The sequence below is a fragment of the Neopsephotus bourkii genome, unplaced genomic scaffold (genome assembly GCF_033783945.1).
Source record: "Neopsephotus bourkii isolate Nb327-2 ecotype Australia unplaced genomic scaffold, CSIRO-AGI_Nbou_v1 NB_1234, whole genome shotgun sequence".
Lineage (NCBI taxonomy): Eukaryota > Metazoa > Chordata > Aves > Psittaciformes > Psittacidae > Neopsephotus > Neopsephotus bourkii.
In genome coordinates, this window is record NW_026901719.1 from 5,366,328 (window position 1) to 5,438,416 (window position 72,089).

The 72,089-nt window shown below is 41.4% G+C and overlaps 1 protein-coding gene across 1 annotated transcript; it reads left to right on the forward strand.

Moving 5' to 3' along the window:
* The first annotated feature begins 7,518 nt into the window (after positions 1-7,518).
* On the forward strand, positions 7,519-56,051 carry SMS (spermine synthase). Its single transcript, XM_061364610.1, has 11 exons — positions 7,519-7,750; positions 19,698-19,818; positions 32,860-32,953; positions 33,929-33,993; positions 36,531-36,706; positions 40,311-40,465; positions 41,367-41,456; positions 42,336-42,450; positions 42,965-43,044; positions 52,273-52,388; positions 54,766-56,051. The coding sequence occupies exons 1-11, from the start codon at positions 7,702-7,704 to the stop codon at positions 54,806-54,808; spliced, it is 1,104 nt and encodes a 367-aa protein (XP_061220594.1). The 5' UTR covers positions 7,519-7,701; the 3' UTR covers positions 54,809-56,051.
* The last annotated feature ends 16,038 nt before the right edge of the window (positions 56,052-72,089 follow it).

Genomic DNA, 72,089 nt, shown 5'->3' on the forward strand with positions numbered 1-72,089 from the left:
CAGTAGCAGTTTAAGAAGTAAAACACTGATCTCTTGACTCACAACCTACTGCTTTAATTAGAAGACATTAATTTCTCTTAAAATATCAGCTGACACATTTTAGTAAAGACTGAGCTGACACCAGTGAGGACCAAACTCCACAACTGAGCATACATTATTTGACAAACCTCTGGGTTGCAATAACATGTAAGTTTTTGGATATTTACAACAACTGGCTGGTTTAGACTGAATTTTTTTATGTCAATTCCAAGAGTCACTTTGCTGTAATTAGTGCCAGGTATTACTTTATTGGGTTCTGGTGAAGTTGTGCTATCAGACTACAATACAGTAATATTTTACCTTATTAATATGGTTAGTATTTTTATATAAGTTTTGAAGCATTAACTATATTTTCGCCTGTTTATCCAATTTTGGTCAGTTCATTATAGCCCTAATTGTGAAAGTATGTAGGTGAGCTATAGATCAATCACTTTGCATTCCATTCTTGACCCTACATTTATATTTAATTACCTTGCATTTAAAACCACAGATGTATAATTAGATGTTACCTGACAGCTTCGAGAGTGCCTGTGAATAACCACATAGTCCTTCCAACTTTTTCTGTGATGCCTTTAATAAACTCAAAAATGGTCTGGCAGCCAATAAAATGAAATCATGGCCTGCTGAGTTGATCAGTATTATCTTCCTGTATTGCTTTTCCCCTTGGAAAACTCATCTCGCTTTCCTAAGCACACGTTCTTTCTTATTTACAATAGAAAATGGAGAAGTTAGTGCAAAAGTTTCTGCCAAGGAGAAAACTTTTAAAAAGTAATTATGGCTCCAGCTGCCCACATGGCAACTCTTATTTCATGTTGAGAGTATCTCTGGATAGAAGGAAATTAATTTAATATGTGCAAAGCGCTCCATTGATGTGGAATTCACCTGAACAGTTCATAGTCAACAGATAGATGCAGAGCACATTTTATCTGATCTGTTTTAGACATCTACTGCAGGGTGAGATGAATAGCATCTTAAAAATGCCTCTCTGCTGGTTGTGAATGCAGTGAAGGCAACCAGATCAAATACAGGCCTCTGGATTGTCGACATCTGAAATTAGATGAGACAAGCTTCATGCACAGGACTCACACAAAAGCTGATGTGGAACAGCTGTTCTGCACTGACACTTTGGCCTTTTAGACTGGCACCTTTATTTAATCTGGAAATCTCTTTGAGGAAAGACAATCTTTTTACTTGGAATTTATATTGCACTTGCAACCAGAAAGTTCACTCATGACAGACAAGATGGTAGTATCTCATCCTGTAACAGAAAAGCTGATCTAGTGAACATAAACTAATACCCCTTATACACTTCAACAGCATATTTATGACTTAATTGTAGCTAGTATGAATTATCGACATGTATATAAGCATTTTGTTCATTTTCCCTGGTTTTATATTTTGAATGCAGTTACATACAAGTCTGCCTGGAAAATCAAATGACCATGTAACAAAAAGTATTAGTAAAATCTGGTCTGCAGCGGACCAGACAGAATTCTGGCTCCCTTGAAGTCAGCAGTAAGTCTGTCTTTGACTTTGATGCCAACAGCATTTCACATAACAAGCCCTGAATCTAGCGCATAAATACAGATGTGATAAAAGAAAAAAATCATCACATTATCATTTACCAGCATTTCTCACAGAGCGTACATTGAAGCATCATCACTCAAAAAGGAATTGGAAAAGATAACTAAAAGGAACGACAGTATGAGAAACAGTATTGTAGAGCATGTATACAAAGTAAGGTAAATATCACTTGTCTCTACTTCAGGTAAAACATCTTTTCCAACACCTTTTTTACACTGTCTTTCTTTTGGTCATCTATTTTACTGTCTCCTCATGCTGCCTGGATGAATTAATAATTCTAGTTTTAATCAATTTACCATCCATTCTCCTTGTGCAGGACTTCCCTTCCTCCCTCCCTAAAAACAGTTTGATTGCAAAGAATAGCATTTCCTTCATGCTATGTGACACTAGGGTTAAAAATTATCAAGCCATGTATATTTTCCCATAATTTGCAGAATTTTAAAAAGTATAAAAAGAAAACCTCTCTCCCTGACCACTTTGGGGTGTGTGTGGGGGGGGGGGTTTAGAGATTTAATTGGTCTGATTTAATTTTTACAGTAATTTTTACAACTGTAACTGCTAATATTGACCAAAAGAAAGGAGAATGCTGTCCACTTGATGCAGAATGCTGTGGTGAAACCCACAAGGGATTTACCTGTTCAGTGTATTTTTTTTAATACCCAGGGGCTAAGCTCTTCCTTAAGTCATTTGCATAACATTGGAAATGATTGATTGATAGGAAAAATATTGTCATTTGACTGGATTGGGAAAAGCTGTGCATTACTAGAGTTGTGATTGTAATTGTTAGGAAACAGACGACAGAACAGAAAAAAAGACTAGATTATGGTAGTAGCAAAATGACTTTGTTCTATTGCTGATGGAAGTGATGAGAGGGCTATCCTAAAGTCCCTACCATATAGCACATAGCCACCCCCTGACCTCATCTGAGGTTGCTATCTTTCTGCTTTGTATGCAAAGAAACAAGGCGTCAGAATCCAGTTTTTTCTGTTACGTTCTTTTGATCGTGAACTACAGGTCCTGTCCTGTAGCTGGGTCTGTAAGTAAGTCACCACTTAGGAGTGGTTATGATATTCCAACAAGCTGATGCAGTATTGAATGTAACCTATAGCTTAGCTCATAAAGGAAGACTAGTACTAGCAGGCCCTACCAATGTCTGAAGAGGTATATCCAGGCTACATGATAAGCATGATAAAGAAAGTGGACAAACCAGGCAAGCCCTCTGGTTGCTATCCAAAATAATGATCATCTGATGTAGGACTGGAATCACCTGATGAGCTGCCCATGGGATCAGATGATGACTGGGGATGAAGAGAGAGTGGGGGAGGTCATATGACAGAAGTTATAAAAAAAAGTCTCTTAGGGCTATTTTCAAACACCAAAAGGGACTGCTTATAGGATGCAATTGTTCTGAGATGACACAGATGTTAAGGAGAAGCTTGGCCCTGTTTTGCTGCATCATGTGATGGGTTCACAGTCAGAACTGTGGTTGGGGTGGAAAAGCTCCGTTCATCTAACCTTTCCTTATATTTAGTTTGGGGAGAAGGAAATATTAATTGGGATTATGGGAAATTCTGTTGTATAGTCAAACATCTATAGAGAAACATAGAATGAAACTTTCTCAGGCCTGTGGCATTTTAGCAATTAGGGAAAATAACTCCTAACCAATCCCCAAATCCCACACAATGTACAGGTTAGATGTATCACCCCAGCCGAAGCTAAGAGAGTGCTGGTGGGGAGACAAAGATAAGGAGTGGTCTGTCAGTGGTTTCTGTGGCTACTTCTCAATGTTATCAAAATAACTTGCTGATTTCTGTCAAGCTTCAAACATGATTAGTGAATGTGCTAATGCAACGGTTGTCCCTGAACAAGGTATGCAGGATGACCAGGATCCTGGGGCCACTGGACCCACTCGACCTCGGGCCACTGTATTATTCGCTTCTGGTAAATAACTTTGGTAAAAAAATTTTGGTCTGCCCAAAAGGGACAAGCTGAAGTCTACCTGGATCAAAGGAAATCCCATCATAAGGGTTCAAACACAGCACTCTGGCTGAAAGCCAGCAGAGGGCTCCCAGAAAGCAGAGAGTATAATAGCTGCTATAATTTATGGTAACACTTATTTAAGCAATTAACTCTTATCTGAGTTTGCTAAAACTTCCTGAAATTGTTCACTTGTTCTATGAGAAGTCTTACATCCTATGATATAATTCCACTCTCCAGGGTCCCTTTTTGCAGAACTTCAAAAAAAAAGAAATCTTTAGTCATCTTGCAATGTACTTGAATGTGCTTCCTTATTCAATGCAATAGGCTTTTTTCAAAGTTTGAGATTTTTTCATGTTTTCCAGCAAGATGTAGACACCACACTGCCTAAATTTAATTTGAGAGAGAGAGTTTGCTATCTGTTTTTTTTTTTAATTTTCCAGAGCAATGCCCCAGCAAGCCTACATATTTGATTGTGAGCATCCAAGAAAGGGGAGATAAATTGTATTTGTTTTAGTAAACAGTAACATGCTCAGACATAAAATTAGGAATAAGAATGAAAGAAGTAAATTCATTTGAATACTGAGTTTCAGTTTTTCTTACCTGTATTAAACAGATGTTAGCCTCTAGAAAACATTAATCTGTATTGTATAATAACACTGTTTTGCGAAACGGTGAACTTCACCTTTGGTCATAATTGTGGTACCACATGCTTCAAATAATTTCCTCCAGGTACTTTTTTTGCACCACGCTCTGGTCCTCTTTTGTCTGCAGCTTTTACCATTTTGGTACTATCTTCTAGCAGTCACTTCAGCATGTGGCTACATGTTTGCACATGTTATGCTGCTTATTTAGTTATACTGTATAAATGCCTCCACTTAGCACAAATTGATTAAGTTTGACAATAATCTGAATATAGAGAATCAGATGTGGATAGGGAACCTCTCTGTGTATGTGTATTTGACATAGGTATATTTGATTTCAAGGTTTTAATTAACATCGTGAATGACCACATTATTCATTAGTGACAAAGCCATGAGATACACAGGTATTCCTGAACAAGTGCTAACACAACCTTTGTGAACTCCTGTCTCAAATGCGTCATTACTTCAGAAACTTGTTTAGCCATTCAGGAGGAAAAAAGTCTGCTCAAGTCAAGCAACCCTAGTGCATCCCAGGTAGGCCCCAGAAAGACCCGAAGTTAATGAACTTCTGAACAGGTAATAAACGTGAGGAAAAAAATCTTTTTGTTAAAGGCTACTTCTTAGCTGTCTGTGAAAAAAAACCCATTGGATTTAACTTTAATTCCTGGTGACCTTTGTATTGTGGCAGCTGTAGGTGAAATATTTCCAGACCAGTGAACACAGGCGGATGTGGCCAGGGAAGGTGAGTAGGGAGACTATGGTTAGAAGTGCTATTGTGCGCTGTTTAAAAAACCTTGAGACTTGAAATACTTGGTACTTCAGCTCACAGTGGTATTACATGGAGAACAGAGGTGATGCAGGCTGAAACGCACCTCTACTGAGAGTTACTGCACACCACGCAAGGCCTTTGTCCCAACTATTTTCCAATGCAAGATTGCTCCTGTCAGCCTGTCTCTTTTATCTAATCTGTCCAATCTACCTGTAGAGGGTAGGGCCTCTGCCCTCACTTTTCAGCCCAGAACTTTCCAGAACTGCAAACACTGGTGTCTCAACCCTTTTTTCCCTGTTGCACCCACTGTTGCAGACTCTACTGGTTTCAAAATATGCATGTAATCTTACACTAATAAACTCTTTCCATATAGCCTGTGCTAATCTTAACAATATGATGTCATCCAAACTCCACAGCATTTGTGAAAGGTGTTTTAATATTCCAGATCTTTTGATCTCATCTCATAAATTAATCCCTCCATCTCTTTAATTATTTTAATTGCTCTTCTTTAAATTCCATTCAGTGTAATTTTCTAACAGGAAGATTCCCAAAAATATCCCAGGCATGACCTAGTTAAGTAGCGTGCACAGGGTAGTCGTGCCGAAGAAGCGGAAGAGAGTCTGTTAGGTTCTTCCTCAGCAATGGACCCTTCAAGTCAAACTTTAAGAAATATTTCACACTGTTCTCTGAAATAATTCATTAGCCTTTTCAGCTTTTCAGTTGAAGTCCACTTCTAATCCATAAAATCCCCATCCATATAAAAAAGGACATGGTAAGACAACTCTTTTTTCCTGTAGCAAATTTAATTAAAAAGATGATGCTTCACCCCTCTTCAAGTGTCAGTTCAGAATGGTCAACCTTAAATAGCAAAATTAGTGCCAGGAAAAGGTTTGCATGACAAATTGGTGTTCTTTTTTTTTTTTTTCCCTTTAAACCCAGCAAAGCTTCTCATGTGTATGTAAGGGCATAATTTAGGCATCTGGCACATATGAACAAATACATAAGAAGGTAGTTAGGGTGACAACATCACTATTACCTTCTTCCAACTACTCCACAATGGAAAAATAATGTAATAGGCTGAACTGTACAAAAAGCATTGGTTAGTTCCTCGCTGCCATTGAAGTTTAAGATGGTAAAAACCAATCCATTAAATTGCTTTATGTAATGAGGTAACTGAAACAAATGCAGCTGCCACAAGCAAAGGTGAGAGATGTAAGAGATCATAAAATACAGGGATTTTCCTGGCTATCATGTGGCAGCTGCCTGTCTGAAAAAAAAACTGCAGAGATGAGAGAGAGCAGCAAGGAAGCATTGATTTTGGTTAAAAAAAAAAAACCAAACAAAAAAAACCAAAGAAAAACACCACCAAAAAAAAAAAAAACAACCCCAAAACAACCAATAACATGGCACTAAGAAAAAGCAGAAGTACAACAAATCCACCCAAACAGGATCATGCAATCCCTGCAACATCCAGGATCAGATCAAAGATGTTCATGGGAATCTGCAAAGCCCTGTATTTTAGGTAATTAACATAAAGAAAAAAAAAGGAGCTTCTCATCGATGGGCTGTGCAAATGCACACCGGATTATGAAAATGCAGATGTTTGTGCCACTTTTGGTGCACATCTCCAGTGAATGTGTTTGCTTTGCTCAGGATGCATGTGTGGAACTGTACTGCTCAAAACTAGTATTGTAAGCTTGCACTGAGAAACATTACTGCAACCTACAGAAATAATCATGGTAGCACATTGCACAGTGGTTACTTGTAATCCTCTTAAGTGTGGGATCACATGAAATCACTCATGCCATAGTATTGTGAAAATGTGATCTCAACCCTGCAAAGTAATTAAACAAACCAAGAGCTGGCAAAACGTGTAGCAACCGATGAAGTTAAACATCAGCCCTATCATTAACTACTTCTAGACGGTGCTTTTCTGGGTTTGTAACGACACGTGGCTTAAGTCACTCGTGGCTTCTGCGTGCTGCTTTACCGTTATCCCTTACACAAGATGAAAATGACTTCAAACAAAAGGCTTTGGAGATTCTCTGGTGATTCTCTGGTCCCTCTGCTGCCGCGGGAGCAGAGCACTCGCCCTGCCCAGCAAGGGCAGCGGGTGGCGAAGAGCAGCTCTGCGCCGAGGCCACCATTGTTGCGGGAAGCCGACCCGTGCCCTCAGCGCTGGGGCGGGATTCCACTCGGGGAGCGCGGGTGTGAGCTGACTCTTAAGGAACACTTGGGCTCTGCAGCGTGTTTTCCGGACGTACAGACCAGCCCCATGCCGGGGGCCTGAGGCGGGAGTTTGCTGCGCGGGTACTGACCACCGCATCCATCGAGGGGGGGGAGGGAAACCAAAGTACCGCAGCGGCGGCGCTCCCGACCCCACCGCACCAGACCAGCACCGAACAGCGGTACCAAACACCCAACAGCCCCCGCACGGCTCCAGCCTCACTTCATTTCCGTCACGCTGGACAGCGAGGCCGCCAACAGCCACTGCCCCTCCGCCCCCTGCCCCACCGCCCCCGCCGCCATTGCCCCGCCCCGCCGGCTGGGTCCCCGCCCCGCGCGGCGCGCGCCCACCCCCGTGCGGCGCCGCTGCAGCCCCCGCGCGCATATAGGCTCGTCCGCCGCACTGCCCGCGTTGCCGCCGCTGCCGCCTCCTCCAGGCATGGCACAGGGCTGTACCTCACTATGGCAGCAGCGCGGCACAGCACCCTGGACTTCCTGCTCGGCGCCACAGGTAACCGCCGCGGCCGCGGAGCAGAGAGAGCGGGCGGGGAGTGGGGGGGGGGCATGTCTCTTTTACCCCCCGGTCTCTCGGCGGTGTGTCCCACCTCGCCACCGCCGAGGAAGCGGCGTGGCTGCCTGCCCGCCCGCCAGGCCCCGCGCGGGCGCCCCCTCCCCTGGGCCTTACTCCGGCGCCGCTGCCCAGCTGTGTGCTCTGCGTGTCCCCTCAGTGTCCTCTTCCGCCAGCGGGCAGGTGCCCGCGGGGCTCCCAGAGGCCGCCATGCCGCCGCACCCGCCCTGGGCAGGCGTGCGGCCCGCTGCGGCCTCCTGCCCCGTGTCCGCCGTGCCGCAGCCCCTCGCTGGGGGCAGCCCGTCCTGGGGTCAGGCGGCCGTGCAGGTGCCCCCGCCCCGGCTGATAGCAGCGGCAGAGTCTTCAGGGCGGGCTTTTCTCCGCTGCGGCAGGGTGAGCGGGCTTGTGGCGATGCCGCGCTGTGGGCCCGCGGGGAGGGAGAGGGCCTGGCCGTTTTCGAGTGGCCGGGCCGGGGGTCCCCGAAAAGGCAGCCCGCCTTGGCTCGGCCCTCCGAGTAGTGCAGCCCTGGCAGCGCCCTTCAGGAACGGGCGTTGAAATGGGCCGGTGCATCCCGCAGAGGGAGGTGCGGGTGCAGCGCAAGAATGTCTGTCACTCGGGTGTTTCTCTAACCTCGTCGCACAAGCGTGAAGGAAGTGATCAGCGATGAGATTCGGCTTTGGATGAGACATCGGCTATTTCAGAGCTTTACTCCGTAGTTATCTGTAGGGGGCATGTTCGAGTCAGAAACGGAGGGAACGACGTTTCTCGACAGCCAAGATGGGTGAAAAGGTTCAAGGGGGGCGTGGGGTGAGGGGAATCCGCGATGGGAGCCAAAGGGGTAGGTGTGTGCCGAGCAAGGCCGCCAGCCGGGGCTGGCTTTCGCTGGGGCAGGCCCTTCCCTGACCCCGAGTGCGGCCAGGGGTCTGACCTTATGCATCGTCCTCCTTTCTCTTTATTTCCCTTTTTGAAGAGAGGGGGGTGGTTCATCACGTCTGCGGATAAAATCTGAATATGGCTTGCTTTAAGAGAGGGGTTTCTGACCCCCGGGGCTTTGCTGAGTGCTGTGCCCTGCCTGGTCTTTCTGCGTTTGCTTTTAGGAGAGCTAGAAACAAGAGAGGGGGAAGGTATTAGTGGAGTTGTTACCAACCAGCATGCTTTAGGATATTCTACTGTGTTTCATGGTGAAAGGCTTGCAGTTTCTATTTTTACAGTGAGATTTATTTTTTTTTAATAGCCACTGAAATGGTGACCTGATGGCGAACAAGGTAGCCCTTCCTTCTTCCTTGTACCTAATCTGTGACTCATCTAGCATGAACAGAATTGGAAAACTAAACCAGTCCAGAAGCAATTTTCATAGATACCATCCAGCCCCCCCTTTGCCCATTTAGTTCTCTGAATTATCATGGGTTCAAGGATTACTTCAGTAACTGGCTTCTGCAGAAGAGTCAGGATTGCCAGAGAAGAGAGTACATGTACTGAAAATAAGCTGCAGTTATGTTAGCTGCTCTATGGTATAAACCCTATGTCATTAATTACATAGAGACTGTGGCAATGATAATAAGTATTGTGCTTATTAAGTTTTCCCTTTCCCTTTCCTTCTGAAATGTTTTAAAATGTTTAGGCCTTTCTCCAGTCAAGGTGCATGTGCTAAGTGGGGCTGGGGAGATAGACCAACTGTAGAAGTCTTGCTGTGTAAGTCAAAGGAGGGAAAAAGTCTATTACCCTTAAGTTTGTTTTAGCACAGAAGACATCTCCAGTGGGATGTGAAGAAGTTTCTTCCACCCATGGCAGCTCTGAAGTTGACTTATACTTTACGTGTGGCATTTTGTCTTTTATGTAGTGCTTATTACCCAAAGAACATAAGGAATTGTCTATAGAGGGGAGAATTGGTGAATGTAGATTTGTAGATTGTGTAGAGGAGTTGAAGTTTAATGCTGCATTGCAGATCATCAACTAGTTGAGGTTTTTACTTTAAGCTACATGGACAATAAAATTTCTGAGTGGTCTGTAATGCCAAAAAATGGTACTGAGTAAAACGAGATGTGGTTTTGGACTTCGTGGTTTCTGAGGATAGCATGTTATCTTTATGTCTCAGCTGAAGCTGTTTGCATCTTTGTATTCTGGAGAATGCGGAATTTTTTAACTTCTTGGTAAATGAGCATTCCCTGTTTTTTAAGCATTACCAGTGTCCTCAGTTTTTTAAAAATACGTATTTTTGGTAGGTATTAATATAGTTGTTAAACTTACCAGCTTTTAGGAAGGTAAGACTTTAGTCTATGAAAGCAAGTTTGTTCAGTAGTTTGTGTTTCACTGCAGTGCATCTTGGAATAACTGTCTATGGTTATGATGTCTTTTTCTTTAGGAATCTGCTTATATGAAAGTTGTTGCAAATGATCGATGAAATAACTTGAATATAGTTCTCAGCATTCATGTTTAACACTGTAGCTATCCAATAGTCTCCTATTCTTGAAGGGAAGAAAGAATTCACTGTTACTGTCCAGTATCAAGATTGAACTTGACCATAAAGGATGGGATAGTGTTTCTGAGACGTTATTGTTATCTTGGGATCTGGTTTTTTCTTTATGTGCTCTGTTGTGTGTAGCTTGTCTTCATCCTCAGTCTTCCCATCTTCTCAAAGTAAAGGAGGGAGGCTGCCTTTGAGTGTCAGTGAGAGGACCTGAAAGACACAGCTCCGAGTTAGGAAGATGCATATATTTGTGCAGCATTAGCTAGCAACTGCTTGTGTTTCAGAGTGATGTAAATTCTGGTAGGTCATTCCCACTGGCTGACTTTGTGTATGCCATGTCCCTTCAATAGCAGCACAGTTTGTAGTAAAGCTGCACAGACTGCTGTGGTGACATTTTGGGGCTTGGGCTCAGATGAGTGAGATGGTGGAGCAGAGAGTATTGATTACCTGAGCTGAAACAGTTATTGAAGTTCTTACTGAACTCTTGTGTGAGTTAGCATGCAGTGAGAATGCTAGGGCTGTAGGGCAGGTAAGGCAGTGCTTGGGCTTTCGAGAAAAATAAGTGGATGTGTATGTGCACATACCCGTGTCTTCAAATGAATGCTTTTATAGACATATGAAACACAGGAGATGAAAGAGGGAATACCTTTTGTGGTCTGAACCTCTTTAGGCCCTCTGTCAGTGGCTTTGTTCCTGTCTGCAGGATCCGCTGCTCGATTCTGACACTGCATGTAGGGGAAATCTTGATGAGAAAATCAAGCCTGTCATCAGTAGGAATACATGTAAATAAAAAATGGCTACAGTGCTTGGGTCTAAATGTTGCTGGATGTAGATCATAAATAATTTTTTTTTTACTAATGTGTGAAAGAAAAATCTAGCTGGAATCATGTGTACTGGATTTGACTTGAAAAATTATAGTTTGATTAGTGTTTTGCTGCGTAACTACCCTTATTGGAAACAAACTTGATTTACAGATTTTGTTTTTCTTTTTCTTTTTCTTTTGGAGTCTTTTTCAAGTACTAACTGCTTTACAAGTTAATTAAAAGTACATAAAATGTCTTGGCTGAAGCATTCATTAAAGCATAAGAAAGTGTCATTAACTCTACTGTCAGTCCTGTATCTTTGACTTTTGGTCTAGCTTCAAGCAGACAAAGTGCTGTAAGATAAAGAAAAGTTTAAACCAATTCTAAATACTTGACAGTTTCGAAGATTATAAATGAAAAACTCATCAGAAAAACTTTGAGTGTTTGGCTGTTGCCTAATATACTAGAGATGCTAGGGCTTTGTTTTTAGGAGGCAAATTCTATTTCTGTGACTGGAGCTGGCTGCAGTTAGTAAAAACACATTAAGTATATTTGAATGTGTTGTGGGTGGAGTGGCATCTGAGCCTTGTAGCTCAATTTGACTGGTTCTATCAAGTACTGGATTGTCTGAAGTGCTGAAACATCTGATTACACTGATAACATGTGTTTGATATGCTTATCTCTTCTTTACTATATTGATTTATGGTATGTTACTGAAATTTGCTGACTCTGACTATGGTCTGTATGTGATGACCACATAAAGATTAAACAAGACTCAAGTAAATGTCTCTGGTATTACTCAAGTAAAGCTTGCAACTCTTATAAACCTTGACTAAAGGTGAGTTTGCAGCCACAGTTCAGGAGAGTGGGTCTGTTTTAATTGTGCTCTCAGCAGCCTCTGTGAGTGGTGTGGGCTCAGCCTATGCTCTTGGCTGGGCTCTTTTGAGCTGAGCCCTGCAGGTCTCCGCAGTCTAGTTCTGACAGGCCTGGCCCAGGAGCTAGCCTGCTGTGTGTCAGGGCACAAATGGGGCTTGTCAGGAGGAGTTAATACAGGAATTGATAGCTTTCAACTTTTAGCAGTAAGGGCTGCTGTGAACTCATTCCCTGCTTTGGTTGCTTTCCTGTTTTGAAGATTGAAATGCTTTATGAATGCAACTCTGAAAATATAATTATCTGGTTCTCCAGTGTGATGTCAGGTACTCTGTGACTGCTTGCTCAGACTTGAAGAAATTGCCACCTGCAAAGGGAAGGGTTAAGAATCTGGGAGATGTTTTCCACTAGAGTCTAGCTTGAGGCTGTGGACAAATTCCTGAAAGAAATAAATACTGCTTTTGACGCATCAGTATTTCCAAATTTGGGTGCACATCTCTGTGTCATTGCAATAGCAGAATCCTTGGAAGGAGAGAAGTACATATGACAAGTAGTAATCACTGCTGCTTAATAAACTTGAAGATAGTCAGGTACCAGGTGATGAAAGTGCACAGGAAGCTGGTGGTATTTGGGCACGCTGAAATTCTGTTACCAAGCACATTTTCTCTTTTACAGTTTTTTTTGTTTGTTTGTTTTGTGGTTTGTTTTTTTTTTTTTTTTTTTGGCTGGGAGAGCTACAGGTATTTCAAAAGGTGATAATGTTTAAAATTTGGACAGTCTTTATATGCTGTTTGGTGGACTTCAGTATGTACATTATTGGGAGAGACAAATTAGTGGAGTGAAGGCATTGAAAACACATTTGTTATTAAGGCTCAAGCTGCATGTCATATGAAGTAATTTTTGAGTGCATAAATACTCCGTAAAAGCGGTATGCTGAACTTGCATATGAGAATGTTGGTTTGCCGAATGCCTTTGGCTTACCTGTTCGCCTGCTCAGCTCTGATAATCTGTGGGGATGAAGTGGTAAAGTCTAAATCTTCCCATAGCAAAACTGAACTTCACCAAGCAGCAAGTCAGGAAGAGTCTGTGTGACTTAGATGTTTGAAAGGTAAAAGAGACTGTTTGTGGGTGGTACAGAACAGTGTGACAAACAAGTCACATGTCTCTCTCTAGGTAACCAAATGTTGCTTTTGTATTAAAGAACAGAGAATTTGTGTGAAGTGGAAAAACCTTTAAAATTCTTACAGGGTCAAGTAGCAATTAGGGAGAGGAGAAAAGTTAAAAGCTCTTTTCACTAAACTTCCTTGTGATTACTAAACAGCCGTGTGTCTTAGAGAATGCCAGCCACTTAATTTGTAAGACTAGAAATGTTCTGGGTATTTGTCCTCTATCAGAGTTACTGGAAGTGTCAGGATTTCTAATAGATTGTTGTGCATCATTCCAGCAGACAGGCATTTAAAAAGTTGTTAATTGTAATGGGATGTTACATCTTAACAGTTGAGGCCGAGTTTACAGAAAACTTCATGCTCACAAAACATGGGGTACACACTTTCTGCTTTTAGATGTACAATAAATTTTTGATTGTCCTAATACAAGAAATTAAATAGAGGAAGGGTTAAGGAATAACTTGTTTAATGTATTCTTTTTCCCATTATGGAAGTGGGTGGAGCTGATAGGCTTACAGTTGCTAAAAACTTGAGGTTTTATGTAGAGTTTTCCCTTACACGTGGTATGAGAATCTTATGCTTATTTTGTGAAAGAACTGAAAAAAGAAAAAAAGATCTCTTTATTGGAGCTCAGAGGAGGAAGTAGGAAAAAGTGATTTTGTTACTGAACCTGCATCTCTGGGAATTATGTCTTTGCTTTTATATATACATGTATTTAACACTGCTTGCAGAAGTTGATGCACAGCCATTCCTGTTCACTGTCCATGCAGTTGCTTTTGTTTGAATTACTGCTTAGTGTTTAATGATGTGCTGGTTGTGTACCCTGAACTTGAAATTCTGTTCTTGTATAGGAAAGGCTATGGAAAAAGTGGCCGTGTTGGTCTGTTGTCTTCACATTAACTGTGGAGACTTGGGCAGAGATTTCTTATTCCATAATGAGCTGTCTTAGAAAGTGTTTGTTAGTGTAATCTGAAAGTCCCTATGTATTTTGTGTTACTTTAGTCACAAACTTTAGTACATTATTACTTTATTTACTATGGTCACCATTATTGCTAATCTTGGAAATTGTTTCCAAACGTGTGTTTGTCTTGAAAGTGTTTGGGTGTAGTGGATCTGGATTTATAAAGGGGTGATCATGCCTGACCAACCTGATAGTTTGTTTTTGTTTTTTTTTGACCACCAGATGTTGGTGTCATGGAGGAGGAAGATCAGTAGTTGCTGTTTACCTAGACTTTAGGAGGGCTTTTGACACTGTTTCCAGTAACATTTTCATGTATGAAGTGGTGCAGTACAGGTTACAGAAATCTGCAGTGGGGTTTATTGGAAATGGAATTGCTGGACCCAGGAGGTTGTGATCAGCAAACAAGTCCACCTGGAAGCCAGTCAGTGGTAGTGTACTGAAGGAGAGGTAGTGTGGTCAATGCACTTTAGTATCTTCATTGATAACCTAGGCACTGGGACAGAGTGAATTCTCAGCAAGGTTGCGGATGACCCGAAACTGGGAAAGATGATTGCAGTGTGGGCACTCGTGGCCTACAGGAACCCAGTAAAGTTCAAACAAAGAAAATGTCAGGCCTTGCACCTGGGAAGAATGATCCTGTATATGCAGATAGGTAGAGAAGGCTTTGCTTTCAGCTTAGGGATTCTTCCCCTCAACTCAGCCCTGGTGAGGCATATCTGGTATGCTTTGTCTGTCCAGTGCAAGAGAGGGTTGATCCTGCTTGAGTAGGCCCAGTGTAGGACCATGAATGTGATTAAAGGACTGGAGTACCTGTCATGAGAGGCTGGATTAGGTGGGACTCATCAGTGTGGAGTAGAGAAGACTCAGGGGCATCTTTTTCATATAGAATAATTTAGAAAAGACCCTTAAGATCAAGTCCAGCCATTAATCTAATGCTGGCAAGTCCACCACTAAACCGTGCCTGTAAGTGCCATGTCAAATTATATATTAAAAAAAAAATCAACAAATAACTGGTGGGGAGACTAGAGAAGGTCATCTGAACTTTCCTTAGTGATGCCCTGTGTGACAGGACAAGAGGTAGTGGGCAGAAATTGAAACACATGAAATTTGATCTGAGCATGAGAAAAATTGTGAGGGAGGCTGAACACAGGAATAGCTCACCCACAGATGTAGGGGAGTCTCAGTCTACGGAGACAGCAAAAACATGACTGCTTGTGGCCCTAAGCAACCTGCTGTCATTGATCCTGCTCTGAACAGGGGTTTGGATGAGACAATCTCCAGAGGTCACTTCTAATGTCTGCTGTTCTGTGCCAGCATAGAACAGTCTGTACACAATTCTGTACACAGAGTTGGCTTGAAGTAGAAAAATCAGACCTCAGGTAAACTGCAGGTTTGGCTTGCTCGGGGGCATGGTCATGTCATTGACTTAAGCACTCCTTTTTATGTCAGCATTGACATGATACATGACTGAGTTGGGTTTGAATGCTTCCCACACCACCTTCCTACCCTCTGTAAAGTCTGGTGTGTGAGTATAAAGGCAGGAATGAAAGAGGGTAGGAATGCTGTGTTTGGTGACCATGCAGTTTTATCTTGGCATCAGTCAATACAGAAAAACATGAGTTCAGTCCCTAGTTGGTTGGATCCTTTAGGGAAAGGGTAGCGGGTAGCTGTACAGTGTGTATAGAAAAGGAAGAGATGGGTTGCATTTAACTTACTCAGGACGCTGGAAGAGAGGAGGTGGTTACCGCAAAGGGAATGTAGAGTAATTATCTGGCTACAAGGGGAAAACTTACGTGTTCAGAAATGGTGCAAATACTGCGTTAAAGACTGGTAGTGTATGGCAGAGATTTTTCTCATGGGTGTTTTGTGTGTGTTCTTGGAAATCTGCACCGGTACGGAGATGATGATGGTGCAGGGGAAGAATGAGGGTTAAATTCTCCTGTTAGTAGCTGTGTATTTTGAACACTTTGAGAGCTCTTCCTGATTCATGATTGTTTTACCCATAATTTCTGAAAGAACACTTGGATGTACTGGGTGATTTATATTGACTGTGATGATGCACTTGCTCCTGTGGCACAATATTTTATTTGCCTGTGTTCATTGTCTAGCTGGAAGTCCTCAGAGTAGGAGAGTGGGGATGTTCTACAGAAACTCCTTAGGAAAAAGCAGCCTTCTATTCTTAACCTTCTGTAATAGAGAATAATGAAATGGACTAAGTGCACAGGTGTACTTGAACTGTTTCCTCATGGATGGGCAAATAGTAATGACTTTCTACCTGCTGTCCCTTTTTTTTTAAGCCTCATGCAATGCATTATTTAAGTTAACATGATGAGGTTAATTCTTGCAGTGCAAATTGATTGAAAGGACTAATGTTAGTGTAGACTTCTGCTTCCTGATTTTTTTTTTGTGCTCTCCAAGTTCACAAGGACAAAACAAGGGATTCTACTTGCATGTCCGGGGGGGGTTCTGACAGCGGTCTTCCAAACTTAATACCTGGGAGGTGTGTGTTGCTAAAGCCAGTTTTTTGTTTGCATCTATTAATATGTTAGGCAAAAGCTAGTGTCTTTGTGTTGGAGTAAGAAAAGCGGGGGCTTCAGGGTGTGCTTTCATTCTTGAGGTGTGGGTTTATTTTCCTGTTGAAGGAAAATTCTAGTTCTGGAGGTTTTTTTCATTATAAGAATTGAGATACAGTATTGGCATTGGAAGAAAGTCTCAGATTAGTCTGTGTATGAGAAGAACCCCTGTACACCTAGAAGCCTGGCTGCTGTATTTCCAGTAAGTGGAGGGAGGCACTGTGAATGGCCTATCTTGACTGGTGGGCTTGCTGCCAGAGGGGTCGGGTGTGCTGTTGCAGCTGATTGGAGGCCCAGCCTCCTTCTTGAACTGCCCTGTGACTTCACCTGGCTGTAAATTAAACTCTCTTCTCAGGTGTGTTCCCTTCATTGCTTGTATCTGACACCCTTCCACTTTGTCTCTGTATATTTCCCTTTCCTGTGAGGTTTTGAAGATTTGGAGTTGACAGTTAGTGTTCATGTGTGAGAATTCTGCATTTGCACAACACAATAACAGTATAGTAAAACAATTAATTTAAACAGCTCTGAACTGAAACATTATACAAGTCATTCAGGTTGCTGTTGACTGTTAGCATATTCTGCATTTTGGCTTCTAATGTATACTAACTCTTCAGTGTATTCTTAATGAAGCAATTCACTTAATTTGACACTACCCCCCCTTCACCTTTCCCTATTGAAAGTGTAGCTACAAAGGGATGAATTTGTCAAATGCAGAAGCATATAGAAGTGGTTTGTGTTCTAGTGTTTTGTTTATGTTACATTCTCAGTTCCTAGAGGAAAGGATTCAAAATCAGGAAGAAAAACTTGAAGTCAGAAGCCGAGTGAATATTTTTCAAATGAGAGCTAATCTGTTCCCATAGTTTACTAAGATTTTGTCAATCCTCTGGTATGAGGAGGTCTTAAACTAGAATGCTTTTGAAGATAGTGAGGCTCAGTAGCAAATTACTGAGCTCAGTGTTGGGGTATCTGGTGAAACTAGCCAGTGTTGTGCATGAAGCCAGACTGGATGCTTACCGTAACCCTGGACTTTGAGCTGCATTTGTGTTCACAGATGACAGTCAAATAATAGCTTCTTCACTGCTAAAATTTTAGAGGAATATTTGCAACTGCTGCAAATCATCTCATCAAGAGTGCTAGGATTCCAAAATTGCTTGGCTTTACTGGGCATTAACTGTTGAGAAATATGTATCTCTCAAATCTTATACACAGTGGTTTTGTTTCTGTTCTCAAGTTGAAACTGTGGGCTTTTTCATGCCTTCTGGCAAGTAATTATCAAATCCTTCTAACAGTATTTCATGCTTGGTAACCAGAGTTGATTAGTTTGTTCCTGAACAACCAGAAATTAAGCACTACCTGAATTAACATTTTGATGTGGATTCAAAGGTGTTGATACTGTTCTAATCATCATTGGTTATTTTTTCTTATCAGTGATTGATATTACATATCTGAGCTTGGAGTGAGGTGGTGGCAAGTGAATTTTGGTGAGAGATCTTGAGATTGTTGAAATGTCCTGATGCCTTGAGGCAACCACTGATGCCTCAAACATTTTAGAAAGGAGTCTCCAACTTTGGGGAATTAATTATCCCTCAGAGGCAAATCTTGTGTGGTGTAACCAAAAGGAGATATGATGGAAGAGTATGTTTATTAATTTCCTAAAGCTAACCACATAATAGGAAGACCTCAGTCAAGCTTCTGCCTGACTGCTTAGCAAAAAAATCTGCTGCTAAGTGATGAGCAGTTTATGAGGGTTTAGTATGTTATGGAGAAGAAAAATATCAGTGATGATTTGCCCTGCAGTCTCTGCCAAGATGTACCTAGCAGAAATCCTTGAAGCTGTTGAAAGCAGATGGGCTAAATGTGGTATGATCACTTCAGTTCTTCAGGGTCTATTCTCCATCTTTACTACTTAAATATCTTGCAGGAGCTGCAGAAGTGAAGTGGTTGGGGAGTTAGTTGCTTACTAGTTCAGTTTGAGGTTTGGGCTAATTTTCTGGCTTGGAAGGATATAGTAAGCTTTGGGCTAATTTTCTGGCTTGGAAGGATATAGTAAGCATTATTATACTGAGTTGTTTGTTTTTGGTTTGGTTTTGTTTGTTTGGGTTTTTTTTAATGTGCTAGTGACATTAAGGGAAGGAAATGAATATGGGTTTTGTAAAAGATGAGAGTGAAGGTAGTGGAGTGTGACCAGGGAAGCAAATGCCAAGCAAGAAGAGGGGACCACATGTCTGAAGTGACAAAATTTCTTTGTGAATGTACTGGTCTTGAAGCAGCTGCTCCAAGCCTCCCCAAAAAGGGGACTGATGCAAGTTTAAAGTGAGCAATGCAAAGTTGCACAGACTGGAAACTAGAATTGTGGCCCCATTTCTTTTACACTTTTGATGTCCCAAAACCACTTGGCTTCATTGTGGGTAGGGCAGAGTGGGTAGGATAGTTTGCCCTGTCTAGTTTTTCAGTGCCTTTCAGAAAGATGTCTAGCTATAGGGCAGGGCAACTAAAGTCTATCGTCAGTGCAGTGTTTCCTTCTGGGATTGTTGTTTCTAAGTGATTAAAAAAATAATTACATGAGACCACAAAAAAAAACCAAAAAAAAAAAAACACAAACCACCCCACAAACAAAAAACAAAAAACAAACACAAACCAAAACCAAAAAACCCCAAACAACACAACACCCCAAAACCCCAACAAACCCACACCTGTGTAACCTTATCTAGGTGTTCCTGCTCCGGCAGGGGGATTGGACTAGAACACCCCCAACCAACCACAACATAGGGCCATGCCTGGGCTGTGATACAGTAAGTGACAAATTGTAGCCATAATTAAAGTACTGTTATACCAAAATAATAGAAAACTGCACTGAGGAGTATCTCTAGGGATGGGGGAGGAGAGGCTGTTGTTCAGATGGAACTCAAAAGTACTCCAGGCTGCCAGTAAAACCTGATCAGACATTAAAAAAAACAACAACAACAACAAAACAAACAAACAACAAAAACCAAAACTGACTTGAATGGAAAATCCTTACTGAAATTTTTTTTTTTCTCTCAATCATGCAGCTGATTGCAATGCTGTTCTTAAAGCTCTACAGCCCATTTTTCAGGAGCAGGGAATGACAGAAACAGTCCATAACTGGGAAGACCATGGCTATTTAGCAACCTACATTAAGAAAAATGGCAGGTGAGTGGATTTTCTTTTTTTTTTTTTCTATAGATTGTCCCCTCTGTCCTCATTTACAGGTAATTATTTCTCCCTGTGTTGGATTTCCTTCTGAGGTGCAGGCAGGGTAAGCTATTATTTTACCAGCCTTGTGTATAAAGTGACTGAAATAAGGCAGAATACTGTTGATACTCTAGCCTCTGTCATCTTACAGTTTGTATATCAGAATAGTTGAATTGGTCGGTCTAGGCTGTACTGATGCAGTAGCATTGTTCGATGTCTTGGTCTCAGGGCCAGTCCTTCCAGATGCAGGATAGATCAAGTCAGTTGAAAGTATTTGTAATTCTTTTGTTAATTAAGTGTCTAAATTCAGTCTGAACAGCAGCATGTGGATAATAAAAACGTTTCTGTCCCTGTCTTTTGAATATGCTTTTTAAACACTTTATATGCTTCACTTGCACGCTGTCTCCTATTACATCTTTGTAGGTAAGCTTAGGAAATGTGAGCTAGATGAATGGACAGTGAAGTGGATCAGAAATTGTCTGAATGGCAGAGTTCAGAGGATTGCAGTAGGCAGATGAGAAGCCAGTTGGAGGCCTGTAGTCAGTGGCGTTCCCCAGATCTGGTTTAATTCAATTTGTTTATCAATGACCTGGGTAGAGGGCTGCAAGTTCACTGATACGAAGCTGGGAGAAGTGGCTGATACACCTGAAGGCTGTGCTGTTGTTCAGCAGGACCTCAGTAGGCTGGAGAATTAGGCAACGAGAAACCAATGAGGTTCAACAAGGACAAGCATGGGGTATTACACCTGGGGAGGAAGAACCAACCCCAAGCACCAGTGCAGGTTGAGGGCTGACCTACTAGACAGCAGTTCAGCTTGGAAGGACCTGGGAGTGTTGGTAGGTAAGTTAACTGTGAGCCAGCAGTGTGCCCTTGTGGTCAGGTGGGGGGCCAATAGCTATATTAGAGTGCACTGGGAGGAGTGTGGCCACCAGATTGAGGGAGGTGATCCTCCTCCTCTGCATAACCCTGGAGAGGCTGCGTCTGGAGTACTGCGTCTAGTTCTGGGCTCCTCAATACAAGAACAGGAGCTACTGGAGAGGGTCTGGTCGAAGGCCACAAGGATGATCATGGATCTGGAAAGATTGCAGGAGCTGGGCCTGTTTATGCTACAGAAGCAACTACCGAAAAGGGACCTTATTAATGCATATGACTATCTCAAAGGTGAGTGCCAAGAGGATGGCACCAGACTCTACAGTGATGCCCAGGACAGGGAGCAATGGCCATAAACTAAAACACAAGATGTTTCAACCTCAACATGAATAACTTTATTTAATGTTGACAGTAGCAGAGCATTGAAACAGGCTGCCCAGTGATGTTGTGGAGTCTCCCTCTCTGGAGACGTTCAAAGCCTGCCTGGATATGTTCTTGTGTAACCTGCTGTAGGTGGCGTTGCCTTGGCAGGGGGGCTGGATTACATGATTCCAAGAGGTCCCTGCCAATGCTAACAATTCTGTGAATCTATGGCATTCTCAAGCAGCTATTGAAGTAACTAACAGCATGACAAAGGTGGTTAGTGTCATTAGTGACACATAAGCAGTATCTGCAGGGATAAACAGGTAAGCAAAGCCACATTAGCTTTATTTCCTGAAGATGCTTTACAGTGTCAGGGTTAATTATGGGCACGTATATTTGGCCTGTTTTTTATTAAGTACCGTAATTTTATTGCACTTCATTTGTTATTCAGTTTTTGTTCCTGATACTCATTGTGGTAATCACTGCTTTTGGTTTGTAGTTTGTTGTTTTGGTGGTTTTTTTGTTTGTTTTGTTTTTGTTTGTGGTTGTGTTTTTTTTTTAAATCTCCACATACTTTGTTCTTCAGGGTTGGAGGTATCCAACAAACAGACATTTACTTCAGTTATCTCCTCCGAAGTGTCCTGTTAAGTATCTCATTTGGTCACACTCTAAACATATGAGAATTGCCCAAAGATTTTTAAGTTCTTTCTTAAACAAGAGAACCAGTATCTCTAGGATAGCTCAGATTGTAGGCAGGTGTGTTGCCTGCTGAAATTTGTTTGTTTACTGTGTGTGAACATATTTGTATGTACAGCTCTCTTTATTGTATTTAAAGTAACGTAGACCACCAATGTTGTAAACCTGGGGCCTGATTTGACTTGTATCAGCTTACTTGTTACCTTTAGTACTAAGTTTGTATCTCTTATAGTCATGCTCCATGAAGTTCTTGAGCGATTTCAGTTAGCTTTTCAAATGTGATACTGTCTTTTTCTGATTAAAATTACTTGTTTCTTTTAATGCTTGATAGGTTTAGAAAAACCTGCTTTTTCTTTTCCTTTTTCTTTTTTTTGGTACAGTCTTTCTTACTCTGTCTTTAGTTATGTGTGCTTTTACATTTTTCCTGAATAATTTGATCAATATTCCTGTTCTGGATAACCTTTTATCTGTGAAAATATAGCAGAAGATGGTAACTTACTCCTGGTGTTGTCTTTCCTCTGTACTGGTTTAAGCTTGTATTTACTCCTGGAAATGTAATATCAAATATACCGAATTCTGAACAATTAAAAGGTAAAATATCTAAAAGTAAAAAGGACTTAAAAGATTTAAAGGTTGTCTTTCTTTGATTACATGACATCATTTTGCTTTCCAGTGTTTCCTTGAGTTTGAAAGTGACATGAGATGTGAATCCTCAAATTTGCTTTCCTTTTTGCAGTCTTATCTGATCATTCCTCTGTTGGAAGGCAGTCTCTTCGAAAGAAGCAGTTTCCAGAGTTAAATTATCTGTGTTTTGAACTTTCTAGAAAAGATGTCTGTTGTATAAACTTTCCAGAAGATAACTGAACTGGCATCTAGAAGCATCTCTAAGGGCCTTGCAAAACTGAATTTTAAAGTATTATTTCTCTTACTACACTGCCAACTGAAAATACTTGTTGCTCCAGATTCCACTGTCTTCCTCAAGTGCTAGTGTATAATACCAATGAATGTTTGAAGGGGGAGAGGAGTATGTAAGAGTTGATGTGTTTGTGTAGAAGAGGTGGGGAAGACTTCATGGGAAAGGCAAACCTGTGCCCTGGTGTACATTGTGGTCATTGTGGCAGAAGTTAGTAAAGTTAAGTTTTCCCATGGTAAAGCAGAGCCCTGGAGGGGGATATCCTAGATGCTCTGAGTATAAGCTTGGGAATTCAACATGCTGGAGAACTGTAAATACAATCTCCAGTCATTTTTTTTTTTATGGTTGTTTTTTTTATGCTTTTCAGAACTGTCCTCGAGTAGATAGCATGGGGGGAGGGGTGGGGAAAATGAGTTGTTTCCGGGAAGCCATGTGTAATTAGCTTAAGCAAGTGCTCAGTACACATTCTGATTTTTAAATGGGTTCTTTCCTGTGTGTTTTGTTGATCTTGTGTCTTCCAGCAGCTAGACACTGAATCATTTAGCTGTTCACTACTGTTAAATGCAACTTAAACTTTTGCACCAGAGGATAGTTCATAGTATTCTTACTGTTGTGGGAAGGTGAAGAAGGTAAGAGAGATGGGCCTAGTGGCCTTCCTGCAAGGAAATAATTGACGGTCTGTTATGCTAGGTCTTGTTTACCTCTTGCCTCTGTTCACTGAGCAAGGACAAGCACTCGGGCATCTATACTGCTGCAGACAGCCAGGTTGGTGCTTGGACTTCTTTAGGGCTACATCAACAGTTTGTCAGCTGGCAGGGTCTTGGGTTGGTTTGTTCCAGAGTCCTTTTCCAAAAGGCAGTGTTGCTGAGGCTTCACAGTTTGGGCAGCTTATGCTTTCACAGTTTTATCAAGTAGCCTTTTTTCACATAAAACTCTCATGCCACACTCCAGGGCATGCAGTGTGTACAGTTGGATTAAAAACACTTCCCTGGTGATAGTTGCAGAGCCCTTGCATCACTTCAGATGCTTTGATATTGCACTTTATGGGTTAAGGAAGAAACCTCACTTACTGTCTTGGGGCCACAGGAATACCATGGGGGCTGCAGGGAGAGCTGGGGCTAAGTGATCTGAGAACGGATGTGGCCTGTAGGTCTTTGGGGAATACTGGTCTTCTTGAGCCTTCTGGGCTGAACACAACAAGCTTAGTGAAGTACTGGTTCTCATCTGTTTAACCTTATATGCTGGACATGCCATTCGTCTTTATAATTGACAGTCAGAAATATGATAGAGAATACTGAGTTTCAGGAAAAAAAAAATTGGACTCAAAGATGCTCTAAACACTGGAGCAGATACGAGGTTCAGCACGGTTTTTGCGTTGCCTCATTCATGGGGGCTGACTGACTTGCTCTGTCACTGTCCTTTTGGCAGGTGTTTTAGCAGGTAGGTGTAGTGGTCTCCCCTTCCTGTAAACATGCAAGTGTTGCAACCTTGCTTTCCCTTTCAACCTGTATGTACTGTGCTTCACTGCCTCACTAATCCAGCTGTGAATAGACTCCACCAGCAGAAATACGGCTAACTGTTGAAAAGCTTTAGATGAGCTTGATTTTAATTTCAAATTACTGTTGTCAGATTAATGTTAAAATGTGTACAAGTGTTGTCAGTTCAAAACTGCATTTGCTGATGGAGACTGAATCCTTGCAGAGTAAGTTCTCAAAGTTCTAATACAATACAGGTCTGGAAATAGTTGAGCTGTTAATAGAAGCTGTCCAGAAAAGTACACTAAATATAATAAGGAATTGCAGTTTGTGATACAGCCTCAAAAATTGAAGAACAAAGAACAGGAGTGCATGGAATAGCTGAACATTAAGAGAAGATTATTTGCTTTGTGTCTGTTTTTTCTGGTGCAGTGTTAAATGTAAATAAAAAATGGTTATTACTGCCTCTTGGTATATTCATTGGCATCTGAACTCAGTGCATACTGGATTTATCTTCCCTGGAAATTACTCAGGTTAGCTAGACAACTTACTGTCTGTCAGTTAAAGTACATTTCTGTGCTTTGCCTGTCTCGTTGAACTCTGAACTTGGGAACAGTAGCATGTGCAGAATTTCCTGTGAGTTTTGGGATCTCAGCAGTTTTTATTTCTTGAGCTTTCAGATCACTTAAACTGCATATACTTTAAGGCAGCCTTAACTAGACTATTCTTGCTACTGTCAGTTGATGCTGTTTTGGTTAATTGATATAAAAGTAGACCAGACAGTTAACCCCTACAAAACAGCACCATTTCACCAGTTTATTCTTACATACACCACTCTTCAACATACAGAGGGCTTTGGTTTAGTACTAGCAAATTTGTCTGCATTTTGAGACCTAATATATAAAGGTTTTGTTTTTTTTTTCAATTGTCTTAAATTCCTATCTGGCACACATAGGAAGAAATACCAGGGCATGCAGACTTTTCCTTCCCTGCAAAACAGGGTGCTTCTGGAGATGAAGTAATTTGTAGTAGAAAGTGGGGGTGGAAATGTAAAGGAGAGTAGGTATGTCACCAGCAGTTTCCCAGGATGAAAGATGTGTGAATTGGCCCTGTATGCGAGTAGGGGGGTTGTGAGTGTGCACATAAAAACACCTTTTTAACCAGCCGAAGGTGACTAAGCCATTGCAAGACAAAGGTGTGCAGCTGATGTAATAAAATAGGTACTAATCCCAGGAAAAAGAAATGTTTGAGGTAGTAATGTGTTGCTAAAGAGTGTCTGCACTCCAAAGTCTGCAAAGATAACCCCTATAGCCTTCAAGGTGCCCCGTGCTACAGATTATCAACAGCAGTGCCCAGAATTTAACAAAACTTTGTCTCTGACAAAGACACTGGGTGAACGGCCCTGTGGAGGCCTGGGCCGTTAAAGGAATTGGTTTTGATTTGGGGATTAAGCTATGCTTTTCTGTTGTCATTACCAAAGCAACGGCTCCCTGTTCTTCTTTGTCTGAAGCTAAGCAAGCAAAAGTCACATGTGGCAACTCTACCTGGTCCATTTACTTTGCAATTTACTCTGACAAAGGACCTAATTGAGGGAAGTTCTGCTGAAAACATATATTAATGGGGTTGTCAACACAAGGCTCTAGCGAAGGTCAGGAAATGGCTCACTTGAGGCACTCCAGTCGTGTCTAGGGCCACGTCCCTATTGGGGATGGATATGCTTTATTTGGCTTTCCAGCCCTCTGCCCAGCACTGGTTGGAGAACATGCAGGAGAAGGAGCTCTGTCTCTTGAGTTTCGGGGCCCTGTCAGTTTTGTTTCCTTGAGCTGTGTGTTTTCCTCTAACTTCCAGAATGCTTTCACTGAAGTGTCATTCTAACTTAGACTGGACAGTTAAAAGTTTGGAATGTCTTATTTAATGTGTATGATGTGTATGTATATAATGTATGCTTTGTGAAGAGTCATAGGGCCCATTATATCTTAACAGATTAAAAGAATAAAATCTAGGGTAAGGAAAAAAATGTTAAAGCTAACCTTTGCAAGTTGTTGGGCATCTTCTTAGCTAACATTATGTTCTAGTGGCATCATTGCTTGTGAGCAAGTACTCTTGTTATATGCTGTGTACAGCTATCAGGCTTTTTTTTTTTGTTGCTCCCTCTTTTATCATGTTCAACTTGAAAGGTCTTTAAAACACCACAAAAATGAAACCTGAAATCACTGTTTTTAAAGTGGAAGGCTGTTACAGAAAAGCTTTGACCTCCCTTATGCATACATCTATTTTTAGCTTGTGTTTTGTGTCTGAATTGTTGTTTAGAGAATGTGTAATCCTACTGGCATTCACAGCAGTGCAAGATTTATCCAGCTGAAGCTGTTTTGTATGTCACTGACATGATGAACATGTTAACACCATGAAGGGAAGGGTGTTTTTATGTTTCTGTGTTAGTCTGTTGCTAACCACTTGACAACCTAGTCAGTATATTTTAAAGGAGCAGGATGAACATTCCTCAGCTCTTTGTTTCAGGCTGAAATGTACCAGTTTATTCAAGGAGTTACCCAGAGTGCAAATATGGGCTGAAGAATAGGAAGCAGTTGCTAGGAATCAGCAACAGTTTAGAGCTGTGGTAGGTTTCACTGATTTAGTTTCCCTATTTTGTAAAAAGACAACAGGTGTAATGGTATAGTGAAAAATTGTGGTTGCCTAATTCCTTAAGGTCCATCTCTAATGAAGAGCATTTATTTTTTTTAGGTGTGCTTTCTTGAAATAATGCTATGTCAGTAATTCTTTTTATATTTGGGAATTTGTCAGTATAAGCAGGTTCTCATTTCCTCCCTCATTGAGTAATTTGACAGGTGATGCTTTTATTAGCAAACTGTTTTTCAAATCATAGAATCATAGAACAGTTAGGGTTGGAAAGGACCTTAAGATCATCAAGTTCCAACCTCCCTGCCATGGGAAGGGACACCTTGCACTAAACCATATTGCCCAAGGCCTTGTCCAACCTGGCCTTGAACACTCCCCACAACCTCCCTGGGCAACCCATTCCAGTGCCTCACCACCCTAACAGGAAAGAATTTCCTCCTTGTATCCAATCTAAACTTCCCCTGTTTAAGTTTTAACCCATTACCCCTTGTCCTGTCACTACAGTCCCTAATGAAGAGTCCATCCCCAGCATCCCTATAGACCCCCTTCAGATACTGGAAGGCTGCTCTGAGGTCTCAAAGCAGCCTTCTCTTCTCCAGGCTGAACAGCCCCAACTTTCTCAGCCTATCTTCATATGGGAGGTGCTCCAGTCCCCTGATCATTCTCATGGTCCCCCTCTGGACTTATTCCAACAGATCCATGTCCTTTTTATGTTGAGGACACCAGAACTGCACACAGTACTCCAAGTGAGGTCTCACAAGAGTAGAGTAAAGGGGCAGGATCACCTCCTTTGACCTGCTGGTCACACTCCTTTTGATGCAGCCCAGGATACGGTTGGCTTTCTGGGCTGTGAGTGCACACTGAAGCTGGCTCATGTTCATTTTCTCATTGACCAGCACTCCCAAGTCCTTCTCTGCAGGGCTGCTCTGAATCTCTTCTATGCCCAACCTGTAGCTGTGCTTGGGATTACTCTGACCCAGGTGTAGGACCTTGCACTTGGCATGGTTAAACTTCTTAAGGTTGGCATCAATCCCAACTCACAAGCATGTCAAGGTCCCTCTGGATGGCATTCCTTCCCTCCAGCGTATCAACCGAACCACACAGCTTGGTGTCATCAGCAAACTTGCTGAGGGGGCACTCAATCCCACTGTCCATGTCAGCGAGAAAGATGTTGAACAAGACCGGTCCCAACACTGATCCCTGAGGGACACTACTCGTTACTGGTCTCCAGCCGGACATTGAGCCATTGACCACAACTCTTTATGTGCGGCCATCCAGCCTGTTCTTTATCCACTGGCTGGTCCATCCATCCAAATGATGTCTCCCCAATTTAGAGACAAGGATGTCGTGTGGGACAGTGTCGAACGTTTTGCACAAATCCAGGTAGATGACAGCAACTGCTCTACCCCTGTCCATCAGTTCCATAGCTCCATCATTGGAGGCCACCAAATTGATGAGGCAGGATTTCCCCTTAGTGAAGCCATGCTGGCTGTCACCAAGCACCTTGTTGTTTTTCATGTGCCTTAGCATGCCTTCCAGGAGAATCTGCTCCAACATTTTGCCAGGCACAGAGGTTAGACTGACTGGTCTGTAGTTCCCCGGGTCATCCGTTTTCCCCTTCTTGAAAATGGGGGTTATATTTCCCTTTTTCCAGTCGTTGGGAACTTCACCTGACTGTCATGATTTCTCAAATATGATGGACAGTGGCTTAGCAACTTCATTTGCCAGCTCCTTCAGGAGCTGTGGATGGATTTCATCAGGACCCATGGACTTGCGCACGTTCAGGTTCTTAAGATGGTCTCAAACCAGATCCTCTTCTACAGTGGGCCCAAGGTCTTCATTCTCACAGTCCCTGTGTCTGCCTTCCAAATCCTTGAACTGTTTTCTGTAGTGATTCAGAGTTAGTCTGTCAGCAGATAAAACCTTTGGCAGTTGAAGGGAAGTTTGTAGGCACCTGCCTGCCTGTACAGTTTTATTCTTTGGGTATTGTGTGTGGGAAATAATTTTCCAAATAGTTTTCAGCTATGTGGGATTGCAGTGTTTCTTACTCAATAGAGGTAACTAAGGTAGAATACACAGACTGGCTTAGAATGTGTTGATCTCCGTTCTTCTGGCTCTTTTTAAACAGAGGATACTCATCCAAAACCTTTCTCATTTTCAAAGTTACTTTCTGATTTGTGCAGTTGATATTTATTTCTTGACATCTGTTCAGGTGGCAAGATGCAGTACTAGAGTTGTGTGTAGTTGAGAATCAAAGCACAAAAAGCTTTAGTACTACCCTAGAAGATAGGTATGCAGGTGCAACAGGAAGTGGGGTTTTGTCTCCTAATGGAGAGATGCTTTTCTGATAAGTACATGTGAGCACACAACAAAGGTGTTGCAGGTGGTTTATTTTTAAATCGGGAATTAAATTTTTCAGTAAGGCAAGAGCGAAGACTTTTGAAAAAAACTTCCCCCCCCCCCCCCGCTTTTTTTTTCCCCCTTAATTTGATTTGTAATCTTTACTATATTTTCTTAGGTATAAATGGAAACTGTAGTATCGTGGTTCTTAAAAACCTTATTCAAATATTTAAAGAGCTGCTGCTAAGCCACATTCACATGTTTACAGCCAGGCAAACAAATGTAAAGTAACAAAAGCCAGCATAGCCTTTTGCTCCCTGTTGATTGAAGCCAGTAAGTCTTTTGTGGTTCAGCCTTGGCCTGCTGCTATTGCCTTAATGCTACTAGACTGGTCACTTTTTTGAATGTACAATTCTACTGTTTGCTGTGTCTTTAAATCTTTGCAGGCATTTTAGGTTATTTTGAGTGTTACTTTCCAAGTGGGTGACTTAACCAAGGTATAACCAGCGTAGAACTGTATTGCCTTCTTTAAGGATTTTGAGTTTCAGTCAAGGTTGTTCACCATAAATTAACTGTCTGAGACTATTGGCCCAATACTCAGAACTTGAATTTTTGTCCCACTGCAGTGCTCCAGACTGGTGCCTGCTTTTCATCTCTACCCTCAGGTGTCAGGGCTTTGCAGTTCTGGTAGAGGTAACAGTTTGACAAGTTCTGCAGTATTACTGTCTCTGTACTGTAATGCTGTCATATCACTTACAGTTAAGTCTGAAGTTTTGGGGTTTTACTTTTCAGAGCAATGCTCCTCTCTGCCTCCCATCCAAAAAAAACCAAACCCCAAAGCAATGGTGGTAACATTGCCTACTGAGGAACTACTTCATGCAGTCACAGGGGAAGTGAAAACAATGTTAGCTGTCAAATCTTATGACAGCTATGTGATTCTGTTAGGAAAGGAATTTAAAACAGCTCAAGTCATGGGACAATCTGTTGTTTATTTGTGTTAATGGCAACTCCTGGAATACAAGGATAAACTCATTTAAAGTTTTTCTCGCACTGCAGATATATCTGACACTGTGCCAGATACCGGAGAACTTGGAAGTTCACAGTTGTGTCTAAGGAGCTGCAAATACTCATTTCTAACTGTAGTGCCTCAGCTCTGAGGGCCTGCCGTAGGACTGTGGAGGTCACTAGAAAAACATCCCTTTTCACTGTGAATGGTTGCATCCAAAACCTGCTGGAAGGACCAGTGCTTCATGTAATGAATTTTGCTCTTTAGTCTTTAATAAAATGGAGGAAAAAAAAAGCAACAAACAAACCAAAGATATCTCCCAAAGTCTTATGATACTGCTGTTTGTTCCTATGCTTATTCCCGGCTATTTTGTTTTCCTTTCTTGTTAGGCACAGTACAAAGCAAACCTTTGCTGACATGAAAATCACATGAACAAAGTCCTGGTAGGACTTATATCCAGAGCCGTCCTGTGCAGTAGCCATTCCCTCTATGCTCAGTGCCGAAAGACTCTAGGAGAAGTGCACAATTTGAGTCCCTTTGGTTCAGACAGATGTGTTTAAAACCTCTGAAGCCCCATATTGATGGGAGGGAGACTGGGAGTGTGCCTTTTTATTATTACTTTTTAACTGTCCTTGGGTTTTATTAGTACTGCTGGGAACATCACTTTAAGCTGTAAGATGGTGTGGTCACTATGCAAAGTATGAAGTGGCCCATGTATCAAAAGTACTGAACTGTGACAGCCGCAAGTGTGGTGCAGTATCCTAAAAGATGCAGGTGAAGTGTTTGCTGAAGTTCAGAAGAGCTTCCTCCTTTACTTTGGTTTTGTTAGGAGTGCAGTAGAATGAATTTGCTGATTCTCCTGAAACACTTTCTTATGTAGCTTGTATGAGAGAAAGCTGCGTTGGAAATGTCACGAATTCTTTTAATTAGCTGACAAACCCCAGTCTCTTTTAACTACTACTCTATGTGGTAATTGAGTTTAAAAAAAAAGGGGGGGGGGGGGGGCAGAAAAACCGTCTTTGTTTACTTCGTGACTACTTTCTGTTCATCTTTTCATCAGGGTAAAATATTGTGTTTTCTTTTGTGCAGGAGTAATTTCCTAGTGCGGGGAGAATGCATATTTTAAGGCTTTTCTGTGGTTTCTCTTAATGCCCATCGGGAGCACAGATGTTTTGTAGTTCCTAATCAAAAATAGTTGTCGGGAGGACACCTAGTGGACAGCCGCTGCGTAGGTGTGGGGAGGGTCAGTTTGTGACAATCTGCAGGTACTGGGGAGGGGGAAACAAAACACGATGTTCCTGTGGGCATCTTGTTAGAAGAATCTTTCCTCCTTAAGGCAAGATCCATGTGGTTTAAGTCTTCTAGGAAGCTCGACACTTCCCAGACTCATCTTTTGTAGAGAAGCAAGTGACATTCTAGCTTCTCTGTCAACTGCTAAACACATCACAGCTACAGATCCTTGCTGGCCAAAGCCTGCAAGAGTGTTTTTATTCTTGAATCACTTTAGTCACTTTCACAACGTGACCACTTTAGTTATTAAAAATTACAATTTTCAGATAAAACAGGATATTTAGTATTTTCTGTCTGACTGCAGCTAAGTGTGTTTGCTTGTCAAGGTTCAGCCACCAGGGGAAAGATGGTGTTCAAATTGAGTGACAGTTTAGTCAGAGAGCTCTGGAAGTGACACAGAAAGGTGGGAATGGTGGGGTGATGTCACCTAAACTTTTTGTCTCCACGGAAGCTGGGTTGTGGTTTGCCTTTGAGGGTGAATGGGGTGATAAAAGCAGGTAAGCAAAGAAAGGGGCATTCAAAGGAGTGTATACAACTTTACCTGCAGTTTTTTTGTGTTGTACTAAGGAATTTCCGTTCCTGAATACCCTGCTTGCTTTGCTCAGATGTTCCTATCCTCTCTGCTCTCCTCTTTCAGTGTTTACTTCCCCTCTCATCCATCTGTGTAGTCCCCCATAGCCTTTCTGTTTCTTACTGTCTTCTCCCCTCCCTCGTATGGAAAGAATATCACCTCTGCTACTCTTTGTATTTTCTTGTGTCCTTCTCCATAGCCCTTATCTTTCGTTTTTCTTTTTTGCAAGCTCTTGAAGGTCTTCTATTTGTCCAGCCAGCACCTTGCATGGTGAAGCCATCCATGCTCTTTGATCTTTAAATGTTCCTGTAATACAATACATAGTAGGAGTTTTGTCTATCTTGCATCTGTATTCATCAGTGAAAGTTTGCTACTCTAATTTCTTTGCCAATCAAAGTCATGGTTTGCTCCAGAACACTTGCTGTTTCTCACTTAGAAATTTTTGTTGAGCTCTGAACGTGAACGCTGTGTATAGTAGCTACAAAGTTAAAAACAAACAAAACCCCAAGGAGTGAGAAGGAAGGCAGAGGGAAGGAAAATGTTCCGCTGTTTTTATGAGGCTTGATTTCAATTAAAAATCAAAACCAACACAACTGAAGTAGCCTTATTTAAAGAGCTGCCTTGTTGCCTGCTGATTTTATTAGTTATGTAGTGACTAGTACGCTTTTTCAACTTTGTTGCTTAGTGACTTGCGTAGGAAGACTGGAGCTGGCCCTGCCAACAGTTACAGATGGCTGGCAAAAGAAACAGGCATTCTGAATTTAATACAACCAGTTTTAGTCTTTCTTTACTCATTATAAATTTTAATAATAAATTAATATCTCTCTTTATTTTGTAGTTTTGCCAATTTGAGAATTCACCCTCATGGTTTAGTGTTGGTGGATCTGCAGAGCTACAGCGATTATACAAAAGGAAGAGAGGAAGTTGATCAGGTATGTATGATGCTTATCTTACTAGGTTTCTCAAACTGCATGGGGAGTCCTTTGTCTTCAGGTTTGTCAAAGTATGTTTTGGTGAAAGATTTTTAAATATCAAGGTTAGTTCAAACCTGAGTGCTTACAGATGAGTATAGAATCGTAGTTTTGGTTGGGAGGGACCTTCAGAAGTCATCTAGTCCAACCCCTCTGCAGTGAGCAAGGACATCTTTAACTAGATCAGGTTGCCCAGAACCACATCCAGCCTGGCTCTGAATGTCTTCAGGGGTGGGGCATCCATCACATCTCTGAGCAACATGTCCCAGTATTTTACCACCCTCATTGTAAAGAATTTCATCCTCACTACGCCTTTTGTAGTTGAATACACACATGAATGTACGAATTCTATTTTGCATGTCCCAGGCCTCGTGTTGTTTGCTGTAAGAGTTGTAAAGACATAACCAGCCTTGGCTAGGGCTCAGGTCTCTTTGAGTACCCAGGGTAGTGCAGCAGAATTGATCCTCAACTTGTAACCTGGTGAAATGGATTATTTTTATTTTTTTTTCTGTCTCTAATCTGACAGATTGGGAGCCTCTATACAGTAACTTCTTCTCCATGGAGAAAAATAATTTCATCTTCCCTGATACGAAGGCTCCAGAAATTGGACATTGCAAGGGAACAGGCCACTGCTTTGACAGGAATGTAACTTACAGGGTTCTCATGTTTCTTGTTTGTCTGTGACTAAAAGATCTGGCTATGTTATCCTGGATGGGAACTAAAAGCAGTGATGACAGCTGTTACAGTATGCACATTCTTGCCAGTAAGGAGGCTAAGGTGACCAGCTAGTTATTCATAGGCTTCTAATGTTGCATTTGAAAGTCTTTCAGTACAGGTGCTCCTATTTATTGCCTTCCAAGTAGCCTAATTTAACAGATATTTTACATCAAATGATTGCCTATAATTTCCACCTTTTGTTTGCTATTTTTTTTTCAGCTTCTAAACAAAGTAGAAGACAGAATGAAAGAATTGTTTCATGGTAACATAAAAAGGGTGAAACGGTAAGTTCAGACATCTGCTTCTGTATGTGGCTTGTCTGCATAGTTGCTAAAGATAATAAGCAAATTATGCTTTGTTGTACTGTGATGAATAGCCTGGATTATGTATTCATGCATATGTGGTTTTCCCCCCAATATTTTAAATTTGTTTTAATTGAAGAATTGAAGATCATGTGGGGTTTTTTATATTGGTAAGCTTCATTTTCAATATTGTTGCTTTGGGCAAGGATTATTTCTTTACTTTGCTGCAGTGGTTGAATGAAGTGGTGGGAGAAAATGGAATCTGGAAGTGAGTGCAGACTACTCTGGGAGTCCTGGAGAGCAAGGGTGTCAGGGGGATAGGCCAGGGCATGAACCATACCTGTTAGGACACATCCCATAGCTTGTGGACAAGGTGAGATGGGCTGGTGATGGTGACCGGGGTCAGCCCCAGCCTTGTCACTGCCAGGCTGGGCTGTAGTATTGAGGCACCTCTGAGACTGAGGTAGTAGGTGTCAAGGACAGGTGAAATACTTGGGCAGGTATGGGCAGAGCTGCACTGTAGCTTGGGCAGGGACCAGGGGTGAGGGCTGGAGCTAAAACAAAGCTCAAACCTATGGAGGAGGCCCTTCCCTGTTAAGGTTTCCCACAGCTCTCTCTCTCTAACGCCTTTGTCCCTGCTGTGGCTTTTGGTGTGCTGACCTTGGGCACTTGTGGCAAAAATGCCAGCGGGGAACCTCTGTGCTTCAGGGCCCTGCCAAGAAGGTAGAAATGTTTTAATTTAACTAAAGGAGGGAGGCTTTGCAAGCCTTCTCTCGTTTTGGTTGACTTTGAATACAAGGTGATACATTGAACTGTACGGGTGCTGATTGTGATTTGTTGCCTGCTGCTGAAGCAGTATTCATTCATGCTGGAGCTTCCCAGGGATCTGGAAGAACACACATCATGTTGGTGTCTTCCTGATGAGTGGCAGTGACTGGCAACTCAAAATCAAAGAGCACTTACTTAAGGCATGCATTTGCTGGAAGGTGTAGGAGGTGCTTTAAAGAACACAGAAGTGGAAGTACTTTAAGAAAAGTAAAAAGGCAGTGTAAAATCAACAAGATTCTCTAAAGCAAAGGAGCAAACTACGGAATGGGAAAACTGCAAAGCAGTACTACAGTAGAAAGTTAATCTGAAGGCTGTACAAGACCACAAGTGAAGTGGTAGTGATTTGAAAAGTAATTACACACAGGAAACCTTCAAGGTGTAATATAGTTGTGTGTAAAAGAAAGGTAGTTGTCTTCCTTTATTTGTACCGGTAAATCCTCACGTGGCACACAGTCTGCAAATATATGTGTATATCGGGGAGAAGCACACTCTCTGAGGGTATTTTAATACTGAAATATGATATTGAGAGTTTGTGGAATCCCTATGATAGGAACTTGTTAAAAATGGATCAGGAAAAAGGTCTGCCTGAAGTGATCTGGATAAATTTGGTTCCTATACCTACCTTGGTATAGGAAGATGAACCTCCTACAGCAACGGATCTGGTATGGATCTTGTCAAACATCCGTCAAAATAAATGTCTTTGCATCCTTCTCGTATTAGCTTCAAACATGCAGCTGCCCTAGGATTAATAACTGCTGGGAAAGTTGTTCCTGCCTTTTAAGTGTTTTGATGTGGTGAATAGATGGTCTTGTTCTCACCATGTGCTGCCATCTGGCGGCTCACTGAGGGTAAAAGATATTTCTGGAATGCTCACTGAGAATCACTGCTGAATTTAAAACCATCTTGTCTGTCTGGTCTTCTGCTACACCCTCCTGGCTTTTAACTTTGAAGTGTGTGAGGAAATCTCATTAACTCTGTACCTGCACATTTTGCTTGAAATGGAATGCAATCATTTTCATCATTCACTGCCACTTCAAATATAGTTTGTCCTTACAGGTGAAGTACTGATTTAGAAAAAGCTACCTCTATATAGAATTTAAAAACCATGCAGACAACGAAACCAAAACAATCTATGCAGGTGCTCGAACTGCTTTTTAAAAGTAACACAAACTGTCAGCTGATACCAGTTTGTGCTTACAAACTGCAGGGTGACCTGGCTCAGTTTGAAACACTGTAGTAGTTCACTTTTTGTGTTTGTGTATGTATTTAAAATGTCTCTCAGTACAACTTTTGGAGGGTGAGGTCCACTAACCCAAAGAAATGGTGTTCTTAGCTGAGCTGAAGATGGGAAGAGGTTTTGTCATATTTTTTGATCCGAAGTCTGCTTTTGTATTTTATCAGTTTCTAGCCGTGTTTTGTTAATATCCTCTTTAACGATAGAGAGGTTCATGTACATATTATAGAAGTTGTACCTGAAGAAGAACCATATAATATTTCATCAGTGCCTTAACAAGTTATGTGTATTTAACATATGGCTGGTAGGCTTACCTGTCGAGTGTTAAATCTTGCAAGTTTTCTTAGATCCCTCTTTTAAGTATTTATTATGGTGAATCCACAGTATGTTTAGAGGGATTTGTTTTTTAATAAACATTCTCAAATGTTTTGTAATACTTTTTCTTATTTCTCTCTAGATTGCCAGCCATTTTGAGGGGAGGTGTCATCGATAGATACTGGCCCACAGCTGATGGGCGCCTGGTGGAGTACGACATAGATGAAGTTGTTTATGACGAAGATTCACCCTTTCAAAATATTAAAATCCTGCATTCAAAACAGTTTGGGAATATTCTTATCCTCAGTGGGGATGTCAGTACGTATCATCTCATTTCAGGATCCTCTGTGTGAAAATGTAGCAAGTGTTGTTTTCTATCTCACTATGGGACAGTTTTAAGAGATTACTAGCAGTCATGGTTCTGATGCTGGAAGCTAATCACAGAATAATCATAGAATAGTTAAGGTTGGAAAGGACCTTAAGATCATCCCCTGCCATGGGCAGGGATGCATGCATGTACCCACATAAATGTTCCTCTGTATAAAGTACAATATGTGTCTCTGTATAAAGCATTTTAATCAGAAAATCTGAGCAATGTAAAATCTAGAGTAAAAAGAAAATTTTCAAAGTTGTCATGAGTGTAGAAGTCAGTGTTGTCTGGGAGAGCTTACTCTACTTCTTTCATTTGAGCTTTTGTTGTTTGTTGCAAGTCCAACTTCCTTGAGGGCTTCTCCTTGACAGTAAAATAAGGTACTTTGCCAGTCTTCAAAATACAGTGGAATTCTAAAGAAATATAAAGAAGTAGGAGCTGGGGGCAGGTGTATCTGTATAAAACTGCTGTTCCCTTGTTTCTCTAGAGGACCTACTTGCTTGATGAGGTACAGGACAGCTGTATCGTAAACCATTTACTGCTTTGTAGGTGAACGTCATCTGACTTTGTCTCCTTCAGAATGCTTAGTTGAACTCTTAAGTTAATGAGAAGAATAACCCAGCCTTATGAGATTGTCTGTATATGTGGTACTCTGTCTGCCCAGCTTTGTAATTTTGAAAGTGAACTTGGGAGAAGGTACTGTTCTTTCAAACTAGGTAAGAATGCAGCTTGTTAGAAAATCTAGACATCAAGGAGGGGTATGCTTTGTAAAATATCTCAGGACTTACGTTGAAAAGTACTGAGTGATATAAATGAGACATGTTGCTGTCTAGGGATAGAATACGTAATTTCAGTCTAATGGCAGAGTAATTAAGAAATTTGACTATAGCTTTTCAAAATCACCAGAAATATCTCTTAACTGTTCACTTAGCTTTCTGCACCTCTTGGAGGTTTCTGTGCAGATGGCAGTTGAAAAGTATTACTGAATTTCATTAGCAAGGTATTTTCTAATTCAGTCAAATTGTATTTGAAATCTCCAAACTAGGCTTTCCATACTTCTAGCCAGAAACTTTTATTAGTTCATATGGAGATGAGGTTTTGGAAGCTATCGGGAGAACTAGCTACACAGGCTTTGAAGAAGGCTGAGGTTCTGAATGACTTCTTTGTCTCCATCTTCACTGGCAAAGGCTCTGACTGCACCACCCAAGTCTTGGAAGGCAGATGCAGGGACTGTGAGAATGAAGACCTTGGGCCCACTGTAGGAGAGGATCTGGTTTGAGACCATCTTAAGAACCTGAATGTACACAAGTCCATGAGACCTGATGAAATCCATCCACGGCTCCTGAAGCAGCTGGCAAATGAAGTTGCTAAGCCACCATCGATCATATTTGAGAAATCGTGGCAGTCAGGTGAAGTTCCCAACGACTGGAAAAAGGGAAATATAACCCCCATTTTCAAGAAGGGGAAAATGGATGACCCGGGGAACTACAGAGCAGTCAGTCTCACCTCTGTGTCTGGTGAAATCTTGGAGCAGATTCTCCTGGAAGGCATGCTAAGGCACATGAAAAACAACAAGGTGCTTGGTGACAGCCAGCATGGCTTCACGAAGTGGAAATCCTGCCTCACCAATTTGGTGGCCTTTTATGATGGGGCTACAGAACTGATGGACAGGGGTAGAGCAGTTGATGTCATCTACCTGGATTTGTGTAAAGCGTTCGACACTGTCCCACACGACATTCTTGTCTCTAAATTGGGGAGACATCAATTTGATAGGTGGACCACTCGGTGGATAAAGAACTGGCTGGATGGCTGCACACAAAGAGTTGTGGTCAATGGCTCAGTGTCCAGCTGGAGACCAGTAATGAGTAGTGTCCCTCAGGGATCAGTGTTGGGACTGGTCTTGTTCAACATCTTTCTCGCTGACATGGACAGTGGGATTGAGTGCGCCCTCAGCAAGTTTGCCGATGACACCAAGCTGTGTGGTTCGGTTGATACGCTGGAGGGAAGGAATGCCATCCAGAGGGACCTTGAAACGCTTGTGAGGTGGGCTGATGCCAACCTTAAGAAGTTTAACCATGCCAAGTGCAAGGTCCTACACCTGGGTAAGAGCAATCCCAAGCACAGCTGCAGGTTGGGCAGAGAAGAGATTCAGAGCAGCCCTGCAGAGAAGGACTTGGGGGTGTTGGTCAATGAGAAAATGAACATGAGCCGGCTTCAGTGTGCTCTTGCAGCCCAGAAAGCCAACCATATCCTGGGCTGCATCAAAAGGAGTGTGACCAGCAGGTCGAAGGAGGTGATCCTGCCCCTCTGCTCTGCTCTCATGAGGCCTCACTTGGAGTATTGTGTGCAATTCTGATGTACTCAACATAAAAAGGACATGGAACTGTTGGAATAAGTCCAGAGGAGGGCCATGAGGATGATAGGGAACTGGAACACCTCCTCTATGAAGATAAGCTGAGCAAATTGGGGCTGTTCAGCCTGGAGAAGAGAAGGCTGCGTGAATACCTCATAGCAGCCTTCCAGTATCTGAAGGGAGTCTATAGGGATGCTGGGGATGGACTCTTCATTAGGGACTGTAGTGACAGGACAAGGGGTAATGGGTTAAAACTTAAACAGGGGAAGTTTAGATTGGATATAAGGAGAAGTTCTTTCCTGTTAGGGTGGTGTGGCATTGTTGCCCAGGGAGGTTGTGAATGCTCCTTCCCTGGCTGTGTTCGAGGCTAGGTTGGACAGAGCCTGAGGTGACACGGTTTAGTGTGAGGTGTTGCTGCCCATGGCAGGGGGATTAGAACTTGATGATCTTAAGGTCCTTTCCAACCCTAACTATTCTATGATTCTATGAATGTTGTCGCAGTGTTTCTTACAGAAAGGGAGGTATGCCATTATTTATTTACCTTCCATGGGATTTTAAAATACTGCTTGGTATCATTTTGTTACTGTACACTTACAAGTGAAGTGCTGATTGCCAGCCAGAATGATATGCTATTCCATGATGTGCTGCACAAACCTTTGCCCTTGTAGCTCAGATGTGCTATTACAGCTTTGGGACATTATTGCCTGCTTTGGAGCTAATAAAGAGTAAGTCAACTAGAAAGCAGGCTTCAGGGCTTTTCAGCAGTTACGTGTTAAGTCATACTTCTGTGCACAGATCTGCTGGGGTGCATCTAGGTTGCACTTTTTAGTTGGCATCTAGAGTGTACTTTCAAAATTCTTGCGATTTGTTTCTTGCAGCACTAGTCCTGGTAAAAACTCATTCAAGTATCAAGTGTGGACGAATGTCTGAAATGCTGACAGTTTTGCTCTACAACTTTTTCTCTCGCCACACAGTACTTCCTGATGTGAAGTGGCTCTTGTTGGGTTTGCCCTAATATTAATACTGTGGGGGATTTTGAGGAGGATCTTACTAGCTTTGCTAAATCACCAACCTCTCATTACCTCGACTGTCTCTGGGAGCTAGGTTGTTTCTGTAAGTGCTCTTATTTTGGTCTTTATTATACTAATTATTAAGAATTAAAGATGTAATGTTTCTGTCCAACTCTTCCTTTCATCCAGATCTGGCTGAGAGTGATCTGGCATATACTCAAGCCATAATGGGCAGCGGAAAGGAAGACTACACTGGGAAAGAAGTGCTAATCCTAGGAGGTGGTGATGGAGGTATACTATATGAGATAGTCAAACTGAAGCCAAAGATGGTTACTATGGTAGAGATATCCTTTGACGAATGACTGATCATTGATTTCAACATTTTCAACCTGCATTTTCTGCTGACATCATAGCATTGAGCACAGTTAATTGTCAGGTTCTGATTTTCATGAGGAGATAGGATTTAAAATGAAATTTCTTTTTTTCAGCTTAGAGAGACTCAGCAACTACATATATGTACGTCATTATGTAACACATTCTTTCAGGTTCTCAATCCATACTATAACTCTTGAATAGCAATTTATGTAGAACTGGAAAGGAACATTTATGTCATCAGACTGATATTTGTTAACAGAGGACAGGTCTGTCAGGTCTGTGGTTTTGGCTGAATTCTGCTTTCTTGAGTTCTTCTGATTTTCTAAAGAATGCTATAAGAAAATTAACCTAGAAGCAAAAAAAGAACATCAGGACTCGGTGAACTGTGTTGGTGGTGGAATGACCTACTCTTGCCCTGTCTTAAACATACTGATACGAATCAGGTTTTCAATGTTCTGTAGTTCAAATAGTTTGTAATATAAACCACTGTTAGCCATATGATCACCCTAGGCTTTGGGATCCCCTTGTTAAAAACTAAAAAGAATTGGTTTGCAAATATAGGTTAAAGTCTTAGTTTAGCTTTATGGGGTTTTTAAGTACACAATCCTGTTGTTCACATTTCAAGCTTTCACAGTAATGGTAGCCTAAAGCATCAGAAATAGTGGTTAAAAACAAAAATAAGCATTCCTAAGCCTCTAACTGAATCTGGAGGTGAATACATAAGGTTGGCTATTGCAATATGTATACCAAAATGCACATCTTACTCTTATTACTTTGAGTGTCATCTTTTTTGAGAATTTATTTCTGAAGAAATAGAAACTGCTACCTGTATTACTTCGGGAACGTAGAATGCCTTAACCAGCTTCAAACATTGACCAAATGGTGATCGACGGGTGTAAAAAATACATGCGTAAAACATGTGGAGATGTCTTAGACAATCTGAATGGAGAGTGCTATCAGGTAATGTTTTTGTTTTCCTTCATTAGAAGTGATACTTAAAATACAGTTGCACCTAGCCTTGAAGACTGTTACGGTAAAGTTTTGGGGAAAAGTTTTCTGATTTTTCTTAATTCTGGGAAGGATTTCCTCCTTTGGAAATAAGTATTGGTTTCAAAATGTTCTAACTATTTTCAAGCTCTTTTAAAAATAATTATATATGGCTTTTAAGGAATTTGAAATGGGAGCCTCTTTATTGCCTTGCTTACAAATAAAGAGGAAGTAACAGTAAGGATGCTGTGTTAAAAGTTAAACATCATTCCTTAAACTGATGAAAAGATAGAAAAATGCATGTGTAAGTTAGTTGTCCTGTGCTGCTGAGAATATCTGAATTTGTATGTAAGTGTTTTATCTTACAGACACTATGAACTAGTCTGGGTGTAATCTGAGATCTTCACAGGAAATCTTTTTTTTTTTGTTTGTTTTCATTACCACTCCTTAATTTGCTCTCATACTTATTTACAGATGTGAGCTAAGAAAAGGCACACAACAGATTAACAGAGAATTAACATGGTACTACATATGTGGCCTTTCACACAAATACCTTTTTTTATGTCAGGGGACTGCTAATTGTTGTTACCATCTGGTAAATAGAACAGTGGTCACCCAGCGATCAGTGACAGAGCTAGGAAAATCAGCCCTTTATTGCCAATGTTGTCATTGTTTTAATTCCTACAACTGCTATTCCTTTTTATATAAGAAGGTGAAAATTGAGCCTAAAATCAAATGCATTATTTAACTATGTACTTTTGGCCTCCTCTTAATTCCTGTGAATCCACATTTGTTCCTTTTAACTTGTCAGTTTTAGGGTATTTTGAGGACTACAGTATTTCATTCTTACAGGTTCTGATTGAAGACTGTATTCCCGTATTGAAGAGGTATGCCAAAGAAGGAAGGATGTTTGATTACGTAATCAATGATCTGACAGCTGTTCCAATCTCCACATCTCCAGAAGAAGGTTAATCTTCAAATTTATTTTCTTAAACTCTGAGGATTTTCCATGTTTCTGGCCTTTTGCTGTGTAATAGTTGGCAGCTTGCAGCAAAACCCCTTGATTCTTGCCTTTTTTAATAGCAAATCTGAGAGGCAGAGAATGATAGTAACACATCTGTTCATCATGAATTTTTCTTGAATGTTAAGAAAAAACTAGCAAGTGACTAGGTGTTTTTTAAACTCATATATGAACTCATGTAACTCTTGAAGAAGTATTTGGGAAGTTCATGCTCCAGTAAATTTAGAAGCATGTGGAAAATTACTGTTAAGAAAAACATATACTTCTACCATCATTGCCATTGTGTATAGGTTGTGTGGGGGTTTTAACTGTTCTTTTTCTTGTTGGTTTAAGTTTTGGTTTGGTTTCTAAGATATAGGACAGCTACTTCTTAAACAGTAGATACATTGCAAGTCTTGAATATGTAATAGGGAACAAGTCAATAATGTGCTGTTCTGTTTTAAATCGTACTCTCTTGCAGATTCCACTTGGGAATTTCTGCGGTTGATTCTTGACCTCTCAATGAAGGTCCTGAAACAAGATGGAAAATACTTCACACAGGTATGAATCTGGATGTAATAGATACACAGCAGTATCTTTTTACAGTCTGTATGTTTCAGGTGTGTATATGTATTAAAAAAAAAGCTACTAGCTGACTTTCTACTTTTAACCACTCATTGGGCTTTGTCTGACTGACTCGTCTTTTTTCATCATTTCAGCTGAATTTGTAGTGCTTGTGTCTTTGAATTGAAAAGCATAATTTCAAGAATCAGCTGGGCATACTACAGAATATTTTAGCTGTAAGCAGTTCTTGGAAAAGGGGAACAGATGTACTTTATAAACAGCTACAAGGATTTTAAGGCAACGTTTCTGGTTGTAGAGTGTAAGACATGAAAATTCGTCATCCATAAAGGTGTAAGAATTTGAAATAGGTGCAATGGGATGAGAAAATTAGTCATTTGGGAGTAAGTACTCTCTTTTTTTGCTTGCTATCCACTCATAATGTAAGTCACTGGTTTGGCTTCTGCAAAACAGATTTTGAACAATTGAATGGGGGTTACAGTGCTTGGCATTTTGTGAACTATTATATATAGTCATAAATAAGGTTTTTTCCTTGTGTACAAAGTTTTTTATGCAACTCTTTTAAAATAAAAAATTAAGATTTGTGTACTTGCTACAGTATAGCTAACTCATGGGTAATACTATTGTGGTATAGCTTTCATCTGAAGATACTTTTCTTGTATGTGATCCTGAATTCAGAATGCCACAAAGTTGTGTGCAATTATACAAAGATATGAGATACAGTGGACAGTTGAGTGAAATAGAAATCTCCAAAGCCGTATTTCTTTTGTCATACCTGTATCCTAAGTACTTTTCTGATGCATGGAACACCAGTACAGCATTTTGAAATAATCTTGGTAAGCTCTGAAATAGCCTGACTAAAGCATTTGAGCTCTGTTCCTATCAGCATAGAGTTTGAGGTATGTAAAGGAACTGATTTACTGTAAAATTGGGACAGATTTATAAAGAAAAGCAAAATGCATAGAAGGAGTTTTTTGGCAACTTTAATGTGCTACTTTGTTTTAAAATGTGTGTTGTTGAGTTGTATGGGCAAGATAAATTATCTTGTGGTTGAAATGTAAGCTGTGAATAATATGGTTTGTATCATACTGTAAATATTAATGTCTTTTGTGTTAATAGTGGAAATATTTATGGCAGACTTTCATACTGAAAGGGCACTGCAGCTTTTGGACAGGGCAAGCTTTTGTATTGCAGTTGTCATACTTGTAACATACACAGTGAGACTAGGTGACTTTGTTAGAACATATGTAAACGTATGTCTTTAGACTGGTAGTTGTCAGACTGTGCAGAGGGACTCTGGGAAGGAGCTTGTGCTGGAACATGGAGTGATGGCTGTGCTGCAGCCAGGGTACAGGGAGGTTGTTCAGTCTCAGCTTAAACCAGCAGAGGCTTAGAGACTGGTGCAGCTCTGCTGCCTGTCGTGTCCTGATGGGAAGAGGTAACTCACCAGCATCTCTGCTTGCACAGGAAGAAAAGGTAGCAGTAGGACTGGTTCTGGCAGATTTACGCTGTTGTGAAACTGCAATATCAGTTTCACAGTCTCAAAGCGACAAGGTGGGACATGGCAGGATGGAAAACAAACAGTATTAAAACTGAAGTGACCTGTATTTGGACTTGTGGCTAGCTGGTAGCCAGTGAAAGGGCTGGGGTATAGAAATAGTGCATTCTAGCAGCTTTGTCTTCCTGAGGATGCTGAAAAGGCAAACATATCATTTTTTGGTATATCTACTGATACATTACCCAGCCCATTTGGTTCTTGTTGCTTCTTCCCAGTTGGGCCTGATTTGAAAGCAAAAGCAAAGAGAAAAACCCTCAGAACTTACGAGTTTGATAATAGGAAAAATAAACTTTTAGGTGTGCTTTAAATAAAATCAGCTGTTTTCAACTTCCATTAAGTTTTGCATTAAACTAGTTGAAACTGAATATCCAGAGGATTGGGTTAAACAGAAGTTGAAACATGACTACTACAGGCTTTCATAGCTGAGATTAGTCACACGCTGGGAACTCATAAATGGTTTGGAATTCTCTGATGTTGTTAGCTGTTAAATGTCAGGGGCTTTTATTTCTGTGTGTTAACACTGGGAATTTAAGTTACTTTTGTTCCAACTCTCCCATTGCTCCTTCCCTCACCTTCCCTCTCCCCTCCTCCTTCCCAGATTTCTTGAAAGCGTAAAACATGTTACTTGTCATCAAGAAAAGCAACTGGGGGGGAATGTCCACCAATTTGTTAGAGCCTGACCTTTGTGATGATGGGGAAGTGTCTCACAGGAGAGAAGCTGCAAGAGTCATTGTCCTGCTGGCTGCTGCCCAGTAGCTACAGTTGCTGCTTCTGCCTTGGCATTATATTGTGTAGATACTTGAAACTTCTGTAGTTCGTAGCCTTTCCTCTGATAGTTCTGCTTGCAGGGATTATCTTGCGCATCTTGTGAGAATGTAATTTATTTCAGTGCTCTAGAAATGCTTTACCCAAAAGTGGATTTCTGTTCACAGAATGCCAGCCTTTCACTTGCTGTATTGCTGCCTGACTTTCTAATTGGCACTGCTGGAGAAAAATAAATGAAAACGCTCATCACCTCTTCTTTGAGATCTGCACAAGTTTTGGAAAACGTTCTTTTCAGCACACGAATTGGCAGCAGGCAGGGTTTAGAGCTGGCTAACTCTAGGTAGATATAATTTATCTGAAATTATCAAAATAATTATTTTTTTGGCATGTTACTCTTACACAGGTGGTTGTTCCTTGGAATGCCATGGTGATCCTCAAAGTGGTCTATGAATGGTAATGCAGAATATACTTTCAACACTAGGTGGAGACTGGTAACTGATATTGCCTGGCAGTTTAGAGAGATTCTGCCTGTGAACGGTTCTTCAGATTCTTTATTCGTATTCCTCGGGGATGCAGGAACATATGTGGCCAGTTTTAGGACTGAAGGAGGGACTTTTAGCTTGTTTCACCACTGGAAAGGTAGGAAGGGCAGTTTTATGGGTCTTGCTTTTTTGCTGCTATGACTCTGTACTTACATATATTGGGGGGGGGACGACCTTCATGCTTGCTCTGTACAGCCACAAATAGTAATCACAGTGAGAGCAACAATTTGCTTGTATAAATAGCAGCCTTGCTTTTCATGCCTGTGCTTTTTTAGCTGTGTGATCCATATTGAGTCCTGTAGCCTACACAGGACACGGACAGAGAGGGTGACCTTCAGGGCCCTTAGCCTTCAGAACTTTCAGCCCTGTCTGTAAATTTAAGACTTGAGTCTTAAAGTCTGTAAGTTTAAGACTTACTTTGCTTGTGAAAACTTACTGTTGAACATAATACCGCTATTCTGATGCTTAAGGGTCACATGACTGGCTATATTTCTTTTCTTCCTTCTCCTTCTGAAGCTGGTGCTTTCAAGTGTTTAGTAACATAATATAGATCTGGGTCTGTGAAGTGCTCAGTGTTGCCTTCTGCAAGGGGAGGCAGTTACAGGTTTCCAACCATCACAGGGAAGAAAAGTGGGAGTCAGTGAGGATGTAAGAATTTGATGCATCCTAAGGTCCTATTTCAGCTCTGTTGGACTTTCTAAAAGCCAGCATGATTTTTAGGTTGCTCAAGTGATTTTTTTTTTTTTAACTTAAATGGAGTATGTGTAAGCTTAGATACTATACTACTGTGATACATAAGCTTAGATACTATACTAGTGTGATACATTTGTGGCTTTTTCTCTGAACTGTCACCATCCTGCACCTTTTAAAGTAGCACATGAATATTGTCCCACCAGCTGTGACACTATGCTTTATAAGCTGCAGAGTCCAGTGATCATGTTGTCTCTGTCAGTGGATTGTAGCTGTGGCTAGGGAGATGCCTTTTTCTATGCTAAGTTTTTGCTCTGCTGATCTAATCTTTTGAGGTTGAACAGGCTATCATTTTTAGCCTGTTTATGAAGTGGAACCTTTAAAAATATCTCTGAACAGGAATTTGCTTCTTCCTAGTCTGGGTCATCCAACCCAGACAGGATAGAAACAGTCTCAGACCACTCACGGGTTTGGGTTCCAGTAAACAGCACTGACCACTGCTGCAGAAGATCAGATGTCTCCCACGGGCACATGTGGCTCTTCACCAAGTTGTCACTTCCTGGCTGCCCTCTAATACAGTGTGGCCCTGCCCTCTGAATGTCCAGAGCACTCTTGTTCCATAGTTTAACTCCCTTTTTTTGGCTGCTGCGTGGGTTTTCTAATTAGCATGTACTTCCAAAGAGGGACCAGGGTTCTCCTTGACTGCAGTGTAAAAGGAGGGAGGAAGAATGGATACAGGTCCCTGTGTGAGCCTATGTGATTTCTTGGCAGGTTGGGACTCCAAGGGACAGGCTTTTCATTTCCTTGTGTTTGCAGAACTACTCTCGAGGAGAAAAGACAACATAGAAAGAATCGTACCCCGCCTGTACCACCCAAGGAGACCTTTTGCTGTGCTTTTTGCAGCCGGATTTGCCTATCTCGCATTGGCCTTTTTAGTCATCAGTGCGCTTGTAGTAAACGTGGGTAAGGCCCTTCCCAAATCTTTGTTCGTGAAGTCAAGCCATGATGATGATGTTACTGAGAGTTTAGTTTTACATTGACTGACCGTATAAGCAAGGCCTTACCAATACAAATTGACTAATCTCAAAGTTTTAAACTACCTCAAATACTTTTGTGAGAGAGATGCTTGTTAAAGAGAATAAAATAATTCTTATCTGTCCAGATTCTTGACATGGAACAAAGATTAAGGGGAGGCAGGCCGAGGAGTTTGTAGTGGTTTGCATATGTTGAAAATTGACTGAACAGTGTGGGAGAAAAGTCTGGTTTTTGTTTATTTCCCTTTGAAATAATGTAATTGGTAAGTCATCAGTTTTAAACCTTACTAAACACTGTTCAGTATTAGTCATCGTTTGATTATATAGTGGCTGTTTAGAACAAACCATGTATTGGTCAAGAGAGGTGATTCTCCCCTTTGCTCTCATGAGACTCTACTTGGAGTATTGCGTCCAGCTCTTGCAGCCCCCAACATGAGAGATGTGGGGCTACCTCAAGGAAGTCCAAAGGAGAGCCATGAAGATGATCAGAGGGCTGGAGAACCTTTTCTATGAAGACAGGCTGAGAAGAACCAGAATTGTTCAGCCTGGATAAGAGAAGGCTCCAGGGAGGCCTTACAGCAGCCTTCCAGTACCTAAAGGGGCCTAGAAATCTGGAGAGGGGCTCTTTGCAAGGGCATGTAGTAACAAGTTAAGTGGGAATGACTTTAAATTGATAGAGGGTAGGTTCAGGTTGAATACTGGGAAGAAATTCTTCACTATGAGGCTGGCGAGGCAGTGGCGCAGGTTGCCCAGAGAACCTGTGGAAGCCCCATCCCTGGCAGTGTTCAAGGCCAGGTTGGGTGGGGCTTTGAGCAACCTGGTCTAGTCCTGAAGGTGTCCCTGCCCATAGCATGGGGGTTGGGACTATATGATCTTTAAGGTCCCTTCCAACCCAAACCGTTCTGTGATTCTATTGCTCTATCACATAACTATTTTCATGAGGTGGGTGGTTAAAGTTAACATAGGTTATCTGACTGGTCACTTTATTGCATTCTGGGCTTGGTTCCATGTGTCATATTTCAATGATACAGGAACATCTGCATGTGATTGACATTATCAACACTGTAGGTACCTTTAGGTAAGATCTTGATTTGGAGTTTGAGGAGTTGTGTGTTTGAAAAGTAAAAACTGCTTATTGGCATGCTCATTGTTACTGTAATTAGTTTTCCACACTGCAGCGATTTGTTGCTGGAAATAGGAGAAAGGATGAAACACTGAAGAGATAAGCTGGGAAACTGTAGATACTTTTATCTCATTGTGTATCCCATTAAACTTCTTCTGTAATAGTGGTATGCACCATAAATTACCTAGCAGTGCTTTCTATTTATGACTCAAATTATACACACAGGTTGTTTTTTAGTTTTCTTTTGCATTCAGTCTGATGTTGAAACAAAATTATATGTTTGGTAAAGGGTGGCTGAACCAAATAACTGCTCTAGTCCCCTGGATAATAACAAGTTACTAAACAAATACTACAGCAGTCTGTTCATTGTTGTGCTTCGTGCAGTTGTGCTCAGTGTTCATCTCTCAACTTCTTACAAACCGCTTTCATTTTCTGACACCCCAAACTAACTATGATATATTAAAAAGCATGCCATCTTCCTTTAACAAATAAACAAGTAGGTGTTTGTTTGTGAAATATGACCAAAATGATAATCAAATGCATGTTCTGTGCAAGTTCTTTTGAGAGCGAGCTTTCAAGAATATAAGAATTTATTTTTGTTTAGAGATGCTATGTAAAGAAGTTTTCCACTTGTGAAAACTTGAGCACAATGCAAAAAAAATCACTGTGAGGAACAGTAATAAAGTCTCTTCTCGCTTACTCTAGAAATGTTTTAAATACAATGTGGAAAAAAATCCTACCAATAAAAAGAAGCTGGGAAAAAAATAGTTGAAATACTGAAGTCAGAATGTGTGATATAAACTTTGTTTCTAGTTACCTGATAGCACATGAAAGAAGTATAGATGGAGCTGTTCAGACATACTGATTTCAAATAACTCTGCGTGTTGTACATTGTTTTTAAGAGCACAGATAGTATTTGTTGGCCAGACTCATCTTAGTTCCTTGCTTTGTGAAAATTAACTTTCAGTTGTATGCACTTCATTAAGGCCATTTTTTTAAAAAGTCTGAGAACACTGAAAAGTTAAGCAGTAGAACACATCTTTCTCAAAAACCATTCTCTTGGAGTTGAAAGCTTCACAGTGTGTTAGAAGAGCAGTGCGCATATATGAAACATAGGTAGTGCAGGCATTTTGGAAGTGTTGAATAAATCCTTTGTTATTTTGGTCCTATAGGACTTGACTTTCATTTCAAGTTAGAGGTCTTAAAATATTCAGGAAGCTGTGACTCTAAGAGAGCTATAGTTTTTAATTGGGTCCAGCTCTTTTTTCTTAGTTGAACCATCTGCATTCTTTCACAGTCAGATGCCAGTTACACACTTCATCTAAGGGCAGAAAGGGACAAGAAACCTCACTAAATAAAGGGGGGGGGAGGGAGGGAACAATAGCAACAGCAAAAGCCCCAACAAAATTATTTGTGTGAATGCACAAACATTTCCAGAAGTCATTCAGAGCAGAGGGGAGACACTGCTGGTCTGTAGATGGAGGCTGTTACTTGAGGCTTTCTGTTCTTGTCTCTCTCTCTTGCAGAGTTCAGGGCTAGTAGAGAAACAGTACTCTGCTCAGTGCTTACAACCAAGAACTTAGCTGTATTAGTGAATGACTGTTTTCCTTTTTTTTTTAATTATTTTATTAACTTTTTTTCTTTAACTAGATCTCTTTCTGTCTTATGCATTTCCCTATATCATTGATACTAATGTTCTTGTAATCTGAGATAACAGCAAACTTTTGTGCCTTAGGTCTCTTGCTGTCATTTTGTGGGACACTGGCTTGTATATTAGGTTACTAGGAGCTCCATTCCCTGTTTTTGTCTTCTGTGATAAGTGTTGTTCCTCCACTAGAAGTGGTTAAAATGTGTGGGAAAGCTGAGGATTTTTAAGTTGAAAGTAACTGGAGAAATGCTAGTTAATGCTTCTGTTTCTACTGACTAGAAATCAGAAAAAGAAGGCTTCGTGCCTGGCCAAGGAGAAAGGCATTTATGCTATAAGCTAGTAAACCCAACCATTAGGAAAGGATGGGGACACCCATCTCCTTAAGATGTCTCATCCTGCCCTCACGTATGACCAGGTATGTGCATGCTGTGTGGTCAGAGTAGATTCATTATTGTCATAAAACTTGCTGTTCATGTGTAATGTGAAGCATAGTTGGGAATAGTGTTTGGGGCCTGTAGGTTGAGCTGAAGGTTCCTCATGCAAGTGGTGGGGGTAGAAGACGACTAATAATTCATCTGGCTGTCAGTGTGCCAGGGGCTGCTACCCTCTTGTCACCCTTGATCAGAATCCCAGAATGTCGTGTCTCTGTATTGTGCCACAGCAACAGTATATTCATATTTGATGGGTGTTTATTCAGTGTTTTGTACCTGGAAAACAACAGCTGAGTGATTTGTAGACCGTGCAGTGGTGGCTGTTTTCATCTTTACTCCATTTTAAATTAGTGTCCAAATAACTTGTAAAGTACCAGCTACCCTACTCACTTATATAAGCAAGAAGCTTTTTAATTAAAAACTTGCATGCTTGCTTGGGTAGTGTGTTCAGTTTAGTGTTCTGTGAGCTCACTGTTACCACTAAATCTTCAAACCTATTATGGATAGCCACTTCCTAATTAAAGCTTTCTCTGTGTGGGCATCCCAGGTGTATATTACAGTAACTGTTACACTCGTAAATACTTAGCTTTGGATAAAGTTGTGCTTGTAATTAGGAGGTTTGGGTTTTGTTTGGTGGGGGGATTAATTCCTCACCATTTGTTATCCTTGAGATTTGTTTGTATTCCAAGAATGATTCATTTGGGTAATAATTTTTCTGGGAGTGTTATGAATTCAGTGTGTCTTGTATTTCATAGTTGCACTGTTAGAGAAAAATAAGCACTGATTTTTATTTTGCTCAGAAGAAGTAATATTTTTAAATGAGGTAACAGGGGGTCCAAGAAAAAAGTGTCCTGGCAATCACTTCCTTTTCAGAAGCATGATACACTCAAGACAGTGTAGCCTGCAGCCACAGAACTCCTGTATAATCTGATAGATTTTGTCATACTGCTCTGTGGAAGAATCTGTTTAATAAGTTGTAGTGTTTTTTATAGTGTGTTTATTATGTTGTAAGAACCTGACAATGTTAAATAATTGAGAAAATCTGGATGTTGTGATACTGTTTACTGATATATTTAAGCAATCATAAAGAAAATGGTTTTTGAGTAGATCTTATAGGTAAACAACACATGGTGATCTGTTTTAACTGGAAGCCGTAATGTAATGGTTGCTTCTACTAATGAGAAGATGGGTAATATGCCCCATACTTACTTTCTTGAAAAGATACAAATTGTTGTTTGCTGTAGGCACAGTGAAGACAAGCTGTTCAGAATTTGCCTTGTAAATATTAAGAACAGCATGTATCTGGTTTTGAAGTACGTGGGAGCCTTACATTAATGTCAAAATGTATATATTCAATTGCAGTTTCGCTTATTTGTCTGTAACTGGGACTTTTCTCTCTCTTTTTTTTTCCTTCAGGGAAACTGTATCAATCTGACCGATGCCTTGACTCTATATGAAGAACAGCTTAGCAGGCTTTATTGTCCTGTGGAATTTTCAAAAGAAACTGTGTGTGTTCCCTCCTACATGGAATTGTATCCTTACAAACTGAAAAAGAGTGGAAAGTCTGTATTAATAAATCAAGCAAGCCTAGATTGCTTGGAGGTAATGAACTCGAGTGCAAGAAGGCAGTTCTAATTTAAATGCTATTAATGTTTTTTTCATAGTAAATGAACTATTGCAGTTTTATTTTGAGGATAATTGCAGGAATTGTTTTTTTAAAGGTGCCATAAATTCACAGCTGGTGAAATGATTGTCACCTTTGAAGATCAGGCTATATTTTTGTTAACATTTTCGAGTGTTCCAAGTGTACTGTTTATGTGATGTAGGATAAACTGTAGGATGAGAGTAATCCTGCCCGGGAGTTCTGGCAAGGCTATCTTCCCCCACCCTCCCCAAAAACCCACCCAAAGTCTCTTAATACAGATTAGCATGACCCAGATCATTAAATATGCTTGGATCTATTGAACATGCATATAGCTCAGCCTGCATATTTTTTATGGAAGAAAAAAGTGATTCTTAACAGTCATTACTAGTTAGCATTACTAAAAATCTGTGGGTGGCAGGCAAATTATACAAGGAGATGGAAGTTTCAGCTTCAAGGCACTGGCTCTAGAGAGGCATTTTGATCTGCTATACAGTGGTTCTGCTGGCTGCATTTGCCTTGAGTGTTTACCACTTTTGTGTGATCTTCCAGGAAATGTTTCTGCAGGGTAATGCCTACTGTGGCTGTCCCTCTCTCAACAGGAGAGATCTTTCCAGGATCTGCTTATTCATAGTACATTATGCATGTGAAACTTCCACATCCTTTCTTCTGTGTTTTCAGTTTGCCTTCTCTGTCTCCAGTCTTCTTACTGTTTAATGCTGTAGCCTGCTGTTCTGTACTCCATGCTGACTGTAGCAAGCTCCTCCTGTTTCTCATTATTTTCAGCTCTCCAGTGAGACTCAGATTTGATCTTAATTTTTTAAATATGACAATGGAAGAGTGAAAGAGGATATGAAGATATTTGCCCTTGTAGCTTTCAGTTTCGGAGAAACTGGTTATTTTTACCTTTACAGCTACCAGACCTTAATGCAACATGTATGTGATTTGAAGTATGCATCCTCAGAAAGTCTTGTAAATACTTACTGCTTGTTTTTGTTTTTGTTTTTGTTTTTGTTTTTTTTTGGGAAGCATGCAAAATGCTTCTAACTTAATTAAGTGGAAATGCTACTTTTAAATAAATGTTCCTAGTAGGATAACAAATACAAAATATTTTTAGCAATAGGTTGATTAAAACTGGTCACTAAAGTATAACAGCATTTGAAAGTGAAAAGCTTTTGCGGAAATGGGGCAAACTTCATAAGTTTGCTTTTTCTGAATAAATTAACAATGATATAGTAGTATAGGTATTGGAATCTCAAAGAAGTCATCTTGATGACTTCAGAATAGCCCAGAGTACATACTCTTAACTTTATTTGGCCTTGGTCTTCTGATATCTCTTTAGTGCATTTCAGGTACAGATTTATACGTTTCTTGAAATTAACATATTCTCACTTGGGAATCTTTATCTGAATGGAAGTTTATACCTACATGCTGTTTCGTAGATGGCTGAAAGATGTGATGGTTTACAGTATAATTATGACAGGTAATTAAAAATGAGGGGTTTATTTCTCCCTGAAGAATGCAACACATAGGCTGAGAAAGTTGGGGCTGTTCAGCCTGGAGAAGTCTGTGTGGAGACCTCACAGCAGCCTTCCAGTATCTGAAGGGGGCCTATAGGTATGCTGGGGAGGGACTCTTCATTAGGGACTGCAGTGATAGGACAAGGGGTAATGGGTTAAAACTTAAACAGGGGAAGTTTAGATTGGATATAAGGAGGAAATTCTTTCCTGTTAGGGTGGTGAGGCACTGGAATGGGTTGCCCAGGGAGGTTGTGAATGCTTCATCCCTGGCAGTGTTCAAGGCCAGGTTGGACGAGGCCTTGTGTGATATGGTTTAGAGCGAGGTGTCCCTGCCCATGGCAGGGGGGTTGGAACTTGATGATCTTAAGGTCCTTTCCAACCCTAACTATTCTATGATTCTGTGACTTTCATTTAAGTGCCCGAAATCTCCTGAGCCGTTTGAACAAATCTTTTCACTTACACAAATGTTCATTTCTTTAACCTGACCAGAAGTTACCTGCATGGGTACCTGACTAGCCAAAGTACTAAGCTGGCTTATCACTTTATTGTTATTTGTTTTGCCTGCTTAAAGAATTGTTGTTGTGTGTACTTGTTACTTGAAATTCTGGTGTTTACCAGAGTTGCTGAGGGAAATTCAAGCAGTTGTTGACATATTGAAATAATAAGTAGAAAAAAAAAACCTACCTTTTTAACTGTCTACTACAAACGTCGAGATTTTTTTTCTCCTTAACTTCTTACTTTCTCCAGATGGGTGTTCTACACTATTTGGAAGAAACAAACGGACATCTGAACATCAAGATTATTTGAGATTATCCTAAACGTACATGCTGCATGGAGCATATAGGCCTGCCACGTGCTGCATATTGTCATCTTGAACCTTTAAATTATATGCTGTAGATGATCCTGAAACTTAGTCATACTATTGATTGTGAATTCTTTAAATGTTTTTATTATTATTTTAATTTAAAAGCAAATGGAAAATGTATATTTTGATGAGCTAGGGTGTTATTTTTGAAAGTCAACTTAAAGATGAATAAGCAGCAAACCTGTATAGCTGCCGAATGCACTGAACCTTTAGAATGTGATCCTTTTTATTTTTTTGTAGATCTTCACAAGCTGATTAAAAAAGACATCTTTAGCATTTCACCCCTGTAGGGTGGTCCATGGAGTTTGTTTGTGGGTTATTTTTGTTTTTTTCTACCAGATTTTTTTTTTATGGTGCTTTTTAAGGATGGAGGGTTTTTTTTTGATTTTTAAAAATGAACATTGCAGTGCTTCCGTACAGAGAAGGGCATAACTAAATAAGGAAAAAAAATTCTGAAAGAATACCCTATACCCTCATTGCAAAGGAATAAAGCTAATCTTTAATTTTGTTTATTCACTCTAGTTTAATTTGCTGTAATCTCTTCTGCAGGAGAAGCTTTGACCTTTCACCTCATGGAATTCTTTAGCTGCTGCCATATTGATAATTTAGATTTTTGATAGGGATTTAACAGTAGGCTATAGAGGCACTTCGAACTCTGTTGGCATGAAAATTAAAGCTGGTTTTCCATCCCACCACACAAGATGCAAGAAATTGAGTGTAATGGGATTCTTGTGGGCATATGCTCCTCAACCTTATGGGAAGCACTATGTTTTTGAAGAAAGAAAGGTTGCTTTAGAGGGTGAAGAATTGTGGGTACGATCTAGATTCATGTGTGTCAGTACTGAATGTTTTGAGGCAAGTATGTATACTTCACTAGGGTAAGTCCTGGTTGTATTGCCACAGGCTGACAATGTTGTGTGGGGCTCTTGCTGAATTAGGTCCACTTGCAGTATAAAAATCAGTGGAAGCTGGGTTGCAAAATAGTTTTGTTGTGAAAGATAAGGCATTTTTCTCTTTCTCATGTTGTCTGAAAAGTTATATTTTTGTAAGAATGTCCAGTATATGACTAAACCTTTGCTTTCAGTGTTTAGAAGATCCCACTTGAAGGGAGGTAGGAAGGACTGTAACCCTTCTGTGCATTTCCAAGGTAGAATAAAAAGTGCACTATTTCCCTGAACACTTTAATCCTGGGCCATAATGATTTTTATTCTTTTTTGTTTAACACCTATTATTAACATTTTCCTTGTTTTGTTAGAGGGAGTTAAGCTCACACACCCCACACCCCCCAAGATACTATTAATGAAAACAAAACAAACTACTACTAAGATCTGTATTCTTAAATCATACGTAAAGAAGAATTTTACTGTGTCCAACGTATATCAGCTGTTCATGAAATCAAGTATCGTATGTAGATTTCCAGATACTGCAAAACTTGAAAACATTTTCTCTTCATTTGGCATATAATTGTGCCATTAAAATGCTTTCAGTTTGGAGAGCCCATAGAAGTATTCTTCAGTCATACTGTTCTATGTTATTGCATTTAATGTTAATTTGTTAATGTACATGGGGCACAGTTCTTCTGTGCCTTACACCGTATGCACCCCTCAGTACTCCCAAAAAGCAGAGCCTCCCTCTCAGCAGGAGAAGTATCTTGCATTTCCCCAAGTGTTTTAGCTCTGTTGTATACCTCCCAGAAAATACCTTGATATTATTGCCTATTACTTAGTAATGACCCTTCATTTATGATACAGGACTGCAATCTGTATATTGTATAGCTGCAAATTAATGCAATCCTGTAAACAGTTACATGTACCCTTAACTTTGCAAACATTAATATTCCATTGATTCTTACTGTTTACTCATGTAAGTGAAATTAAGCACATGGGCATTCACTGGGATGGGGTTTATGGCATAGACGTTCCTGAGTGAACTTGATAGATGTAGAAATTGGTCACAGGTGGGGATGGTTGTTGTCTAGGGAAGAAACTTGTGAAGTGGAAGGTGACTTAATATGCTTGCTGGCTTGCTGTACCAATGCTAGCACTTTCTTTAGCATCACTGCACAAGGCTGCCAGAACACAGTTCCCAGAATGATGAGGGGACCTGAATTATATATTGATAGGTGAAAGGCAGCAGTGCTTGCAAATCTTTCATTTTCAATTGATAAAGTATAAAGAGAGTTGGAGGATTTTTTTTCTGTAAACTTTTCTAACGTAGGATTTTTTTCTAAGTGATACATGCAGTATAAAGCAATTCAGTAAACACTGAACTTTATATTTTTTAAGTTGCTGAATTGATTTTGAGCAAATATATATACACTGTCAGTCCATTTGTTGTTGTAGTGTAGATTTCTAAAGGACAAAAAAGACTCTTTGTATTAGAATTTTCAAATGCAAACTGCTGCAGTTGATTATCCATGTTTAAGGCCAGTGGGAAATAGCTATGGTTGCTGCACTATGTATGCAAATAGTTCATGAGATCTGGTTGCCATTAGGGTTTTCTTTAATAATTCTTTGCACCAAATGCTGCTTCCACCTTGAAATGTGATCTGTTTCAAAGCTTGATTGATAGTAGTTTGTGCAAAGAGAAGACTGATGGCATTGTATCTACTGCATCAGTGCAGTGCATGTGTTAAAATAAAGGTACGCTATTATTACTTGTGTGTTTGAATTGTTAAATATATTGGGAAGTCAGTTACAGTGTTACAATGACAGTTTCTTTTCCTTGTCACCTTGTCACAAAAATAGTTAATGGCCCTTTTATTGAGTACCTTTCTCTGTCTCAGATTAATAAATTTAGTTATTTTACATATAATATATGCTTGGATAAGATACTTTGTAGTATGGAACAGCATGCTGATGTTTGCACTGGGAGGGAATAACTTGAGGCTTCAATGGTGTTTATGTAGAAAAAGCTAATTTTCTGGAGAATACTGTAGGTACGGATTCTTTGGAGGTCTCTTAAAGCTTTAGTTCTAAAGTGGCAGGTTGGCTTGGGGTGGCAGTGTGAGTCATTGATGGCATACAGAAAAAGATAGGCTTAGGAGAAATAAGTGAGACATTGAGATGTTAAGAACAATGTAAGTTTTGGCAGAAGTTTAAGGAAGAGGGAGAAGGACATGGACAGGGTGGACATTGAAGGAAGTTGCTTTGGGGTCTGGTTCAGAAAGATGAATCATGTCAGACAATGGAAGAATGTGACTTCTAAAAGAGATTGTAGAGAGGTTTATATAAATTCCAGCTGACTGGAAAGGGGAAGTGTTTACATCTGTCCGAGGTACGGTGATAGCAAAGGCCTTTGTAGTTGGAAAAAGGAATTGGGAAGGCTTAACTTAAGGGGAGAAGAAGTCTTAGATTACAGACTTTGAGTGTAGAATAATTTAAGATCGCCTGCATGCACAGAAGGGAAGATAGGTATCATTTGCTTTATTTTTACTGTTTTGAGTTTGAGGTGTTGACAGCTTGCTTGCTGGAGGGAACACAGGGGACAAGTGAGAAGAAGAGTACTCAATTTCTTATTTTAAGAATAGGAGACTGCAGATGTTGCCTGAGGGTAATGGGAGGAGGAAGATGACAAACCTTGCCCAGGGAGGAGGAACAAGTAGTTGGAATCATTAAAGGGAGGTGCTGAAGGAGCTAGTGAGAAAAGTATTGAAGAAAGTGAGTGCACGAGTGACTAGTAGCAGCATCGAGCAACATAAAAGTGCATTTTTAAAATGTGGGCTGCATTAGGAAGCAAGGAGCTAGAAATGTGGAATGGGAACAGTGGAAGCACACAAATGAGTTCATACAGTGATCATATATTTTAGTGAACTTGAGCTTCAGAGGTAGAAATAAAGGAAGGAAAGAGGAGGGGGAAATGCGCTTTGCAACTGGAAGCATGATGAGAAATACTTCTGTACAGTGTCAAGGGAGTAAAGGATGCAGGAGCAAGTTAAGATAGGAAGGAACTCTACGAATGAGCCAGGAGGAGGAACCAGAAACAGCGCAGCACAACGAATGTGTTGGAGATTGCTTGTGGGCATAAAAAAGGAGAGTTGGTCCCACTGCCTAGTTTATCTTCTGAAGGGATTTTTTTTGTTTGGTTCACTTTTGTTCTTTTTTGTTTTGATTGCAAGATGGCTCCTAAGTACTTTAGGAGGAAAAGAATGCTGGAAATTATGACCAAAAAGAAACTTTAGATCAAGGAGTGTTTAGGGTGGACCCAGGTAAATAAATACAAACTTTATGAAGCTCAAAGGAAAGGGAACTGTGGGATTTAGCTGTCAGGGGTTGTTACTGTGAGCTTGGAAGTATGAAAGGCAGAAAGATACTGGTAGCATCTCTGCCGTCTTCAGCTTGAGGAATTGGGAAAACTGGTGAGAACTGGCAAACGTATGAAAACCACTGCTACAGCGTTACAGGCTATTTTTGTGTGACTTCAAAGTGCACAGATAACTTAGTTGTATGTTACCTGAGAGGATAAATTCTGTGACCTTGATGATGAATGCACAACACAGTGTGCTGTATTGCATGTGCAGCCTTGTTAGTGCGATTTACGTTGAGAGACCCAAAGTCAAAATTGTTGATGCATAATGGAAACATTTTGGTGAGTGGTCTTTGTATATACAGAGACAAGCAGCAGTGGAATTTTAAAACAACAGTTTTAGTAGGTAAGAATAACAAAGGTCAGTACATGTAAAGCTTGGTTTTTTTTTTTTTGTTCTGGTAGCTGCCAACTCTTCCCTATTTAACTTATCTTTAGTTATCAAAACAGATGCTTTAGCTTCTTTAAAGAAATATTTTATTCCTTCCTTTGTCCAAATTCTGCTCTTAAGCTTCACAGTGGGACATTGTACGAAATGCTTCCTAATGACTAGTATCTCATGTAATACTCTAGTGTTTTGATGTTTTATGACTACTGGTTAGTTATTTGGGGTGGAAGGATGATCACTGAAGGTTTTTTAAGGCAGGAAGATTTTTAACAATTCTTTTTTTAAACCCATATGGGTTTCTTTTTAAAACCCTGTATTCTGTCATGGAATATGTACTGATGTCTATTTTTAAGAAGGGTAGGATCCTTTTTGAAAGTTTTACCTGTGTCACATAGTAAAATGTCTTTCTACAATTTTAAAATTCTTACGGTATAGATAGGTAAATACTAGGGAAAGAGGAGATACCTGCTCATGATTTCTGGAGTTGGTTTTCATATAGCCATGTGTGTTAAGAAGTTATAATTGAGATGCTTTTAAGGAATCATAGAATTATGTAGGTTGGAAAAGATATTTAAGATCATTGAGTCCAGGGGTGGTGACTCAACCACTTCCCTGGTCAGCCTAGTCCATCCAAAGCTGGTTGCCTTTATTGCTGACTTCAAGTCTACTTTGAGATCTTGACCCACTGTGAAGCCTTGTATGCCTTTACTGCTGTGGTGGCTGGGATCAGGTAGACCTCTGGCTATATAAAATGAAGAAATGGTTGAGCATGCCTAAGACTGTAGCTGAAGCTTGGCAGTGGTAAGGAAAGCGGAGACGGGCTCTCCCCTCTATACGCCAACACATGAACAGAGTACACCAAAGCCAGAGAGTATAGGTAGCTTAACATGCAGTAACATGTCCCTGACATACTGCATGAACATGTTGTTCAGGGACTGCACCCAGCAGATACTGTTGCATCCAGCTGACAGCTTGGCAGTTAATTTGCTAGCCTTAAGCTTTGGGCATGCTTGTCATAACAGTCTGCCTTATGCTGGCTGTTTATCTCTGCAGGTGCTAGAAGACATCCACCTCTCCTGGAGACCTGATGATCTTAATACATTGTATGTTTTCATGATGCACATTTTTCTATTGTCCCAGACCCTGTATGGGGTGTGAGCTACAAACTGCTGAAGGTACCTCAAAAGCAGAAGGCTGACCCAAGCTAACCCAGAATGTTGGAAATGGGTGGTGGACTGCAGTATACTTACAGATAAAATACTGGCTCATTCTATCACATACACTGACTTTTGTATCAAAACTGTCCAGGCTGTCACTTGCATGTCTAATAGTGCAAAACAGATGGCACATTCCAGCACCTGCTGATGGATAGCAATTCTAACAATTAGCTTGTGATAATGTAGAGGTGCCTTAGAGCTGGTACAGAGCCCAGACTGTGAGATATGGAGAGCTTGCTTCTGTGTGCACTCCAAAACCATCAGCATGTAGAATGGGGAGTCACTGTGCTTGACTGTCCCAGCCTTGAGTTAAATCTACAGAAGTAAACTGCTTCCACAGACGTTGTTATGCAGTGTGTTTATTTGGTCTATGGGCCATGCTAGAACCGTTTTAAGAGCTTGCTTACAAGACAGACCTAACTACTGGGTTTGCTGAGTCGAAAAAGTATAGTCCTCTTTGTCTCCCACGTCTCTGAACTTCTTTTTCTAGATGTGCTGCAAATATGAATATACAGAGATGTATGAAAAATTAATTGACAGCAACTTCTCAGAGTTCGAAAATATTTCAGACTTAATTGACTGGTGTGTTTTCCAAAATCTGTGCAACCCAGTCCCCTCAACCCTGCAGCTTGTATGAGGGGTTTGCTGTGTAGGCAGTTCTTCTGGTAACTGTGCCATACATGGTTCCATCCATTTTCTCTACACTTCCACCTCTTCGTTCTCACCCTGCATTAGCTCCTCTGCTGACAGACCTGCAGCTACTTCTTCTGAGACCATATGGCAAACCAACTAGGTTAAAAATGAGCAAGCAGGAGCATTAAAGGGAAATAGAATCATAGAATAGTTAGGGTTGGAAAGGACCTTAAGATCATCAAGTTCCAACCCCCCTGCCATGGGCAGGGACACCTCACACTAAACCATGCCACCCAAGGCTCTGTCCAACCTGGCCTTGAACACTGCCAGGGATGGAGCATTCACAACCTCCCTGGGCAACCCATTCCAGTGCCTCACCACCCTAACAGGAAAGAATTTCCTCCTTATATCCAATCTAAACTTCCCCTGTTTAAGTTTGAAACCATTACCCCTTGTCCTATCACTACAGTCCCTAATGAAGAGTCCCTCCCCAGCATCCCTATAGGCCCCCTTCAGATATTGGAAGGCTGCTATGAGGTCTCCATGCAGCCTTCTCTTCTCCAGGCTGAACAGCCCCAACTTTCTCAGCCTATCTTCATATGGGAGGTGCTCCAGTCCCCTGATCATCCTTGTGGCCCTCCTTTGGATTTGTTCCAACAATTCCACGTCCTTTCTATGTTGAGGACTCCAGGACTGTCACCGAGAAAGATGTTGAACAAGACAGGTCCCAACACTGGTCCCTGAAGGACACCACTCATTACTGGTCTCCAGCTGGACATTGAGCCATTGACCACAACTCTTTGTGTGCAGCCATCCAGCCAGTTCTTTATCCCAGTGGTCCATCCATCAAATTGATGTCTCTCCAATTTAGAGACAAGGATGTCGTGTGGGACAGTGTCAAACGCTTTGCACAAATCCAGGTAGATGACATCAACTGCTCTACCCCTGTCCATCAGTTCTGTAGCCCCATCATAGAAGGCCACCAAATTGGTCAGGCAGGATTTCCCCTTAGTGAAGCCATGCTGGCTGTCACCAAGCACCTTGTTGTTTTTCATGTGCCTTAGCATGCCTTCCAGGAGAATCTGCTCCAAGATTTTGCCAGGCACAGAGGTGAGACTGACTGGTCTGTAGTTCCCTGGTTCATCCATTTTCCCCTTCTTGAAAATGGGGGTTATATTTCCCTTTTTCCAGTAATTGGGAACTTCACCTGACTGCCATGATTTTTCAAGTATGTTGGACAGTGGTTTAGCAATTTCATTTGCCAGCTCCTTCAGGGCTCACGGATGGATTTCATCAGGTCCCCTGGTCTTGTGTACGCTCAGGCTCGTCTCCTACAGTGGGCCCAAGGTCTTCATTCTCACACTCTCTCCATCTGCCTTCCAAGACTTGGGTGGTGCGGTCAGAGCATTTGCTGGTGAATACTAAGGCAAAGACATTCAGAACCTCAGCCATCTCTAAATCCTGTGTAGCCAGTTCTCCTGATAGCTTCTGGAAAGGGCCCATGTTGTCCCTCGTCTCCTAACCTGGTCCCTAGCTTCCTGAACAACATCCCTGTACTCTTCCCAGGCCGCCTGTCCTTGCTTCCATCTTTTATGAGGTTTTTTTTTTTCACTCTTAAGTTTCCTCAGCAGCTCCTTATCTATCCAAGGGGGTCTCCTGGCCCTCCTGCTGCACTTCCTTCTGGTCAGAACACAACACTCCTGAGCTTGTAGCAGGTGATCCTTGAATATCAACCAACAGTGTTGGGCACCCCTGCCCTCTAGGGCTATATTCCATGGAACCTTACTGAGCAGGTTCCTGAAGAGGCCAAATTCTGCTCTCTTGCAGTCCAGGGCAGTGAGCTTGCTGCACGCTCTTCTCACTGTTCTGGGGATCTTGAACTCGACCATCTCGTGATTGCTGCAACCAAGGCTGCCCTGGAGCGTCACATTTCCAATCAGCCCCCCCCCTGTTGGTGAGCACGAGGTCAAGCATGGCACCTCTCCTTGTTGGCTCCTCTATTACTTGCAGAGGGAAGTTGTCTTCCACACAATCGAGGAACCTCCTGGATTGCTTGTGCCAGGCTGTGCTGTCCCTCCTGCAGATGTCAGGGTGGTTGAAGTCCCCCGTGAGATCAAGGGCCTGTGAGCATGAGGCTTTTCCTATCTGTCTATAGACTGCTTAATCCACAGGTTCTCCTTGATCAGGCAGTCTGTAACAGATCCCCACAGTAATGTCTCCCATCACTGTTTTCCCTTTAACCCTGAACCACAAACTCTGTTAACTGCTCACCTGTCCCCAGACAGAGTTCCATACTCTCCAGCCTATCCCTAACATAAAGGGCAACTCCCCCTCCCCACCTACCGGGCCTGTCTTTTCTGAAGAGTCTGTAACCTTCCATTCCAACACTCCAGTCATAGGAGCCATCCCACCATGTTTCTGTGATGTCTATTATATCATAGCCCTGTAGACAAGCACGCATCTCTAATTCCTCTTGTTTGTTCCCCATGCTACCGGCATTTCTATAGAGGCATCTGAGCTGAGTTCCAAATGAAGCTGGCTCATTGGCCGGAGCCTTCCCTAATCCCATGTACTGAGTCATTTATGGGTCCCTTCCAGCTTGAGATACTCTATTACATTATGATTTAATTATCCAGAAGTTTCAAATAGTTTGAATATTTTAGGTGACCCAGCAGAAACCAGATGCCACTTTAATGGAATTTAAGAGCTTTATCTATGTCAATACTCTGCATGTAGCTTTTGTAGAGAGGTGTGATGTTTTTCAATTACTTGTTCATAGAATCATAGAATGGTTTGGGTTGGAAAGGACCTTAAGGTCATCCAGTTCCAACCACCCTGCCATAGGCAGGGACAACTCCCAGTAGACCATGTTGCTAAAGGCCTTTTGCCATTCATACCTTCAAAACTTTTAAACAAAATTTTATTTATGGCAGGAATTCAACTGTTCCAGTTCATTTCAGGTAAATGGATGGGTTTTGTTTTGCTTTCTGAAGTTAAAAACAATTATAATGCCACTCAAGTTTTGAACACATTTTCTAATGAGGTTGGTTTGAAGAGTACACAGACATCACCCATTTCATGCATATAAACTTCCTGGATGCTGATCTACTTTGCTATTGTCCTGGGGTCAGCAGTAGCAGTCATTTTTCTCCTTCTTAGTAGCTGGTGCCGTCCTGTGTTTTTGACTTTCAGCCTGGGAACAGCACTGATAACACCGGGGTTTTTAGTTGTTGCTCAGTAATGTTTACTCTGACCAAGGACTTTCTGAGTCTCATGATCTCTGTCGTGGCCTGAATGAAGTGACACCACCATTGAGTGCTGCCGTAGTGGACATGCTAGAACTTCAGGATGAACTGAATGTAGCGGACATGCTAGAACTCCAGTATGAACTGGAGTCCAAGGCAGCCAAGTGGTATGCCATGACTGATATTGCCAGTGTTTGTTTTCTCAATTCCTTTGGCAGCAGAGTGCAGGCCACAGTTTGCTTTTACTTGGAGGGGTGGCCAGTTCACTTGGAACCGACTGCCCCAGGGGTGGAAACACAGCCCTACCATCTGCCATGGACTGACCCAGACTGCACTGGAGCAGGGGCAAGCTCCAGAACACCTGCAATACATTGATGACATTATTGTGTGGGGCAATACAGCAGAAGTCTTTGAGAAAGGGAGGAAAATAATCCAAATCCTGGTGTAAGTCGATTTTGACATAAAACAGAGTAAGGTCAAGGGACCTGCACAGGAGATTCAATTTGTGGGAATAAAATGGCAAGATGAACGTCTATAGATCCCCACTGATGTGATCGACAAGGTAACAGCAATGTCTCCACCAACTAACAAGAAAGAAGCACAAGCTTTCTTGGGTGTTGTGGGGTTCTGGAGAATGCACATCCCGAATTACAGTTTGATTGTAAGCCCTCTCTATCATGTGACCTGTAAGAAAAATGATTTTTAAATGGGGCCCTGAGTAACAACAAGCCTTTGAGCAAATTAAGCGAGAGATAGTTCATGCAGTGGCCCTTGGACCAGTCCGGACCAGGCCAGATGTTAAAAAATGTGCTCTACACCATAGCTGGGGAGAATGATCCTACCTGGAGCCTCTGGCAGAAAGCTCCAGGGGAGACTTGAGGTCAACCCCTCGGCTTTTGGAGTCAAGGATACAGAGGATCTGAGGCAAGCTATACCCCAACTGAGAAAGAGATACTGGCAGCCTATGAAGGGGTTCGAGCTGCTTCGGAAGTGATTGGCACTGAAGCACAGCTCCTCCTGGCACCTTGGTTGCCCATGCTGGGCTGGATGTTCAAAGGCAGGGTCTCCTCTATGTACCATGCAACTGATGCTACATGGAGCAGGTGGGCTGCACTAATTACACACCAAGCTCAGACAGGAAATCCCAGTCATCCAGGAATTCTAGACGTCATCATGGACTGGCCAGAGGGCAAAGATTTCGGAATGTCACCAGAGGAGGAGGTGATGCGTGCTGAAGAGGCCCCTCCATATAATAAACTGTCAGAAACTGAAAAGCAGTATGCCTTGTTTACTGATGGGTCCTGCTGTATTGTGGGAAAGCATCGGAGGTGGAAGGCAGCTGTATGGAGCCCCTGAAGACAAGTTGCAGAAACTGCTGGAGGAGAGGGTGAATTGAGTCAGTTTGCCGAGGTGAAAGCCATCCAGCTGGCCCTGGACATTGCTGAACGAGAAAAGTGGCCAGTACTTTATCTCCATACTGACTCATGGAAGGTGGCAAATGCCCTGTGGGGGTGGTTGCAGCAATGGAAGCAGAGCAACTGGTAACACACAGGTAAACCCATCTGGGCTGCTGCACTGTGGCAAGATATCGCTGCCCGGGTGCAGAACCTGGAGGTGAAGGTGCGCCATGTATATGCCCATGTACCCAAGAGTCGGGCCACTGAGGAGCACCAGAACAACCAACAAGTGGATAAAGCTGCTAAGATTGAAGTGGCTCAGATGGACTTAGATTGGCAACATAAGGGTGAATTATTTTTGGCCCGGTGGGCCCATGACACTTCAGGCCATCAGGGCAGAGATGCAACATATAGATAAGCCCGTGATCAAGGGGTGGACTTAACAATGGACACTACTGCCCAGGTTATTCATGAGTGTGAAACACGTGCTGCAATTAAACAAGCCAAACAGTTAAAGCCTCTTTGGTATGGAGGATGATGGCTGAAGTACAAACATGGGGAGGCCTGGCAGATTGATTATATCACACTCCCACCAACCCGCCAAGGCAAGTGCCATGTGCTTACCATGGTGGAAGCAGCCACCAGGTGGCTGGAAACATACACTGTGCCCCACACCACTGCCCAGAACACTATCCTGGGCCTTGAGAAACAGATTTTGTGGTGACACGGCACCCCAAAGATAATTGAGTCAGACAATGGGACTCATTTCCGGAATAACCTTATAGACACTTGGGCCAAAGAGCATGTCATTGAGTGGGTATATCACGTCCCTGCCATGCACCAGCCTCTGGGAAAATCCAGCAGTACAATTGGCTGTTAAAAACTACACTGAGAGCAGTGGGTGGTGGGACTTTCAAACATGGGATACACACTTACCAAAGGCCACCTGGTTGGTCAACACCAGAGGATCTGCCAACAGGGCTGGCCCAGCCCAGTCAGAACTTTTGCATACTGTAGAGGGGGACAAAGTTCCTGTGGTGCACATAAAGAATTTGCTGGGGAAGACAGTCTGGGTTATTCCTGCTTCAGGTAAAGGCAAACCCACTCGTGGGATTGCTTTTGCTCAGGGACCTGGATATACTTGGTGGGTAATGTGGGAAGATGGGGAAGTCCCATGTGTACCTCAAGGGGATTTGATTTTAGGGGAAAACAGCCAATTAACTCAATTGTATACTGTTGCCTGCTATGTAATACTTTTATAGCCCACCAACTAGATGTCATTAGGTCACCAGCAGCTGGCCCTGACTTCCCTCTGACCATCATCCCAACAAAGAATGAACTCTGATGAAACCAGATGAGTTCTGCAACAAAGGAATGATCAGCATCAACATGCAACAATCCAGCACTACACACAGCCTCTCCTGCCCCAAAAGACTGTTACAAGACATGGAACCCAACATCATGGACCAAATGGACACAGCAGCTTTATAGGGATTGGTCCACGCACTAATGCATGATCTCCCTCTCTCTGTCTTTGTGTGCATGTGGATGTGTGTGTATATATATATATATATATATATATATATATATATGTAAGAGCGGTGGTATATTGAAAATGTGGGATCTGAGCATGACGTGAATGGTATGGAATAAGGGGTGGATACTGTCCTGGTTTCAACAGTAGCAGTCATTTTTCTCCTTAGTAGCTGGTGCAGTGCTGTGGTTTTGACTTTCGGCTGGGGACAGTGCTGATAACACCAATGTTTTTAGTTGCTGGTCAATAATGTTTACTCTGACCAAGGAGTTTCTGAGTCTTATACTCTGCCAGAGAGGAGGGGAAGCTGAAAGGAAGCAGAGACAGGATGCCTGACCCAAAATGACCAAAGAGGTATTCCATACCACAGCATGTCATGCCCAGGATGTAAACTGGGGGCAGTCACCCAGAGGGGTTAGATCACTGCTCGGGTCGGGCTGGGTATCGGTCAGCGGGTGGTGAGCGGTTGGATTCTCTTCCTTTGTTATTTCCCTTATCATTATTATTATTGGTGGTAGCAGTAGTGATTTGTGTTATACCTTAGTTACTGGACTGTTCTTATCTCAGCGCGCAGGAGATACATTCTTTCAGTTCTCCCTGCTATCCCTCAGGGAGCAGGGGGAGAGTGAGCGAGTGGCTGCGTGGTTCTGGGTTGCCAGCTGGGATTAAACGTGACAGCTATGTTCTTCAAAAAGAAATGCAAAGCCTGTTATTTAATTTTATTTTCACTACAAGAAAAGTCAGCAACATTAGATCCATGTTCAGGAGCACTATCACATATTACTACAAAGGAAAGCACCTGCTCAGCGAGCTACAGCTGGAAGCACTTCAAGGTGATTTCCTTCACCTAGTAGAGTGCTTCTCTGTAGTAAGCATAATGCTTGTGACCTGACTTCCTGTGCATCTTCACAGCCCAGAAAGTGAACTGTATTCTGGGCTGCATGAAAAAGAGTGTGATCAGCAGGTCAAGGGAGGTGATCCTGCCCCTCTGTTCTCATGAGACTCCACCTGGAGTACTGCATCCAACTCTGGGTTCCCCAACACAAGAGGGACGTGGAGATGCTCTGAGGGCTGGAGCACCTCTTCTATGAAGACACGCTGAGACAGGTTGTTCAGCCTGGAGAAGGAAAAATTTATTTCCTGGCTGCAGTTTTGCCTAGGCAAAGCAGATGCTATGAATGTGTTCTGGCCAATCTTACTTCTGTTCATAGTCTTAAATTGCAAGATACTTATCATGATTATCACTTTTAATAAAAAGCACAATCTTCATGACAGTTTGACTTGAGTATTGTGAAATTGGGTAATGACCCTCCCATTTCAGTCAGCCAGTTCAGCTAAGGAAGGTGAATCGTGTTTGCAGTAATTTTCAAGAACTATAAAAGCAGAAATAGCATCAAAATGTTAAAGAATTGTGAATTCATCAACATCTTTTAAAGGACTTATATTCTGGCATTGGCTTGAGAAGTGCATATTGAAGAAGGTAAGGGAACTTTTTCAGAAGAGTGTAATCCTTTCTGCAAGCTTCACAAAGGATTTAGCTTTGTCAATATAATTTTCTGGTAAGCATGTTTGATTGTGACTATTTTTGTCATATTTATTAGCTTTGCTAACAGTACTGCAAATTTCCTTGCACAGTTGTTCCAGTGTCTAAGAGTGACTTGTTTAGAACCATGCTGAGGCACTTTCATCAGAGGGTCCCTAGCCCAAATACTTGTTTTCAGGTTCTAGTGAAAATTTATCAGGAGCAAAGTCAAATAATCCAGCTTTTGATATCTGACAAGTAATTTGGATGTGTTTGACACAAAGCTGAGTACTGCAGTCCTTATTCTGATGTCTGTTTTCCCTTTCCCTTTTTCCTCAGAGGTAGATAAAGACATTGACACTGTACTGCCACTGACTTTTATATCCTGCAGCCTCTCAGCAGCTGCAGGCTTGCATCTCTCTTTGTCAGAGCATCCCTTTAAATTTTTACTATTTCACTTATTCTTCTTTTGGCCTGTGAGGGTTAAGGCAAAGTTGTGAATGTCTTCGGCAATGTACCATCCCTGAGTCTTTGGATCCCCTTACAAGTTGCAGCCCCTTTTTCTAATGCTATTTTAACTTTACTGCTAAGTTTCTGTTAGATTTTTGCCTTTTACAGAGGTATGAATGTTTTTCTTAAATTATTCTGCTCAGAGCAGAAATATTTGACATTTTTACTTAAGCCCCTTTCAGATGTGTGCTCTCCTCATGTAAGTTTTTTCTGATGCTAGAAACCGAGTAATCCAGAACACCTATTTTCCTACTCTGGTGTATGCAGATAAGTCACAAAAGAAGATCGCTGTATGTTTTTCGTTGGTCCTAAATAAATCCTGTAACCAACCAGTACATTACTCATCTCAAATTTGGCACTAAATTTGGGAAACATATATATGAGTACAGTAAATAGTCTATGTGAGTGTCCACAGGTTTTACTCAAATTTTGTTTTGCTTTTAATCAGGTTTGGTTATAAATGGGTAAAATGTAAGGCAGTGACAAATCAGTGTATGTTTTATAGCCTTGTGCCAATAGAAAAGCAAAACAGGAAAGCTTTATTTTAAATAGAGATGTTGGAAATTGTAGGGAAAGGCTGTCAGAGACATAGCAATTTGGCTTGTAAAGATGATTATATTTGGTGCCTAACTATTTGGTTCTTGAGGATTTCTGTGACTTCAGGAAAGCAAATGTTTGGTCCTGATGATGGTGCTGTGGTTTAAACCTGATCTGATCTGCCTTCCTTTTCCCAGGAACTTGACCAAATGCATTTAAACCGGCCTGAGGGGCTGCTGTGATTGTTATAAGACATGGGCATAATCACTGGAATAGCACCAAGACTGGGACAAGAACATACAACAGCTAGAAATACCTCCACTGAGGTATACGTATACCATCCATAAATCTCATGTTGTCATAGGCATTTTATTTAGGACATCATATTTAAGGTGGGATTTTTTTTATGGCTTTTACCTGTGTGCAAAGTCAATTGTGATCTCATTTTGAGATGAGGGAGAGGAAAAAGAATCCACTTGAGTGAAATGCATCAAAATAAAAGTAATTTAAGGAAGAACCCAAGCTGGTTGTAGCAATACCCTGGAAGAGCAAGGTTGGGGTTTTTTGGTTTTGTTTTTTTTTCTCCAGCCTGTTTCCTCTGAAAACAGATTATGCAGCTGTGCTTTCCCTTACTGTGTGCCCAATCCCTCCTGCCCATCCTTGCTCAGTAACACTGGACGTTGTCAGCCAACAGATTTGACAAGAGGGAATTTGGGCTCAAGGATATTAAATTCTAACAACTTTTTGCTCTAGTGGAAAAGGGTCTCTTGTTTCTGATACAAAGGTTTCTGAAGATAGATTTGTGTTGCTGGAGATCCAAGTGTGAGACTAGGCAGCAGCCGTTGCTTTTGCAGAGACAGTCATGCTTCTCAGGGATGCGGGAACACAGTGGGGGAATCTCTTTGGAGCAGCCACACGCAGGTCTGGAAGCTTTCCTTCACTTTTGTTTCCCAATGTCAGTGAATATGTAGAGTCATAGAGAATTGTTTGGGTTGGAAGGGAACATAAAGACCATCCAGTTCTACCCCCCTGCTATGGGCTGGGGCACCTTCCATTAGAGCAAGTGGCTTAAAGCCCCATCCAACCTGGCCCGGAACACTTCCAGGGATGAGGCTGCCACAGCTTCTCTGGGCAACCTGTGCCAGTTCCTCATCACCCTCACAGTAAATAATTTCTTTGTATTGTCTAATCTAAATCTCCCCTCTTTCAGTTTAAAGCCATTGCCCCTTGCTTTATCCCTACATGCTCTTTTAAAAAGTTACTCTCAAGCTCTTTTTGGCTCCTTCACATACTGGAAGCTGCCCTAAGGTCATCCCACAGCCTTCTCTTCTCCAGGCTGAACAAGCTCAACTCTCTTAGCCTGTCTTCATAGGAGAGGTCTAAAGAGGCCTCAGCTCCCTGCACCAACCTCCCTGTACTGAAGTGTGACTCAGACTTTGGTCTTTATCTATGTGGTTAGAATTGCATGAAGCTCCCAGCCCATGACTTGGTCCAGTCAGTCCTTAGTGAACCTGTCCAGGTCCTGAGCAGACTTCTCAAATTCTTGTCTACAACATTCCTGACTCCTTCTAATATTTTTTATTATACATCTGGAAATTCATCCGTTAGACACAAACTCACTGGACACCAAGCTTCCTTGCTTCCACTGTTCATATAAATAGTCTTTGACAGTTGTGAGTGAACCTCTGGGACAGAGCAAAATAAGTGGATAAAGCTCTGGTGGCCCTAATGCAATATTGGTAGATGTGATAGTTGTATCCTATCTACACCCTTGCACCTATAGCTCTGGCCATTGGAAGTGTCACATTTTCCAGCAATGTCTTTTTCAGTGCATTTTCAGTTAGATCATATGAGAAAGCGAAAACAATTACTCTGAGTTACCTCAGGTTTAATCCCCATTTAACATGCCTCTTTAGAG

What these genes read in the sequence shown, in the direction of transcription:
- SMS (XM_061364610.1), top strand. Translation starts at nt 7,702, where the DNA reads ATGGCAGCAGCGCGGCACAGCACCCTGGACTTCCTGCTCGGCGCCACA. An exon ending in GAAGAGAGGAAGTTGATCAG is followed by an intron (nt 32,954 to 33,928) that starts GTATGTATGATG and finishes TTTTTTTTTCAG; the next exon opens with CTTCTAAACAAAGTAGAAGA. An exon ending in TATCCTCAGTGGGGATGTCA is followed by an intron (nt 36,707 to 40,310) that starts GTACGTATCATC and finishes CCTTTCATCCAG; the next exon opens with ATCTGGCTGAGAGTGATCTG.